This window comes from Halichoerus grypus, chromosome 8, assembly GCF_964656455.1.
Source record: "Halichoerus grypus chromosome 8, mHalGry1.hap1.1, whole genome shotgun sequence".
In the NCBI taxonomy this organism is placed as follows: Eukaryota; Metazoa; Chordata; class Mammalia; order Carnivora; family Phocidae; genus Halichoerus; species Halichoerus grypus.
Window position 1 is genome coordinate 17,620,649 of NC_135719.1, and position 72,089 is coordinate 17,692,737.

At 42.2% G+C, this 72,089-nt stretch overlaps 1 pseudogene; it reads right to left on the minus strand.

Moving 5' to 3' along the window:
* Window positions 1-36,707: 36,707 nt before the first annotated feature.
* Window positions 36,708-53,766, minus strand: LOC144382822 (spermatogenesis-associated protein 31D1 pseudogene; annotated as a pseudogene).
* Window positions 53,767-72,089: the final 18,323 nt, after the last annotated feature.

Here is a 72,089-nt window from a genome sequence, read left to right on the forward strand (position 1 = left end):
ATAAACAAAAAAAAATCAATATGGACATAGAACATTTGAACACACTGTCAATCAATTTGACATAATTAACATTTATACAATACTCAACAAGAGAAGAATGTACAAGATTTACCAAAACATAACACATTCTGTATTGAAACATAAATCACTCACACACATACACACACCACCAAATAAATGTAAACTATTCAAATTGGACAAAGTATGTACTTCTACCACAGGGAATTTTTAAAATCAGTATCAGAAAAATCTGTGAAAATCCCCCAAATATTTGGAAATGTAAAAACTTCTAAATAACCCATGGATCAAAGAAGAAATCAAAAGGGAAATTAAAAATATTTTGAACAGAATGAAAACAATAAACAACATACTGAAATTTCCAACATGTAGTTAAATCAGTGTTAAGAGAAAAATTCATAGCACTAGATGCCTATATTAGAAAAGTCTCACACCAGTGACCTTCGTTTCTCCCTTAAGCAACTAAAAAAAAATGAAGAAAAAACAACACTTCAAGGAGAAATACACAAATCCACAATTATAGTCAAAGATTTCAATAGCCCTGTCTCAGAAAGTGACTAAACAGATAAACAAAAAAAATCAATATGGACATAGGACATTTGAACACACTGCCAATCAATTTGACATAATTAACATTTATACAATACTACACACAAGTGAAGAATGTACAAGATTTACCAAGACAGAACACATTCTGTATTGAAACATAAATCACTCACACACACACACACCACCAAATAAATGAAAACTATTCAAATTGGACAAAGTATGTACTTCTACCACAGGGAATTTTTAAAATCAGTATCAGAAAAATCTGTGAAAATCCCCCAAATATTTGGAAATTTAAAAACTTCTAAATAACCCACGGATCAAAGAAGAAATCAAAAGGGAAATTAAAAATATTTTGAACAGAATGAAAACAATAGACAACATACTGAAATTTCCAACATGTAGTTAAAGCAGTGTTAAGAGAAAAATTCATAGCACTAGATGCCTACATTAGAAAAGTCTCACACCAATGACCTTCGTTTCTCCCTTAAGCAACTAAAAAAAAGAAGTGCAAATTAAACACAAAGTAAAATAAACACAAAGTAAAATAATAATAAAAACTAGAAAAGAAATCAATGAAATAGAAAACACATACCAAAAAAAGTAGAGAAAAATCAATGAAACCAAAAACTAGTTCTCTGAAAAGATTAAAAAAAACATTTAATAAAACTCTAGCCAGACTTATCAGGTAAAATCTAAAGAAGTCACAAATTACCAATATCAAGAATGAGAAGGGGAACATCACTGCAGATCCTAAACACATGTAAACAGTAATAAGGGAATGTTCTCAACAATTTTCTGCCAGTAAGTCTGAAAACTTGGGTGAAATAAAGTTCTTAAGAAACACAAACTATCACAACCCACTAATATGAAACCGATAATTTGAATAGCTCTGCAACTGTAAAGGAATGAATTTTTAACTTAAAAACTCCCAAAAAGAAAATCTCCAGAGTCAGATGGCTGCACTGGAGAACTCAACCAAATGTTTAAAGAAGAATTAACACCAATTCTACAAAATGTCTTCCAAAAAATCTCTTCCAGAATATAGAGGAAGAGGGAACACTTTCCAATTCATTTTATGAAGTATGACCCTGATACCAAAAATGATAGCTATACTATGTTCATAGGTTGGAAGATTCAACACACTAAAGATGTCAATTCTCTCCAAATTGACACACACATTTAACACAATTGCTATCAAAATCCCAGCAGACTTTTTGTAGACAAGATTCTCTATAGTTCATATGGAAAGACAAATGAACTGGAATAGCTAACACAATTTTGTAAAAGAAGAATAAATCAGGAAGAGTCAATCTTAGACATAGCTTATTTTAAGACTTAGCTTATTATAGCTACAATAAGCAAGTCCATGTGGGTAATTAACAGACAGATACATACACCTATGAAACTGAATAGAGAATCCAGAAATAGAACCCCACAAAAATGTTCAATGAACTTTTGACAAAATACAAAAGCAATTCAATGGAATAAAGCTAACTTTTCAACAAATACTGCTGGAGCAAGTGGACATCCACACACCAAAAAAAGGAACTTCGCCTAAGTCTCACACCTTATATAAAAATTAACTCAAAATGGATCACAGACTTGACTATAAAACATAAAAGCATAAGACTTTCAGAAAAAAATCAGAGGAAGTCTTCAGGATTTAAATCTCAGCACAGAGTTCTTAAATGTGACACCAAAAAATGACCCATAAAAGGAAAAGTTTATAAACTAATCTTCATCAAACTTGAAAACTATTGCTCTGCAAAAGACTGTTAAGAGGATGAAAAGACAAGCTATAGACTGGGAAAAAATATTTGCAAACCACAAAGGCAACATAAGGCTAGTATCAGCAATATATAAAGAACTCTGGCAACTCAATGGTAAAAAAAAATAAAATAAAATAATCCCATTAGAACAGGGACAAAAGACATGAAGAGACATTTCACCAAAAAGACAGATGGCAAAAAAGCCCCCCAAAAAGGTTTAATATTTGTCATTCAGGAAGTGCAAATTAAAACCACAATAACATATCACTACACACTTATCAGAATGGCTAAAGAAATTTTTTTTAAATAGTGACACCAAATGGTGGCAAGGATAAAGAAAAACTGGATCACTCATGTTGCTGATGAAAATACAAAACAGTACAGCCACAGTTTCCACTTCTTAAAAAAACTAAACATGCAACTCAGCAATTATACTGCTGGGCATTTATCACAGAAAAATGAAGGCTTATGTTCACACAAAAACCTGTACACAGATGTTCACAGTATTTTTATTCATAACAGCCCAAACTGGAAATAACCCAGCTGTTGTTCAACCAACGGTTAAAAAAACAAAAACAAAAACAAAAACTACAGTACATCCATGCCATGGAATATTACTCAGCAATAAAAAACAGTGAACTACTGATACACACAACAGCCTAGGTGAATCTCCCAGAGAACTAAGCTGAGTAAAAAAGGCAAATTCCATCAAGTTACACTGTATATGATTCCATATATATAAAATACCACTGAAATGGCAAAATTATAAAAATGGAAAACAGATGATGGAACAGTAGGGGCAGGAGGTAGTGTGTCTATAAAATGGCAACAGGAGGAATACCTGCAGTGATAGAAATGTTCTATATCTTGACTATACCAATGTCAGTATCTTGGTTGTGATATTGTACTGTAGTTTCCTAAGATAGTATGATTGGAGGAAACTGAATAAAGTATACATGAGATCTCTCTATTTCTTACAGTGCATGTGAATCTGCATTTATCTCAAAATAAAAATTTTAATTTTAAAAAACTCAAAATGAATGGGAAGAGTTGGATGTGTTTATCTTGATTATGGCAATTTCATTATCAAATCTCATCAAGTTGTACACTTTTAAATACATGCAGCTTGTTGCACATCAATTATGTCTTGAGAAAGCTAGAAGGAAAAAGATACAGCATTTTACTTCCTTTTCCCTTTCTGAATAAGTCAGTCTTAGAGCCAATAGGTGAGCCAAGCAAAATGGGCATTCACACCAAAAGGGGATGGAGGAGGGCTGTTAGAGAAGCGTCAGCAGTGACCCAGAGCTGAGAGTCAGAGCCCAGCACGGTGAAGAGGGGCTTGTATAGAAGGGTTGCCTGGTGCGGTATTGGTGTCTACATAACACAGCTGCCACACACATTGTTATCTAAGCACTAGTGGTAGAAGAGGACATCCATACATGGAGGAGACAGTGGTGGTGATGAGAAATTGCCTCCATACAGGAGAACTGACTGAATAAGTACATATATAAAAAAAATAATGGAGCCAGATTTCTCACTGTTGGAGAAAGAAGTTACAAAACTGGAAAGGGAGAAAACTAGAATGAACCCTGTGGTGGTAGATTATAACTAGAAGTATTGGTGTGAACTCACAACTTTCAACACATGTAGAGACAGAGGAAAATAAATTAATATTTAAATGTGTGTGTGTGTGTCTGTGTGTGTGCATATATATACACATATTCCCTAACTATTGAGAGGGTCCACAAGCAGCAACATCCTAATAATAATGAACACATCCAGCAAACTGACCCTGGCTTCTAAATACCATTTTCCATTAACGAAATCAGCAACTGAGGGATTATGCAGGGAAAAGTATACAATGAGCTTGAAACGTCTTTTTGTGTCAGAAAGTAAAAAATGATTGAGCTAAATCAAAAGAACACAGAAGTCAGACTGAAGTAATTAGCTAATATGACAATTTTGGCACCAAAATAAATACTGATAGTAGCAGACTGAATCGAATCAAGTAGGAAACCAATTGAATCGAGTAGGAAACCAATAGTCTATATTGATATAAATAGCAAATTAATTAATTAATTGATGTGGAAAGAGACGCTTTATTTTGGAATGGGGTATTTAACTTTAATGAGAATGTTTTAATTCTGACTAGGGAGAATGCAAACATATTATTACTAATATAATTAAAATTAATTACAAAAATATAGCTCATGCCCTGAAGGATCTTATAATCTATTTGGGGGAATGTAGTATACTGTGAGAGTTCTAGGATTTCTCTGCACAGCATATTTTTCTAGCTTCTCCATGTAGTAGCTGACTAGCTACAATGAAGAGGGAAGAATGTAAAATGGCTCTTGTGTTTCTTGCTTGGATTTTCAGGTGCTACCGATACTGGGGCTGTATGGGGAAGGGAAAGTTAGAGATGAAGACAGCAGGTTCAGTTTGGAAGATCTTACATTAAGGATGTTTAGCAAGGGGCACCTGGGTGGCTCAGTCATTAAGCGCCAGCCTTCGGCTCAGGTCATGATCCCAGGGTCCTGGGATTGAGCCCCACATCGGGCTCCCCGCTCGGCGGGAAGCCTGCTTCTCCCTCTCCCACTCCCCCTGCTTGTGTTCCCTCTCTCGCTGTGTCTCCCTCTGTCAAATAAATAAATAAAATCCTTAAAAAAAAAAAAAAGGATGTTTAGCAAGCAGTTGGTTTCATTGGCTTCATAATCAGAGGAGAGTCTAGTGCTGAATCAGCTAACCACATGAGCGCATGACTCATCTAAGGAGGCTGGAGGAAGAGAAGAGCATTTGGCCTAGGGCAGAATCCTGGGTTAATCAGACACTTAGGAAAAGCTTTATGCTGTTTGGAACAGGACAGTTTATAAACAAGTACAATTATGACCAAACATCGCAAGCAAAATATTGAAATTTCAAAAGTTAGAAACTAACCAAATGTCAACAAAAAGTAGAGTTTAATATTCTACCACTTAATAGAATGTTATCATAAAATGTTATGAAAGTTTATAATAACATAAAAACGTTTATGATAGTTTTTCAGTTAAAGTATGTATTATTTAAGCAATGTTAAAAGTAGCCACAGCAAAATCTCTAAGAAGATGCATCAAAAAGTTAATGGTAATTGTTCTGAAGGTGGGAATCTATGAGGTTTATTCTACTTTTCTGTATCTTTCAAATTCACATTTAATACTTTCTAATAGTGGAAACAGTCACAAATAGGATTGTCTTCCACCTCTTACTATGATAAACATGGTAACACTTCCTAACACAGAACCAGGACACACGGTAGGCGTGAATATATCTATACCTGCAATTTAAGGCAATTACCTGAGAGTTTCTGCCTAATTAAAAACACGTAGTCCTTCCTGCCGGAGAGGTTCACGTCCTGCTATCCTGGATCATGCAAGGCGTGACAAATGGTTCTGCCTCTATCCTGTCCATAATGCCTCGATTGGTCTATACCTGAGGTTTCCACGAACCGTTCCTACTGGACTCACCGCTAGGTCCCAGCGATTAAAGCTCTTTTTGGCTCCTTTGAAAACAAGTAGCAAATTGTGGGTATCCTTCCAGTTCTGCGGAGAATCAGGAATGAGGACTCTTACTTCATTGCATGAACTCGCACCCTGACGTCTCACTGTCCTGAGTGCACTGGCAGGCACTTCCAAGGCACTTGGCTCTCCAGGAGCTGGAAGGCCCATGAGGTCACCACAAGCGCCCCCAAACCCTTCAGTAACATCAACTCTTAACACCACTCAAAACTCTTCACTTCTTCATTCCAGGTCTCAGGGCCACGCCTGTTAGATATTATTATCTCTGCACATAATAGATGAGCTCTGAGACAGGTTTCTCGTACAAGACCAGGCAGCTGGTGCAAGGTGAAGTCTTAACAGCAGTCAATATCGCCGCTATATTTACTACTACGATCAGCTCCACAAGTTCCATCCAGTGACCTGCGCAAAAGGGGCTCGCGTGGCCCAGGCACGGCCCCGCCCCCAAGCCTCAGCACGTTCTCTGAGGCCGTTAGGCGTTGGGAGGCCTCGAGGCCCAGCAGCCGGGATGGAAAAGGCAGACGGTGGGAAGAGTCCTTCTGGCAGGGCAGGAGGGAAGGTCACTGGGATCCAGAAGCCTTCGTCAAAATCTGACTTTGAGGCAAATCAAAACTCTCAGCTTCCAGAAGTGATGGAGACAGGATGCAGAAGCCTGAGGTGAGAGGTTTACCCGTCAGACAGCCCAGCACGGCCACCATCAGCAAGCCAAACACCACAGCCTCTCAGGCCCGGCCACTGGGTGTGGCTCGCCCTGGGCGCAGCCCGCCTCCAGGTGTGCGTGCTTTACCCTGGACGTGGCCCCACCCTAGGTGAAGCTCGCCCGGGACGTGGCCCACCCCCGGGTGCTCGCTCTGGACGTAGTCCCGCCCCCGGGTTTGGCTTTTTCTGGACGCGGCCGCACCCTAGGTGAAGCTCGCCTTGGACGTGGCCCGCCCCCGGGTGTGGCTCGCCTTGGACGTGGCCCCGCCCTGGGTGTGGCTCGCCCTGGACTTAGTCCCGCCCCCGGGTGTGGCTTTCCCCTAGATGTAGTTCCACCCCTGGATGCAGCTCACCCTGGATGTGGTCCCGCCTGGACGTGACCCGCCCCCGGATGTGGCTTCCACAGCACGTAGCCCTACCCCTAGGTGTGGCTTGCCCTGGGAGTGGCTCCGCCCCCAGAACGTGCTGGTCGGAACCTCAGCTTCCAAATCGCTCGGATTGCTCTTCCGTCCAAAGGTTTCTGAACTCTGCTGGACGTGCCAGACTGTATTGAGGTAAATATGGTGTCGGTCTTCTAGAAAAGCAGATCATTAAGCCAAATATTCCAACAGTGCAAAAAGATGTTGTAAATTGGAAAGCAAGGACAGATCCCCGAGGAAAACCTTCCAGTATAATAGAAAGGAAAGAGGAAAGAAGGAATGGGTGTTCACATTTTGGTTTTGTTATTCTTTCGAAATTTTTTTAATGATATAAAGTTCTGGTGACTTCTCATTCGCCTGTCATGGTCCAGCACACATGCTCAACGGGTGAGGAGTGTGGAGAAATTGTAGGAAAGTGAAATCGTTTTGAGCACTTAGGCAAGAGAATTGACTAAGGAACAATCATGAGCTCCACCAAGACAGGGAGCTTTGTTTCCTTCCCCGGTGTGCCCCTAACGCTTAGAAGGATGCCAGTACACAGTAACCAACACAACAAACTAATGGATTGTTTTCAGGCAGTGTGGAAGCTGACCATTATTATAGAACATTTATGGTGGCAGCAGCATACTTACTTATGTTGATTTTATCCTAGAGGAATCAGCCCCTTATTAGAAAACGGGTCTAAAAAAGACACAACTGACTTTTGCCACGCATGGCAGATGACAGGCGAATGAAAGGCTGTTCAAAGTAGAGCTATTTAGGTTTGGAATTAAGTGATGAACCATGAAGTTTTCCTTGGAGAGGGAGGGAATGAAGACAAAACATTGTCAGGTGGACAGGGAGATGTGTAAAGTATCTTGTAGTTCCTGAACAGGTTGAAGGATTGGCATATTGAGGGCATAAGCTGAAAGGATCAAATCAAGTGGAATGTCAGACTGTCTTTTCAGATGGCAGAAGTGTTCCTGGTGATAAGTTCTAGGATATGGCCATAACTAAACTGGAATGGAGGTAAAGGGCTCAAGGATGAGAAGGGGTAGACGGTAAGAAGACAGATTATTGGATGATCTACCCACATGGATGCTGGGGACTCTGACTGATGCCTCCTACTTCAAGTTCCTCTCCTGGGCCCCATCCCACCTCTTTCCTATCCCTAAGTCTCCACAGAATCGGCATTTACTGCAACTCCAAGCTTTAGTCGTGGCATAACTCTGGACAAGAAAGCAGAAATAGGGCAGTGAAAAAGAGGGCTGGAGTAGACATCAGTTTTTGTTTTGATACCTACCATCCACTCACCTTCTGGAAACAGTCCCTTTATTGACCTCCAGGGAACTAACCCCATTCTCAGTCTCAGTCTATGTGCAGGTGGAGTTGTCTTTCCCTGACACTCCTATTTTAAGAATGCATCTGTAACTCAGGCTTGGCCAAAAGATGATTGTATGCTTTTGACAGCAGTGATTGGTCAGGGATGGGCATGTGACCCAACTGGAGCCAATAAGGCACGATGGGATTTTTGCAGGGACTACTGAGAGACACAACCCATTTTTAGCTACACTTGAAGCTTGAAAGATACACTTAAAGCTACAAAATTGTCAGACAGAAAGTCAGTCCACAATATAGGGCCAAGAAATGGATAGAAAGTGAATCTTGAAGGCATCAACTGAGCTCCAGCATGAACCTTCCTGCCTTAGGCCAGCCTTATTCACAGACTTTTTCAGGTACCTAAGGCAAAAGATTCTCTTTTTGAAGTCGGTGAAATTGTATTTGCTGTCATTTACATCCAAGTAATTCCTCACAGTGTAAAGGGGCTCTCCATCCCTGGCTCCCTCTTCCATGCTAGCCCACAAAATATATATTACCTTCTCTGTCCTTCAGGTTGCCCTTCTATAAGAGGGGATTAAGAAATCTACTGAGATTGGAGTCCAAGATGGTGGAGGAGTAAGAGACCTTAGTTTCGTCTGTTCCCAGGAATTCAGCTAAATCATTCTGAACACCTGCGAAATCAAGAGGAGATCTAAGAAAAGAATAGCTGCAACTCTACAAATAGAAAAGTGACCACTTTCTACCAGGTAGGAGGTTCGGAGAAGTGAATCTGAGGCGCTATATGGGAAGATAAACCATGGGGGGCGGGAGCCTCCGTCAGCCGGCTACCGTATAGAGCAGCAGAGCACAAAATCAGAACTTTTAGAAGTCGGCTCTGGTGAGGGACATCCCCGCCTGAAAGGTGCTCAGGTGGTGAAGTGGGGTAGAATCTTAGGTGGGACAGTGTGTTCTCAGGATCCCCAGGGTCACAGAAAGAATGGGGGTGCCTGAGTGTGGCAGGATTCCTGGGCATCAGGCCTAGGAAGCCCGCTGTAAATCAGCAAGCCCAGGAGTGGGCTCTCAGCTTGGAGTTGCCATAAACCACAAACCGTGGCCGGGTCAGGTGACCGCTCCCTGAGCAGGGGCCCAGCAAGCATCAGAACCGGCAAGACACCCCCCCCCCCCGCCATCCCCAGGAGGAGCTGTGTGGGTGTGCATCACAGGAGCCTGCAGGGTTTGGAGACTCGAAACAGGGTTCCATGCCTGAGATGTAAATGGTCAGTCACAGGCTGGTTCAGCACAGAGAGCAGACAGAGAGCAGGGAGACAAGGGTGATTGACTGCTTTTCCCTGAGGGCACACTGAGGAATGGGGTCCCAAGCTCTTGGCTCCGGGCCAGAGACTGGGAGGCCACCATTTTCATTCTCATCTCTAAAGCTGCGAGGAAAGCCTTCAGGGAACAAAAGGCACATACAGCAATCCAGCAGATTACTTAGCCTGTCCCCCTGTGAGGGCGGTGCAATTCCACCTGGGGCAAAGACACTTGAGAATCAATGCAATAGGACCCTCCCCCAGAAGATCAGCAAGAACATCCAGCCAAGACCAAGTTTACCAGTCTTTGAGAATGGCAAAACTCCAGCACTAGGGGAATACAGCACAAAGAATTCATGGATTTTTCCCACGATTCTTTAGTCTTTCAATTTTGATTTTTTTCTCTTTCCTTTTTCAACCAGTTTCTCTTTTATCAACTCTTTTTTTAAATCTTTTTTTAATTGTCATTTTTACAGTTATAGTCTATCCTTTCACTATATTTAGTTTTGTTTTTGTAAATACATAAGTTTTTCTTTCCTTGCCATTTTGGGATACAGTTTCTTCTAACAGACCAAAATAAATGCAGAATCCAGTGTATGGTTCTGTTCCCTTCACCTGTCTGATCATATTCTCTTTTTCTCCTCCTCCTCCTCCTCCTTCTTCTTTAGTTTTTTGTTTTACTTTGGCTTTTGTTTTGTTTTGTTTTATTAGTCTTTTTTAACTTTCATCTTTACAGATACATTCTATACTTTCAACATATTTAATTTTATTTTTGTACATAGTAAGTTTTTCTTTCTTTACAATGTTAAGGTATAGTTTCTTCTAACAGACCAACCAAAATACCCTCAGGATATGGTGTATTGCTCTGTTCTGTTCACCTGTATGTGGATTCCTTCTTTTCCCCCCACCTCTCTTTTTTTTTTCTTTTAGTTTTCATTTTTACACTTACAATCTATCCTTTCATTATATTCAATTTTATTTTTGTACATATATAAGTTTTTCATTCTTTACAATATTGAGATCTAGTTTTCTAACAAACAGACCAAAATACACACAGGATGCAGTGTATTGCTCTGTTGTGTCCACCTGTCTGATTATATTTGCTTTGGGTTGTTTTTTGGGGGGGGGTAATTTTTTAATTTTTCTTTTTTTTTTGTTTTGGGTTTCAGGTTTCATCTGATTTGTTTAGTATATAATACTCTGTGGTTGTTGTTGCCATTTTACTATTTTGTACTCTCATTCGTCTATTCTTCGCTGGACAGAATGACAAGATGGAAAAACTCACCTCAAAAAGAGAACAAGACGCAGTACTGACTGCCAGGGACCTAATCAATATGGTCATAAGTAAGATGTTAAGATGTCGGAACAGAGTTCAGAATAATGATTATAAAGATAATAGCTGGGCTTGAGAAAAGCATAGAAGACACTAGAAGATCCCTTTCTGGAAAAATAAAAGAACTAAAATCTAACCAAGTCAAACTCAAAAAGGCTATTAATGAGATGCAATAAAAAATGGGGATGCTAACTGCTAGGATAAATGAGGCAGAAGAGGCAATTAGTGATACAGAAGACAAAATAATAGAGAAGAAAGAACCTGAGAAAAAGAGATAAACAACTACTGGATCATGAGGAGAGATTTTGAGAGATAAGTGATAACATGAAGTGAAACAAGATTAGAATAATTGGGATCCCAGAAGAAGAGGAAAAAGAGAGAGAGGGGCAAAAGGTATATTGGAGTAAATTATAGCAGAGAACTTCCCTAACCTGGGGAAGGAAACAGGCATCCAAGTCCAAGAGGCACAGAGAACCCCCCTCAAAATCAGTAAAAATAGATCAACACCCCAACATATAATAGTGAAACATGTTAATCATAGAGACAAAGAGAAAATCCGGAAAGCCGCTCAGGACAAGAGATCTGAAACCTACGAGGGTAGAAACGTTAGACTGGCAGCGGATCTATCCACAGAGACCTGGCAGACAAGAAAGGACTGGCATGATATATTCAAAGTGCTAAATGAGAAAAATGTACAGCCAAGAATACTTTATACAGCTAGGATGTCATTCAAAATAGAGAGATAAAAAGCTTCCAGGACAAACAGAAACTAAAAGAATTTGTGATCACCAAAGCAACCCTACAAGAAATATTAAAAGAGATCCTTTAAGCCAAGAGAGAACCCAAAAGTAACACAGACCAGAAAGAAACGGAGACAATATACAGAAACAGTGACTTTACAGGTCATATGATGGCACTAAATTCGTATCTTTCAATAGTTATTCTGAATGTAAATGGGCTAAAGGCTACAATCAAAAGACACAGGGTTGAACTGACTAAAAAAGCAAGACACATCAATATGCTGTCTGCAAAAGACTCATTTTAGACCCAAAGAGACCTCCAGATTTAAAGTGAGGGCGTGGAGGGACAGCTGGGTGGCTCAGTCAGGTAAGCATCTGCCTTCGGCTCAGGTCATGATCCCAGGGTCCTGGGATCAGGCTCCTTGGCTCAGTGGGGAGCCTGCTTCTCCCTCTGCCTGCAGCTTTCCCTGCTGGTGCTTGCACGCTCTCTCTGTCTGGCAAATAATTAAAACAAATCTTTATTTAAAAATAAAGATAAATAAAGTGAGGGGGTGGAAAAGCATTTATCATGCTAATGGACATCAAAAGAAAGCTGGGGTGGCAATCCTTATATCAGACAAAGTAACTTTTAAACCAAAGACTATAATAAGAGATGAAGAAGGACACTATATCATATTTAAAAGGTCTGTCGAACAAGAATATATAACAATTGTAAATGTTTATGCCCCTAACATGGGAGCAGCCAATTATATGGGCCAATCAATAACAAAATTAAAGAAACACAGTGATAATAATACATTAATAGTAGGGGACTTCAACCATCACTGACTGCAATGGACAGATCATCTAAGCAGAAGATCAACAAGGAAACAAGGGCTTTGAATGACACACTGGACCAGATGAACTTCACAGATATATTCAGAACATTCCATCCTAAAGCAACAGAATATACATTCCTCTTGAGTGCACATGGGACATTCTCCAAAATAAATCACATACTGGGCCACAAAATCAGGTCTCAAATGGTACCAAAAGATTGGGGTCATTCCCTACATATTTTTGGACCACAATGCTTTGAAACTGGAATTCAATCCCAAGAGGAAATTTGGAAATAACTCAAATACACGGAGGCTAAAGAGCATCCTACTAAAGAATGAATGGGTCAGCCATGAAATTAAAGAAGAACTAAAAAAAAAATGCATGGAAACAAATGAAAATGAAAACACAACTTTTCAAAACCTTTGGGATGCAGCAAAAGCAGTCCTAAGAGGGAAATCTATAGCAATATAAGCCTTTCTCAAGAAACAAGAAAGGCCTCAAAATCTCAAACTAACCTCCAGCTCCACCTAAAGGAGCTGGAGAAAGAAAAGCAAATAAGGCTAAACCCAGCAGGAGAAGAGAAATAATAAAGATTAGAGCAGAAATCAATGAAATAGAAACCGAAAGAACAGTAGAACAGATCAACCAAACCAGGAGCTGGTTCTTTGAAAGAATAAGATGGATAAACCCCCAGCCAGACATATCAAAAAGAAAAGAGAAAGGACCCAAATAAATAAAACCATGACTGAAAGAGGAGTGATCACAACCAACACCAAAGAAAAACAAACAATTTTAAGAACAAATTATGAGCAAATATATGCCAACAAATTAGGCAGTCTGGAAGAAGTGGATGCATTTGTAGAGACATATAAACTACCAAACTGAAACAGAAAGAAATAGAAAACCTGAGCACATCCCTAACCAGCAAGGAAATTGAGGCAGTAATAAAAGATCTACCAACAAACAAGAGCCCAGGGCCAGAGGCTTCCCAGGGGAACTCTACCAAACAAAGAATTAATACCTATTCTTCTGAAGCTGTTTCAAAAAATAAAAATGCAAGGAAAACTTCAAGCTCTTTCTATGAGGCCGGCATTACCTTTATCCCCAAACCAGGCAAAGAACCCACCAAAAAGGAGAATTACAGACCAAATCCCTGATGAACATGGATGTAAAAATTCTCACCAAAATACTAGACAACAGGATCCAACAGAACATTAAAAGGATTATTTTCACTGTGACCAAGTGGGATTTATTCCTGGGCTGCAAGGGTAGTTCAACATCCACACAGCAATCAGTGTGATGCACTACATAAATAAAAGAAAGGACAAGAAGCATGTGATCCTCTCAGTAAATGCAGAAATAGCATTTGACAACTACAGCTTCCTTTTTTGATTAAAACTCTTCACAGGGTAGGGATAGAGGGAACACACCTCAATATCATAAAAGCATATACGAAAAGCCCGCAGTGAATATAATTCTCAATGGAGAAAAACTGAGAGCTTTTCTCCTACGGTCAGGAGCACAGCAGGGATGTCCACTATCACCACTGCTGTTCAACACAGTACTAGAAGTCCTAGCCACAGCAATCAGACAACAAAAAGAAATAAAAGACGTCCAAATGTGCAAAGCAGAAGTCAAACTCTCACACTTTGAAGATGACATGATACTGTATATGGAAAACCCAAAAACTCCACCCCAAAATTGCTAGACCTCATACGGGAATTCAGCACAGTGGCAGGATATAAAATCAATGCACAGAAATCAGTTGCATTTCTATACACTAACAATGAGGCAGAAGAAAGATAAAGTAAGGAATCAATCCCATTTACAATTGCACCCAAAGCCATAAGATACCTAGGAATAAACCTAACCAAAGAGGCAAAGGATCTGTACTCAGAAAACTCATGAGAGAAATTGAGGAAGACACAAAGAAACGGAAAAATATTCCATGCTCAAGGTTTGGAAGAACAAATATTGTTAACATGTCCATGCTACCTAGAGCAATCTATACATTCAAGGCAATCCCTATCAAAACACCATCAACTTTTTTCACAGAGCTGGAACAAATAATCCTAAAATTTGTATGGAACCAGAAAAGACCCCGAATAGCCAATTCCAGATTTCAAGCTCTATTACAAAGCTGTTATACTGTCAAGACAGTATAGTCCTGGCACAAAAACAGACACATAGATCAATGGAACAGAATAGAGAACCCAAAAATGGACCCTCAACTCTATGGTCAACTAATCTTTGATAAAGCAGGAAAGAATATCCAATGGAAAAACGACAGTCTCTTCAAATGGTGTTGGAAAAATTGGACAGCCACATGCAAAAGAATGGAACTGGACCATTTCCTTACACCGTACACAAAGATAGACTCCAAATGGATGAAAGCCGTAAATGTGAGACAGGAATCCATCAAAATCCTAGAGGAGAACACAGCCAGCAACCTCTGTGACCTTGGCCGTGGCAGCTTCTTGCTAGACACGTCTCCAAAGGCTAGGGAAACAAAGGCAAAAATGAACTGAACTATTAGGACTTCATCAAGATAAAAAGCATTTGCACAGCAAAGGAAACAGTTGACAAAACCAAAAGACAACCGACAAAATGAGAGAAGATATTTGCAATTGACAGATAAAGGGCTAGTATCCAAAATCTATAAAGAACTTATCAAACTCAACACCCAAAGAACAAATGATCCAATCAAGAAATGGGCAGAAGACATGAACAGACATTTCTCCAAAGAAGACATACAAATGGCCAATAGACACATGAAAAAATGCTCAACATTGCTCGGCATCAGGGAAATACAAATCAAAACCTCAATGAGATACCACCTCACACCAGTTAGAATGGCTAAAATTAACAAGATGGGAACAACATATGTTGGTGACGAAGTGGAAAACACTGTTGATGGGAATGCAAGCTGGTACAGCCACTCTGGAAAACGGTATGGACATTCCTAGAAAAGTTGAAAATAGAACTTCCCTTCAACCCAGCAATTGCACTACAGGGTATTACCCCAAAGCTACAAATGTAGTGATCCAAAGGGCACTGGCACCCCAATGTTTATAGCAGCAATGTCCACAATAGCCAAACTATGGAAAGAGCCCAGATGTCCATCCACAGATGAATGGATAAAGAAGATGTGAGATATATAGACATATAGATATATAGATATATAATATAGAGATATAAAATGAAACATTACTCAGCTATCAAAAAAATGAAATCTTGCCATTTGCAATGACGTGGATCGAACTAGAGGTTATTATGCTAAGTGAAATAGGTCAATCAGAGAAAAACAATTATCATACGATTTCACTCATATGTGGAATTTTAGAAACGAAACAGGATATATGGGAAGAGAGGAAAAAAATAAAACAAGACAAAATCAGAGAGGGAGACAAACCGTAAGGGACTCTTAATCATAGGAAACAAACTGAAGGTGACTGGAGGAGAGAGAGGTGGAAGGATGGGGTAACTAGGTGATGGACATTAAGGAGGCCTTGGGATGTAATGAGCACTGGGTATTATATAAGACTGATGAATCACTGAACTCTACGTCTGAAACCAATAATACATTATATTTTAATTGAATTTTAAAAAATAAAAAATAAATAAATCTACCTTGAAGGATTGTAAATATTAAATGGGATAATATACATGAAAGCATGCTTTACAAAATTGAAATACAACAAGCAGTACTTAATTTTTCTAAATTAAAGCTGGATCAGAGCCCCCATGTTGAAGGAAGGTATCCAATATTAGTCATCACTGGCAACGGGGATGGGGGGTGGGGGGGAGAGGCTTTTGCTGTCAGGCAAATATACAATATCAGGCAAATATGTAAGAAAGAGACTCTGCTCTTGAGTCCATCATGGTTGCCACTGGGATGTTCATTGCCCAAGCTCCGTTGGCCCATTAACAGGCCAGTGGTTGTATAGCCACTTTGCCCAGGGTGGCAATGCAGTATTTTGTTGCAGCTCCCAAGGTAATGCGGCTTGATGATCATTCATCTCAGCAAACATCATTTCATCCCTCAGAAAAATAGTGCTGTCTCCTAGAGGACTTCCACACAGAACCCATCCACTCAGGAACTCACCTTACACCCTTAGTATCAAGTCGCTGGAGCCCCTGGTACCTTTAGGCAACTCTCCTTTCAACCCAGCACCTACATCAACCCCTATCTCCTCTCTCCTGAGAACACCTGGTGAAAATTTTCCTCACCCGTAAGAGTCTGGACAGGACTACACAACAGGTGCCTCACAACTTCTCTTTGGGGGTCAGGAAACATGAAAACCATTAATAACCCCTGAGACCAGAAGCTCAGAACTTCCTATATGACAAAAGGGGAAGTTAACTTTTATTCCTTCTGGAGTCCCCCTCTGGCAGGGAATAGAAGCAGCAATCAATAGCTTGGTAAAATATCCTGCCTCAAATGAAGGCTGCCTTAAGCTGGGAGAGAATCCCTACAGAGGAAAATTACCCACTCTTGTCATTGCCAGCCCAACCTCCTCCCCACAGGGAAGCACTGCTACACTTATATATGAATCAGTTCTTTCCCTGCTTCCCCACTCCCACCAATGAAGGAAGGAGCAGATCTTGAGTCTCCTGGGAGAAATAAGAAGGCAGCCTCTACAAGTCTCTGAACCTGCCACTTGGCCTTCCTAATGAAGACCAAATGTGCCCTTGTGACCCCAGGAAAATAGCCTAGTTTAGGCTCTGATCCAGGACCAATGGAAGTTCTAGGGGAAAAAGCTCAAGAGAAGAGCCCCTTCTCATAGCCTGGGCCCTTTCACTGCAACCACCGATTGGGGCACAGTTCTGTGTTAGTCCCCTTCTGATGGCTGCCTCAAGGACTCTGATCGCCTTAGGCACCACCTGGCACCAGAGAAATTCACAATGCCTGAAGCTGGGAACTGGGGTCCCCATGCCCAATCCACATTAAGGTACCAATCAATTCATGCATTTTGTCAACCCTGACGTTAGGTTTAGAGTTTAAGCTTGAGGTTGTAAAAATTCAGGTAACCCATTCCCATTGCATTATATATCAGAGACAGTTCTTCAGGCACCACACTATATCACGTAAATGGCACTCTCCTAAAATTTCGTAACACTGTGATCCCTTACTGTGGGCACAAAGCACATCTTTTTCTAGAGAAATTGATCTTCATCTCTCCAATCATTTTTCAGCTAATACACTTTCTTAGTTTTTTATGATCGTGATGCTTTCCCATAGGAACAGGAATCTGGAAGAAAGGAAAACAACCCTAGAAGCAGAAAAGAAGTATGAGATCACTCATAGATGGTGTTACCAGTCATTTGGACAGATCGCTTCCTAGATGTTCTAAGTGTCCAAATTCTGTCTCATGGCCTCATTCAATATTTCTCTGAAGGGAAGCAATAGACATTAGATATGACTTGTTATGTGACCCCAGCTTATTAACTCAACCCCTTTCAGCCTTCACATCTCCCTTAGTTAGAAGTGCTCAAGCCATAGGTACGTGAAAAATATCTCAAAATGGGAGTTACATGCTGTAAGATCCCTAGTACTGGCTTTTCCATCAACTGGGTGACCAGTTCTCTCTGATGTTCAAGCTATGAGAGTTAAATTTGAAATGAAGGATGTGCTATATTAAATATATTAATTAATAAGAACAGAAATTAAACCTTGCAACCTGAAGGGTTTGCTTCCTCTATAAGCTTGACTAGGTCTACAAAAGCTGAAGGTTACTTCTTTAGACCTATGGTCTGGGAGCTAGGGCAAAGTGGAGAGACTGTGGTAGAGCTGGGATGAGACATATTACACCTACTTTTTCCTCCCCTCTAAGTCTGACTACTGGTAAGTCAGGTGGTCCTGAGGGCTCATTTTACTTTACCGTTCAGGAAGAACCCATATTACCTTTACCTCTCTATACCACCTTTCCTTCCTTCTTTGAATGCTCCAATCTCTTTGATGTTTACTTACCAGCCGCCACTCCATTTAGCCATTAAACAGTTTTGACCTTGATGACTTGCATATGAATGAGGACAAAGATCCACTTGGCACCTTTGGCCACTTTTGCTTCAGCAAACTGAGTAGGGTGTCCAAGAAGAAACCCTTGCATTAGGAAGACTTCTTTTTTTTTTTTTAATTATTTTTATTGTGCATTAGGAAGACTTCTAAGAAGATTTCAATGATCCCCACTTCCTGATGTTCAACCCTTGTGTAATTACCCCTCCCCTTGAGCATAGGCACGACTTAGTGATTTGCCTCTGACTAATAGAATAAAGGAAAGGTAATGGGATGTCATTTCCGTTATTAGTTTACAAAAGATTGTAACTTCTGTCTTGTTTGCAAACTCTCTCCTTGCTTTGATGATGTAAGCTGCCATGTTGGAGAAGCCCACATGACAAGGAACCAGCCAGCTCTAGCCAAGAGCCAGCAAGGTTCTGAGGATCCCAGTCCAACAGGCTTTGAGGAACTGCATCCTGCCAACAACTGTGTGAATGAGTACAGGAGTTGGTCCTTCCCCAGTCAAGCCTTCAGAGGAGAACGTAGCCTCAGCTGACAGCTTAATTGCAGCCTTGAAGCAGAAAATCCAGGTAGGCCTCGCCTGAATTTCTGACCCACAAAAACTGTGAGATAATAAGTATGTATTTTTTAAGCCACTAAATTTTGTAGTATCCATTACACAGCAATAGATAATTAATGGACTCCTAAATTACCGTAACCTTGGTGTAAAATGTTGCGTGTTTGGGAAGGCAGGCACCATATAGGAGGACAACGTCCCTGGCAACATCCCTGGAGGTACTGTCTTCATGCTCAAAGACTATCCATATACTCTTATGCTGAAATGGTATCATGGGGTTCTAATAAGCCCTGAGTAGTCTCCAGGAGGTGAGGCCTAGGTGACATAGTAACTCATCCCACCCAACGGATAGTTTGGGAGCAGATGAAAAGAGAGTTTGAACCAAGTTCTAGACTTTAAGGGTTTTTCTCACTTTGTAAAGGCCCGAAGGTTTTCAGAGTAAGCTATTTGTACTTTTTATGAAAAAAAAAAAAATGTAAATATTTTAATATAGGACATCTGAGCAGGGTCAAATAAAGGACCCCAGGATAAAACTGAGAAGGCCACTGTCCGGCTTCTTACAAGGGACTGGTGCACTTACAGAAGCCAAAGAGGAAACCAGTAAGAGCTGAACACAATTCTTCCTTTCCCTAAGCACAAGCCCCAGCCCCAGTCCCAGTGCAGCACACAGAGAACAGCACTCTCTATTAGAAGAAACATTTATTGAGGAGGATTGATATTCTTGGTTGTGCTGAAGGTTGTTCTCATCAGAGGATATATTGTCACGAAAACTGTGAGGCTTTCTTAACAAGGACGGAATGATTTCTTTAGGGAAATTTTTCTCTGTGGAAGTGCTGGAGAAGCATTTTCTGCTTGAGTAGAAGAGTCAAATCGCTAAACACAGTACTTTCACCAGGGTCACCCCTGGTGGCCGAAAGGACCTGGCATACTTGATGCACACAGGTGGGGCTTGGATGAGGCACAGGTTCCCCGGAGGGCAGAGAAGAAGGGGGTTGACTCTGGCTTAATACCTGGTCCTCGAAGGCCACAACTTTTCGGGGATGTCTGACCCTGTGTCTGTTCTGTCTGACACTTCTAAGACGGTTCTGGTCAGCACAGACGACTTCCTGGCTGCAGGACTTGATACCTGCCCGTTTCTTTTGTTGTGGGTCAGAGAGAGCCCAATAGTTGGAGGAATATCTCTTGTCAGGCCCTACCTGGGCCTGTAGTTCCTCCTGCTGCTGGCTTAATGCTGAGGCCTCAGATCCATACCTACATGCCAGCTTCTCTTCTAGGACCTTCCCAGTGGTAGTCATGAGCTTGTGAGCTTCAGGAGGCCCATCACTCACAAAAGTAGTCACACTCTGAACTGGGTCTTGGTGCTGCACTAAGGTTGACATGAACTTGGCTTTTTGCTGGGGACTTTCCTGCTGCCCTGTGATTTTTTTCTTGGAATTGATCCACTGAAAAAAGTGCCTCATCTTTTTTCTGAAGTAACTTTCAGGAGGAAACTGTTCATTCTGTGACAGAGATGGGGAAGCCCTCTCTAATTTTCTGTCCTCAACACGGTAGCTCTCTTTTCTGCCTACAGATGTCCCTACTCCTGAGTCCTCACTTCTACATTTTCTTGCTTTGGAATCCTGAGGTCTCACTTTCCTTTCACTTTTTCTTTGTGGGAAATTCTTAGTCCGGCACTTACAGAAGGCCAGCTTAGAGTCCCAGGACTCCTGCTGCTGCCCCGTGCTAATTCTGCTGTCCTCCAATTGGACATGCAGCACCTGGGATGCTTCCATGTCCCCACTGCAGACACTCTGGGATGGAGTCAGTGAAGCCTTGGAAGTCAAGCTATCTGAAGTAAGGGGCATGTCAGTGGGACATCTTTGAGCCTGGTTATGCTCCTCTCTCTCCAATTTAAACTTTAACTTACTGAGAAGCTGTCTTTTCAGCCCTGATAGCTTAGAATCTTGGGAAACCAGTATTTTTGGTGAGGGATGTTCAGTGGTCAGGGCAGTTTCTACCTTACTCATCCTGACATTTATCATTTTGGAACTTCCCAATTCACTGGTTGTCAAGGTGTCACAAGATTGGGATTGAAGAGTACAGAGCTCCTCGGTGTCGAATATATCCGTGGACAGGCTGGACATGGCAAAATGTTCTAAATTCTTCTCCACCATCACTTTGCCCTGTACCATTTCTACTCTGTTGCTGGAATCCACATTCTCATGCCTTGGCTCCTGTCCAGCCGCAGCTTGCCTTGTGGGCACCTCTGGGCCACATGTGTTTTCTGGTACAGTCTCACTGGGTCTGACTTGAGCTCTGATGCTGTGTGTAAGGCCCTGAAAAGTCTGGCTGCCACACTCAGCTATCTGGATACACTCTGCAGGCTTGTGGTCATTGTGAGAGTGTGATGCTTTCAGGACCCCCTGTCCTGCATTCCCCACAGATAACATAGTAGGGAGAGGATGATCCAGGGTGGGGACTGAATTTGCTGTTCTCACCCTGTTTCCCAAAAAAGTTTTAGAGCTTCCATCAAGGAGTTTAAAAAACTCAGCTTTGGAATTCACCCCAGAAATATGCATGGCTGAGGAGGGAAAGTCAACTTGGGGAAGAGGCCATGTTTTGGCTTCTCTCAACATATAGAATTTTATGGATTCAAGAACCCTGAGGGGTAGACCCCACCTCTGACTCATGCGAAATCTTATAATATGTGCCTCTAGCACCTGTCGTGTTTTGGGATCAAGAAAAGAAAGCTCTAGAGTGGTGACTTGGCAGTTAACCCTACCCACCATAGTCTTTTTTGAATTTGTGTTTTTTGAGGTAGTCTGGGAACTCCTAGAAAAAGGCAATGTATTGTCATCAGCCAGCCACGAATAACATACACCTATAGGGATCCTACCTGCTGTGATCTGCCAAAACTTCTTGCTTATATGTAATCTAAGAATGCTTTTGATTTGATTCTGGTCTGTCTCCTTCCTTGAGACATTTAATAATTCATTCTCTGAGCGATTCCTTGAATGACACACACAGTTACTTGTTGTCTCCAAGGCAGCCCTCCGACCCTTCACTAGGTAGCATTCTGAGACCCTTTGTGGGCTGTCTTCTGGGCTCTTCTCTAGGATATACCCAAGATTTCTCCTCATATCCTTCCTTAGCTGGAACTTTGTTGGGACCCTCTCATGGAAACTTCCTGGGAGATTCAGTTCAGTCTTTGCTAGATCCTTGCTACTATGGCCCCGAAACTCAGATAATTGTGAGTGAACATGTCTGCCTCTTTGGTGAGAGATTTCTATTAATTTACACTGAGGCTCCATCAATACTAGGGACTCTAGGTTTCTACAGTCATGGAGGCACCAGCGTGGGATTACCTTCCTTGGACTAGGTAACTCCAATGTCTCCTGGGGTTCACAGGTGATATGAAAATGGCCAGGAAGGATGGAGACTGGTACATGGGCATGGGATGACTGGCTAACCAATGGAAGATTGGGAGCTCGAGGACAAATGGTTTCTTGAGACTTCTGGAACACAGGGACTAAACCCCACAAGCTTTCCTGTTGCTTCTGCAACACGTGCCATTCCAGGTGTTGATTTTTGGTCAAGATATGAGAGTCTGACTCATTCTTGGATCTATGGAAAGACATTCCACAGTCCCTAATCTGGGATGAAGAAGATGGTATGATTGGGAGGTGGGATTGAAAGTGGGCCTGGGTGTTCACCTGAGTGAAAGGTAGGGGCTGGGATTGGGACAGGGTTTGAGACAAGGGTTGGGGATGTACACTGGGGAGAGGAAGGTGATGGGAATGAGGAAGTGGTGGAAATGCTTGATCCTGCATTTTGACTACAGAGGTATTATGAATTCCATTGAATAAGACAAAGTGAGACTCTACTGGGGAAGTACTATTAGAAAACAGGAGAGTGGCTACTAAGGACTCACTGTGCAAAGACGGAAGACCCCAGAATAACTGGCTATATTTCTGATGCAAGTTTTCCCCCAAAGACTTGACATTGAGGAGCTGCTGATAAATACGCAGCTGCTCTGGTTTGCCTTCAATATTCCAGCCAGTTTTGGGGGCTGTGGTGACCTGTACATCAAATGGCTGCAACAAATTCCCTTCAGATGTCCATTGGTATTCTGACCACATTTGTTTGGAAAATGGCCCCTCCTCTTTTACTTTCTTCTCTAAAATCTGGAAAGCCATTCTCTTTTTCATTTGACTCTCCAAGGGTGCCTGGAAGTTAAGGCCAGGGAAAGAAATTCCACTGGCCTCCTTGTGCTTAGTAGCAGAGTCTCTCCAGAGATAGGTTTCTGGTAGATGGAGGTAGACTTGCTCTTGTTGAGAATCAGAATGTGCTAGTGTGGGGAGGCACATGTTCTTGGCATGGACCTGCCAGCAGGAGAATTCTGAAATTGACGGGCTTGAACAGTCACTACCTCTGATTCGTGGGACATAAGTGGACAATCCACCAGGGCTATCTGGAGATGACTTCTCAGGATCAGGCTTCATTGAGATGGAAATCGATTTAGATTGAGTCACAGTTAAAGTGCAGTCTGGCTGTGGTGAAACAGACCAGGTTGGTGGTGCATTAATACAAGCAAATGAATCAGTGCGATTCCTTATCTGGGACAGATTTGGTAAGAGGTTGAAATCTTGTGAAATGGTGGGGTCAAGAGTGGAGACGGTAATCAGAGGGAAAGTGGCCTCTCGTTGGACAACAGGATCCCCTTTCTGAGTGTCTTGTAGTAGGAGAGCAGGAAAGGCAAGGGGTTGGGGTATGGAATGGCTCACTGGGATTTCAGAATCCAAGGCTTTTGCCTCTAGGAGCAGAGAGTGACCAGGAGGTGAGGGTAAGAAAAAGTCAGCTAAAAGGGTCATTGGGTTAGGTGAGAAGATGGTGGGGGGTGCTGGGGAAGGCTCAGGCAAAGGCACTGGTATTAGGTCTCCTGGACAGACTGCTGAGAAGTCAGGGGATGAAGTGAGTGATGAGTCAGTCACAGGATCTGTGGAAGCCCAGGGGGTCACAGAGGGAGTAGCATCTTCCAGGGACTCTGGGAACAGCAGTCGATTGACCTCAGCAGTTGTGCTATTACACACCTCACAGAAGCGGTCTGGACGTAACAGTTGACGAAAGTGGATGGTATCATGATGCCAGTCTAGGGAGCTGCAGGAGACAGGAGGTACAAAGCTGCAGCCAGGACCAGAACAAACATATGTGACCCTGGCAGATCTGTCAAAGGTAGTCCCCCCACATACCACATCCCCAAGACTTTCACATTCTAACTCTGATGATTTTCCATCCCATGTCAATTCCAAGCTTGCCTAAGGCTCTAGAAATTCATAGACTCTGCTTAAAAGGGGGGTTCAGGAAAGAAGGTAATGTTTAGTCACCTTTGCAGAAGAGAAAGCACCTTTCTTGCCTCCTCTACTTCACTCTGGCAAGTTCTCCAACCTGGAGAATGATGAAAATAGAAGCAAGAGATCTTATAAGAAGCTGAGAAGAGTGTCCTTTAAGTGATACCCTTGGTAGATTGGACTTGGAGAGCTCCAAAAATTAGGATTTAAGGTCACATGATCAATGATAATAATAACAAGACATATTGTTTTATCATTCACAATGGGTTCTTGTATGTATTATCTATCCCATGTGATACTGAAAACCACCCTATGAGGAACATAGGTTAAACTACCCCAAAGAGGAAGTTGAGTATCCATGATGTCACAAGTCTTTCACAAAGTCAGGAGACAGAAGTTATGACTCTTGACATCTCACACGGCCACCTATTGGGCAACACTCATTGCCCAATCCCAACACTGCTTCATGGTCAGGGATGGTCAGAGCAGGAAATTTGAGAAGGGTTTTGTACTCTGACTATGTTTCCATTAGCCTCTCCTCTGAGGCCTCTGTCTTCTAAGAGGGACTGTATCTAGCAGCTGACCTCCTCAGAGATCATGGACCTGAGCCATCATGGAAAGGACAGGAAGGGTCACCCTTGGAGAGCTCAGGTGGAATATGCAGAATCTTACCTTTCAGAGTCCCACCTTTCCTCCTCCTCTTGGCTCTGCCCTGACGCTAGAACAAAAATAGAAGAATGAAGGGATGAGACTCATCTCTCACTCTTCTCTCAGAAATGGAGACATTCTTTATCCAAGAATAGTAGGACTTTAATTAATAGAACTTTGTGTTCCTTGCTTTTATCAATTTTTAAGGTGATAAAATGTTATCAATATTTACTTCTTTTTTTTTAAGATTTTATTCATTTATTTGAGAGAGAGAGTGCGAGCGAGAGACCAGAGGGAGAGGGAGAAGCAGACTCCCCACTGAGAAGGGAGCCTGATATGGGGCTCGATCCCAGGACCCTGAGACATGACCTGAGCTGAAGGCAGCTGTTTAACCAACTGAGCCACCGAGATGCCCCACCAATATTTACTTCTTTGAAAAATTCAAAGGAAGATTTTGTCTGAGAGGTCCACACTTGATATTCTCAGTCAGAAGTCCTTTGTTCAATGAGGACATAAAAACTGAAGCCTGACAGTCACACCTGTACTCCCTCAGGTAGGATCCTGTATCCTAGGACATACCTCAGACCCCAGTCTCTTCTCAGAGGCTCAGCACTGTTCTTCTGATCACCCCAACACGAAGGAAGGCTTGATCAAGTGATGCTTGACATGGGACTGTGACTCATGATCAAGTGCTGGAAAACTTTGTTCTCTTACACAGATCTCATACTCTCCAAAAAGCCGAATCCAGGACTACAGAATCCCTGTGTTTGGGATTTTACCCAAGACACACCACCATACCCATATAGACTGTGAGTTTCAAGTAGAAACCTTAGTCTTTCCTTAACCCACCCCTGCCAGATCTCTTTTCCTAGAGGAGTGAATGTCTATTCTTTTTGTAGACTTCCCATTTGAGGTGGTTCTCTGACCCTACCAAACTCATTTAGAAATGTGGGAAGAGGAACAGGAAAATAAAAAATCATTCTCTGAAGGGCAACTTCTGTTTCCAGATCTAACATTTAAAAAGCCTGAGAGTCATCACTTCAGTCTGTGAAAGAAGCAAAAAGCTGAACAGACTAAAAAATGACTTTTCTTGGAACCATAGTGGCAAACCACTACCCCAAATCTTCAGAGAGTGTCAATGTAGAAAATCATAGTTTAGATTAGTTTACCTGGAACAGAAGCCACTGGAGGCTCTGCACTGCTCTCCTCGTAGGAACACTTAAAGAGACACTTTGACAAATTGCTGGAGGATGCATATGCGCTAGCATGAGAGTGAGAAACTCCTGGGGTCACAATCTAATGGGGGACCCCCACTTATTTATGGGTTTTCTTACCAGGACCTCACCTGGTTCTCACAGTAAAGAGGTACAAAAAAAAAAAAAAAAATGCTCATGTTTCTGGCAGGGTAGTGTAGGGTTGGAGAGAAAGGCAACCATTTGAAAATATTCCCAGAGTGTTCTCCATAACAGAAGCCTACTCAGCAGGTGAAAAGCCTACCAGAGCCTTATGCCACATGGGAGAAGGTAAATAACCCAGCTACAGCAGCTCCCTTTAGCCTTCCTGTCTCATCTATAGAGTGGAACAAAACAAAGCAAAATACCTTCAAAACACTTGTGAACATCACAGTCCAGGGACATAAGCCCATTAAAAGACAGATGTTTAATCATATCCCCTCCCGTGACACCTTACCAAAGTATTGACTGGGCTCCGGTGTAGTGACAGGATCATAGCTAAAAAGAACTGCAAGGTATAGGTTCTATTTAGGGAGATTTAGGGAAACCTAAAGACACTAGGGGAGACAAAAACAAGGACACTAGAGGAAACTGAAGCCTCTGACATGTGTAGCTACAGTAAATATTAAACACAGCCCAACACCTAAGCAGATTAACATAAGACATCATATTAAAGGTCTGTTTACTTCAGTTCCTATTACCCAATACATCATGTTTGGCTTTCAAAGAAAAATTGCAAGGCATGCTAAAAGGCAAGAAAAAGCAATCTGAAGAGACAAACCAAGCATCAGGTGTACATTCAGATATGACAGATTTCAGAATTCTCATACATGGTATCAAAAATAACCATGATTATTATGTTAAGGGCTCTAATGGAAAAGGTAGACAACATACGAAAATAGATGAGGAATATAAGCAGAGAGAGGGAAATTCTAAGAAAAAATCAAAAGAAAATGTTAGAAACCAAAAGCACTATGAGAAATGAAGAATGCCTTTGATTGACTCATCTGTAGGTTGCATATGGTCTAGGAAAGAATAAGTGAGTTAGCATAAAAGTCAGTAGAAACTTTCCAAACTGAAATAGAAAGAGAAAAAGAATTTTTTTAATGCTAAAATCTAGAATAGCCAAGAACTGTGTTCCAAAATGTGTAACATATAGGTAATTGGGATACCAGAAGGAGAAGAAAGAACAAAAAATATATTTTAAGTAATAATGGCCAAGGATGTTCCAAAATTAATGACACATTAACCATACATTGTGGAAGTTCATATATGGACGTATCATATTCAAACTGTAGGAAAACAAAAGGAAAATTTTTGAAAGAATCCAGAGGAAAATAAAAACCCTACCTCTAGAGGAAAAAAACATAAGAATTATGACCTATTATCATAAACCATGCAAGTAAGAGATTGGAGTGAAATATTTAGTGTTGAAAGAAAAATACCACCAATCCAAAATTTTATATCTAGTGAAATTATCCTGCAAAAGTGAAAGAGAAATAAAAACTCAGACAGATAAAAACAGGGAACTCATCAGCAACAGACCTGCCTTGCAAAAGATATTAAAAGAAGTTCTTTGGGGAGAAGGAAAATAACTCAGATCTACGTAAAGGAAAGAAAGAGAAGGAATGAATGAAGACAAAATAAAACTTTCATTCATCTTACTCTCAATTGACCTAATAATAATAATGATAATGTGTTGGGTGATTTTAGTGCATGGATAAGTGAAATGAATGGCATCAATGTTAGAAGGGACTGGAGGAATTGGACACTCCTGCACTATCTATGAATTGGTATAGCGTTATATGAAAGTGGACTTAGATTAGTTGTAAATGTATATTGCAAACTCTAGGACAACCACTAAAATATTTTTAAACAGGGAACAATTAGTATGCTAACAAAAATGAGAAAATGGAATTATATATAATGCTTGTTTAAAACCAGAAAAAGGAAAAGAGGGGAAGGATAGGTATAATGAATAGTAAACAGTACGGACCAGTAGAGATATTAATCAAGTATATTTAAAAACCACTAAATGGAAGTGGTCTAAATTCACCAATTAAAAGAGAAGACTGTCAGAGTAGATAAAAACAAGACCCAATTTTATGTTGTCTATAAAATACCCACTTTAAATATAAAGATACAGATAGATTAAAAGCAAAGGGACAGAGAAAAATGTACCATTCTAACACTAACCAAAAGAACAGAGGAGTAACTGTATTATTTTGGACAAAGCAGACTTCACAACAAGGAAAATTATCAGGGGTAAAGAGGAGCGTTACATAACAACAAAGAGGTCAATTCTCCAAGAAGACACAACACGCCTTAACATGTACACATGTAACAACATAGTGTCAAAGTATGTGAGGCAAAAACTGGTAGAATTGCAAGAAAAAATGGATGAATCCACTGTTGTTGTTGGAGATTTCAACAGCCCTCTATCAGAAATGGGCAGATTCAGCAGGCAGAAAACCAGTAAAGATGTAGTTGACCCAAACGACGCCATCAATCAACTTGATCTAATTGACATTTATAGAATACCTCATCGAACCACAGAATACACATTCTTCTCAAGCTCACATGGAACATTCACTAAGATGGACCACATTCGGTGCCACAAAACACACCTTAACAAATATAAAATAGAAATCACACAAAGTATGTTTTCAGACCATAGTAGAATTAAACTAGAAATCAACTACAGGAAGATAGCTGGAAATCCCAAAATGTTTAGATTAGATTAAATAACACACTATTAATACACAGGTCAAGAAAAAGACTCAAGAGAAAAAAAAAATATTTTAAACCAAATGCAAATTAAAATACAACTTAAGGGGCGTCTAGGTGGCTCAGTCAGTTAAGCACTTGGCTCTTAGTCTCAGCTCAGGTCTTGATCTCAGGGTCATGAGTTCAAATCCTGTGTTGGGCTCCACACTGAGCGTAGAGCTTACTTAAGAAAAGAAAAGAAAAGAAAACAGAAAAGAAAAGGAAATACAACGTAAAATTTATAAGATTCAGTAAAAGCATCATTTGGAAGTTGTTAGCTTTGAATTCATGTATTTGAAAAGAAGAATTTAATATCTCTGAGGGACTTTACTTACCTGATTGACATCGCTCTGTTTCCAAAATATTGGTGAACAAGGTTTCCTCTTTAGGTAGCACAGCACCAGAAGAAGGAGCCCCACCCCACAGAGGAAGGCAAGGATGGGAAGACCTAGCAAGTTTAATTGGAGTTCAGCCATGGTGCAGCAAGGCTTCTCAGACAAAGATGATTCACATCATTGGAAATGCACTGCTGCCTCAGGCAGCTGGGTGTTGAGAATACATGTTCTAGACTAGAGTTCCAGGCCCACATCACAGAGCTTTAGTACAGACACCAAAGGTTCTTGAGGGTGGGGGAGGGGAAAACACAGGCGAGAGAAACTCACATGCCCCTTCCCCCACCATCCAGCGCAGCAGATGTGTCCATCCTTCCATGGCCCGTTAGATGCCTCCAACCTACCTTCCTCCTCCACCTATTCACCGTATCATATATTTACCTTAGTGAAATTTTCTCGTTCCACCTGTTACCCTGATATTACCTGAGACCCTTTTTACTACGTGGTGATCTCACTTTGGACCTCACATCATCTCTGAAAGTTGGCTATACCCAGGGATTTACATCGCCAAGATCTACTCTGCCTTCAGGTACAGCTCTCCCTCATGCATTTTTACCTGTGTGAAACCAGAAATAGACTCAGCGGCAGCCCCACCCCCCATATCTCCTCAAAAGTGTTCAAGTTCACTAAAGAGCAGGAGAAAGCAGAATAGTCTGTACCAAGGAACAGAAAGGATGACAAAGAGGGAGACAAGGGCATGACACACCCATGGACCTGTGGCACACCATTTAAAAATTTTAGTAATTCTTTTATTTCCCCAAATTCCTCTTAGGCTATTCACGCCCTACAGGTTCTCTTCCACACAGTGTCTCACCCTGCTGCTCCCTTCCTTCTCTCTGTCAAATCCCCCTTCTTCCCCCAACATTTTTGAAGATTCCTTTATTTTACAGAGCAAATGTGCTGGATCACAGCCCACAGGACCAAACTCATCTTGATTTAGGAAGTGGGCTCCTCTAGCATAATGTCTAATGAGCACAATTGTAATTATATTTAGCAATACCTTTTGGCGTTTTTTGAATGACACCTATGCTTACCTTTTCCATGAAAAGTATTTTTCCCATATACCTTCAAACTTTTCACCAAAATACCTATTGTCATCTCTACCGGTTTTAAAAATAATGTCATTTTTGTTGATGGTTTATGTGTATTTATTTCATCTCCCCATGCTACCTAGTCATTTAATTGTTGGAACCCTTACAGCTTCATTATTTAGATGATAAACTGTTGAAATTAAGCCCTGTATCATTTCCTTACTTGACTTGCCTATATTCCCTTTCTGATGAATCAGTCTTGGCCCTAGACACCCAATCCTTTCCCTCCCATATGAGGAGGGTTTACCAGTAATGACAGCTCCTTTCTTTATCTCTCTTCTCCTGCATCCACAGCTTCACCATTGTCTCTACCCAAAAGGAAGGTACACTTCAAACCCATCCCACTTCACATACCCTCCCTAGACTGCAGGAGGTATGTCTGTTAAGAAAAATCCCTCCACATAGCTTTACATCTCTGGAATTGTTTTCAAATAGGAAGTGTGATCTTGACTGTCCCTAAGGCCCCTAGGACTCAAAATTATAAAAACATCCTTTAAAGTCCGAGCAAGATAAGCTCCACCCAAAAAAATTTCCAGGGGAGAAGGGGTTATAAATATGGCACAGCAAATTTATTTTTCAAATATATCATATGGATCTGTCATATTTTATTTACCCATTTCTGAGTTGATGGATGTTTGCATTGTTTCTGTCTTTTGACCTTATGAATAAGATAGCTGTGAACATTTGTCTACAAGTTTTTGTGTAGACCTATGTTTTCATTTCTCTTGAGTATATACCTAAAGGTGGAACTGCTGGGTCATATGATAACTCTGTGTTTACCATTTTGAGCAGCTGCCAGCATGTTTTCCAAGACTGCACCATTTTTCATTCCCACCAACATTGTGTGGGGGTTCTAATTTCTCCACATTCCCACCAACACTTGTATTCTCTTTTTGATTTTAGCCATCCTTGTGGGTGTGAAGCGCTAGCAAATACTGGTTAAGATTTGCATTTCCCTGATGGCTAATGATATTGAGCATTTTTTTCATCTAATCTTTTACTTTTAATGGCATTTTGGGAAAGAGGGGAGTGTTTGATCTACTGTATTTAACTTGAAACACAATAGTTCATTTGAAAAGTGACAGGACAAATTTTTCTTCTAAATATTTGAAAACAGAGCAGTGTCAAGTCTTCATTAACATAAAGTGTTCTCCTAGGTTTTTTGCAAGTTAGTTACTGTGTGATTAAGGGACAGTGAAATTGTGCCCTGAATTTGCTCTGTAAGATTACTTCTTGTGTGGAGTTGAGGAATTCACTCAAATGGCTCCTCGGGGTTGACTATAAGGCAGAGCAGAACTGATTGCCAAAGCCTCTAAAGCTCAGTGCTTTTCGTCACCAATGCTGCATACATCTGTTGTGAATAAGTATGTTCCGCAGGTGATAAATATCAAAGAAATGTGAGAGCTTTGACATGGGCACCTAGCATATGTCTCAGAGAGGGATGGCAAGATGTTTAAATGGGCTTTTGCACTTTAATCATAGTGTAAAAGATGGAATGGATGTAACACACCTGCCAAATGATAATAGTGCAAGTTGGGTGAGGGATATGTGGGAAGTTATATTGTTCGATCTGCTCTTGTACATGTTCAAATATTTCTGTAGTAAAAAGCGTTAAAAAAAAAAAAAAAAGATGTTGGGTGCCTCAGAAGGACAGGAAGAGGGGCAGAAGGAGACGTGGAAAGGGTAGATCAGTCCATCGAGACTAGAATTTAGCTATCTCTCAATGAAGATACTTCAAAAAGTATGTTTCCTTTGAGATTGGGAAGGAAACCTCTTTCCATGTAACAGGAAGAGGAAAAAGAGGAATAGGAAAATACTTTTTGGAAGGTTTTTGTTTTGTTTTGTTTTGTTTTTTGTTTTGTGAAAAGCTCCCACGTCACGGCTATGAACTGTGGTCCAACACATCTGCTGGGCAAGTGAAGATGGCCTAAGTTTGAGGAAAGTGAAGGAAGTTTAAAATAGATCTGAGGGGCACCTGGGCGGCTCAGTCAGTTAAGCGTCTGCCTTCAGCTCAGGTCATGATCCCAGGGTCCTGGGATCGAGCCCCATGTGGGGCTCCCTACTCAGCGGGGAGTCTTCTTCTCCCTCTCCCACTGCCACTTCCCCTGCTAGTGCTTGTGCTGTCTCTCAAATAAAATTTTACATAAAATAGAATAGATCTGAGTAACAGGAGAGAATGTACTAAGGAAATAGTGACCTAACTCCATTTATTTTGTTCATGTTAGTAAGCCTGGGATAAGTATTTGTGGAATCAGTGAATGATTTCCAGGTAGTGCTGGGGCTGAATTTCTTGTGGCCTCAGTACTCTCAATTGTGAGTAGACTCAATTGTGAGGTGTGAGATTTAATCCAACAGTAATCAGTTACTTACAGAAAGGCATTTCTAGAAAAGGCAGAGAGACAACATTTTGGCAGACAGGAAGGATTGAAGGGGATTAGATGGGGCCCACTTGTACTGGAGCCTGTTTTTGTTTTTTTTTTAATGGAATAGTTGATGCAATATCATTAGTTTCAGGTATACAACTCGATACTATGCTGTGCTCACCACAACTACAGCTACCATCTGTCACCAGATAACACTATTACAATACCATGGACTCTACTTCTTATGCTGTACTGGAGCTTTTTACATGTTGGTTACCTGATAAGCCATCAGTTCTACCGGAGAGTGAGGAAAGGAAGACAAGGCCTTGGTAGATAGGCGAGAAGTGGAAAATGAATGACGTGGAGTTGAAAAATAAACAGGGGACATATAAACTAGAAGGATGGGGGGATGAGGCAAAAGGACAGAATGTCAGACTATACTATTCCTGATGTCAAAAATATTCCCAGTAATAAGCTCTACAGAGGAGTGGTAACTGCACTGGATTGGCCATAAAGGACCCTAAAATGAGATGATGTAGGAACTGGCAGGCTGTGTTATTGGCTGGTTTATCCACATAGATGTTAGAGCCTCCAGTACCTCCTCACTTCTTCAGGTTCCCTGCCGTTGGCCCCATCCCACCTGTTGTCCCTCTCAGGGCCTCCACAGCATCAAAATCTGCATTCTTTCTGTGACCCTAACGTTCAGATACTGTATGGTCAATGATTGAAGGATTGAAGGGGATTAGATGGGGCCCACTTGTACTGGAGCCTGTTTTTGTTTTTTTTTTAATGGAATAGTTGATGCAATATCATTAGTTACTAATATCATTACTAATATCATTAGTATCAGAAGGTACAAGTGTGGTAGTGAAAGAGGTCGTAGACATCTGTTTTTTTGTTTTAGCACTGAACAGTCATGAGTCTGCCCAGAAGACTACCTCAGGTGCTCTCTAGGACACTCACCCCATTTTTGAGTCCCAGTCTCAAGTGGAGTTGCCTTCCCTCCAAAACCCTATTGTAAGTGTGCGTACGTGTGCAGTCGTGGCTGAAAAAAAGCATTCCATGGAGTTCCATGATAAGCCCCCAAATATCTGTACCCTGGTACGCAGTCGAGAACTCACCATTGGTTCATAAGTTGCACATCTTCTGGAGAAGATCTACCATGGCTCCACTAAGGCCATGCATATGAGAGGTGGCACCTCCATCCTATCCATACTGAAAGCAATATCTTACATATTGCCATCAAGCATGGATGGAAGGAAGGCACCAAGATCGCCAAAGGGGATGCCATGCCCGACAGCCTGCAGATATTGTTTGAGTACTCAAGGAACAGCCCCATGCCTTTTTGGTATAAGGCATCAGTAGGCTGTGCCGTGCTCCAATCGGCCTCAAAGTGGTGGTGCCTGGATCAGACTGAGGAAGGAGGGGAGCAGGACAGGGTCAAGATAAGGGGATGAGTAGACATAAGCCTTTGTTCCACCAGCAAGGTCACTCTTTCAACTTTTCATTTCTTCAAAGGTGTCTTACCCTGGAAGGTGGTAGCTGCCTGGTCAACGTTCCTGCCACTAACAGCTAAGTGATGCTTTTGTTCTGCATTTGTTCTGCACAAAACGTCATCAGTCGGGCAGCCTGAAGAAATGCCCAGGGAAGGGGAGCGCTTCCAGTGGGAAACCTCACTGTCAAGTTTAACGTGACTCACATGACAGATTCTTAAGCAGCATCTATGCTGTTCTTCGACCCTACCCCAACCAGCCCAAGATCAACTGGGACAACACCCTCCCCCAAACACTCCCATTCAGAGTTCACCCACCTGTGGGATCCTCTGATCACTGACTTCTACATAATGATTAAGCTACTGTGTAGTAACAGTGAAGTAAAAACAGTGGCTTAATCATTATTTTCTGAAAACTATACCTGTGTTTGATCCTAGAACACTTGCTCTAAAGGGTATAAGACATTCAATGAGGGCAAAGGTGTGAGCTACTATACATTTTCAGTAAGGCTAAGCTAAAGGGCAGGAGACAGAGCCCATCTCCTCAAACTTCATCAGGAAATGGGCTTTGGGGGCCTTGGGGGGCACATGATATCTATTTCTCAAGAGCTCTGGGAGACTGGTCACCTTTTAGAAGCCAAAGGAAGCAATCAGTAACAGCTGAACTGAGTTACCTGAAACCCATGCCCCCAGTACAGTACACAGAACACACATTGCTATTATTAGAGAAATATTTATTGGAGAGAATCAATATGCTTCACAAGGGATTATTTTGGGGTGGGAAATATCCCCCCCTGGAAATTCTGGAGAAGGGTTTGCTGTCTAAATAGTAGAGGCAGATCTCTGAACACAGTGCCTTCAGCAGTGGTGAGAGTGGCCGGAGGCCCCTGGCCAGCTTGATGCCTGCAGGTGGCGTGTGGGTGGGGTGCAGGCTCCCTGTGGGGCGTGGATAGGGGATACTTGTTATGCAGTCGCTGCTCCTTAAATGCCACAGCTTTCTGGGGCTGTCTGTCCTTGTCTCTGATCTGTCTAATACTTCCAGTATGGCCTTGGCCAGCAAAGACAGCTTGTTGGTGGCAGGACTTGGTATTTTTCACCTTACAGGAGGGAGCCCTGTAGTTGAAAGGATACCCCTGGACAGGCTGTGCCTGGGCCTGCACTTGTGCTTCCTGCTGAGTTTTCCCATACTTGGTTGGGAAGGGAATGGGCTGTTGAGGGCAGGTGCTATCTATTGCATGCCAACGCCCCAGTTTCTCCTCTAGGAACTTCCCAACGTCTGTCCTGATTTTCTGAGCTTTGGTTGTCCCAGTAAAGGCAGTTCTACCTTTAAGTAGGCCTCTGCTTTCCACAGATGATAGAGGGCTGCCCTTCCCCTGGGAGTCTTCTTGTCTCTTGCATTTTATCCCTGGATTAAGCCATTGCAAAAAATGTTCATTTTTTTTCTGAAAAGGCTTTCAGAAGGAGGCTGACCCTTCTGGGAAAGGCTTTCAGGAGGCAGCTGACCCTTCTGTGACAGGGTCTGGGAAGGCTTGCTTCCCAGCTTTTCCTTCAATAGCACGTCCTGAGTAGGGAACCTCTTCTTCAATGCCACATCCTCAGTAGGGAAACTGTTCCTTTTAAGTTGGGATGTCCCCAGTCCTGCATCCCCTCCCCCAAGCTCTTGTGCCTTGGAGCCCAGAGGGCTCATGGTCACCGCAGCTGGTGGGAGATTCTTTTTCTGGCACTTCCTTAAGACATGCTTAGGGACCCAAGGCTCCTGCTGTTGTTCCATACTAATTCCTGTGTCCTCTGGATGGACATGCAGCACCTGAGAAGCTCCCATGTCCCCACTGGAGACACCCTGGGCATGAGTCAGTGAGGCCTTGGAAGTCAAACTATCTGAGGCAGGGGGCAGTCCAGTGCGTTGGGCTTGGGCCCGGCTACGCTCTCTGTTTTCCAGTTTAAACTTTAACTCATACAACAGTTGTTCTTTAAGGTTTGAGGATTTAGGATTTTGGGGAATTGATGGGTTTGGTGGGGGGCTTTTAATGGGGATGGTAGTTTTGACTTTATTATCATTCACCTTTATGATTTGGGAGCTTACTGGCTTGCTGGCTGTCAAGATATTAGATTGTGATTGATGAGCATCAAGTTGCTTGGCCCTGAATATCTCCCTGGACACTGTGGGCACGACGACAGGTTCTAGATTCTTCTTTTTGCCCTGTTGCGTTCCTCCTCTACCTCTAGAATTTGCACTCTTATCCTTTGGCTCATGTCTGGCCCCAGCTTGCCTTGCAGGCAGCTTTGGGGGCCATCTGTTGCCTCTGGTGTCATGTTTGACAGGTGTTAAGAGTCTGTGTGCCATCCTTAATCTTCTGAACATCCTCTACAAACTCATGTTTGATATCAGAGGGTGATTGCCTCGGAATTCTCTGTTCTTCCTTGCCCACAATTGAGGCGGCAGGGAGAGGATGATCCAGGATGGGGGCTGAATTTGCTGTTCCCACTTTGTCTCCATGGAGAGATTTAGAGCTGCCTCTAAGGGAGTTGAAGCCCCCAGGTTTGGAATTTACCTCAGAAATCAGGTTGGTTGAGGAGGAAAAGCTAGAATGGGATGTGTCTTTTATCAGTTTAAAGAGCTCTATGGATTCAAGGACCCTGGGGGGAAGGCCCCACATCATCCTCATACGAAACCTTTTAATATGGGCTTCCAGCATCTGTTGTGCACTAGATTTAATAAAGGGAAGCTCCTGGGAGGTATTCAGGGAGTAGTCCTGAACCTCTGATGGTGGCAAACTTCTCTGTTTTATTTCAGTGTGGGAGTTCTCAGAAAGAAGCGATGTCTGCTTCATACTATGCCATGAATTATGCACAGTCCCGGGGAGTTGACCCTCATTGATTTCCTCAAACTTTTTGCTCAAATGTATTTTCAAGACATTTTCAAGTTGTCTCTGACCTAAAGTCTCCACAGACACTGTTGAGTTTTTCTCTGATGGGCTCCTAAGTTCTTTTTCAAAATCATACCCCATATCATTACCTGAAGAGCTCTCTGGGTCACTCAGCAGATAATCTTTTGGGCCATTCTCTGGGTTGTGTCCCTGATCCTTCTCCAGGTCACCGTTGTCCTTCTCCAGGTCATCGTCCTCCAGCTGAATCATTTCTGAGTCCCCCTCAGAGCTTTCAGATTCGCTCAATTTACTCTCACTCTTAGAGATCCTTGTGCGTCCACAATAGTGCTGCAAGTTAGGTGTCTCTGAAAAAATACTTGGACTCATCAGTGATAGAGACTTATAGATCCTGCGGGACAGGCCCCACCGGTGTTGGATGAGCCTCTTTCGAAGGTGACGCTCTAGTTTTGTTTGAAGCTCATCAGGGAGAGGAAACTGCCCAGGAAGGATAGAGATTGCAACACGGGCCTGGGAGGCCCGGTGATTAAGAGAAGGGTTAGGAGCTGAAGGACAGAAGTCCTCCTGGGATCTTTGGACAACAGCGGGTAAACCCCACACAGTTTCCTGTTCCTTCTGCAACACGTTCCATTCCAGATGTTGCATTTCAGTTGACAGGAGAGACTCTGATTCCTTCTCAGGTCTGTGAAAACGCACTCCACAGACCTTAATCTGGGTTAGAGGACCAGATGGCAGGATTGGGAGTGGGGACTGAAAGTGGGTCTGGGGCTGGGCCTGAGGGATAGGTAGGCGCTGGGGTTGGGGCTGGTTCTCAGGCAAGCACAGAGGAAGAGGATGGGGAACTACTGGGGGTTCCTGCTCTGTGGAGGCATTCGAGATTCTGTTAAAAATAAAGATGGAGGAACAATTATCCAAGACACGGGCAGCAGAGAACAAGGACTCACTATGCAGAGTTGGGAGACCCCAGAAGAGCTGGATAGGGGTTTGCTGTAAATGGCCCTCCTTTAAGGTGGTTGTAGGATATGGGGGCTGCCGATGCACATGCAGCTCCTTTGATTGGTCTTTGCCGCTCCACAAAGGAAGGGAGACTGCCAAGTCATGTTTATCAGCAATTGTTTGTTTTGGAACAGAACCCTTTTTCATTTCCTTCCACATCCAGAAGTCACTCCTCTTTTGGACTTGTTTCTCAAGGAGTGCCAGGACCTCAGGGCTGAGAAGTGAGAGGTTAGCAGGCTCCACAAGCTTGGCTGCAGGGTCTCCCCTGGAAGAAGCCTCTGAAGGATGGAGGGCCAGCAACTCTTGATGGACATTATATGGAGTCAAGGTTGAAGGGAAGAAGTCTTTGGCATGAGTTTGCCATGAAGGGAAGTCTAAAATTGACAATCTGGAGGCATTAATGCCTGTGATTGTCGGGACATAAGTAGGCAACCCGCCAGAGCTATCTGGAGATGAGATCTCTGGAACAGGCTTCACTGAGATGGAAATCGATTTAGATTGAGTCATAGTTAAACTGCAGTCTGGTGGTGGTGAAACAGACAGGGTTGATGGTGCATTATGACAAGCAAAGATGGGATTCACCATCTGGGACAACTCCGGTAAGGGGTTGACATCTTGGGAAAGGGTAGAGTCCAGAGAGAAGATGGTATTTAGAGACAAAGTGGCCTCTGGATGGACAACAGGATCCACTGTCTGAGCATCATTTGTGGGATTGGAGGAAAGGCAAGGGACTGGGGTGGGAAATTGTCCTTTGGGAATTCGGAATCCAAGGGAGGAAAAGACTCTGGTGGCAAAGAATCACCCGGTGGTGAGGGTGGAAAAAAGTCAGCCAAGGGGGTCACTGGGTTAGGTGAGAAGATGGAGGCAGGTGGTGGGGAAGGCTCAGGCAGAGAAGCTGATATTAGGTCTCCTGGAGGGACTGCTGAGGAGTCAGGGGAGAGAGTGAACGATGAGGAAGTCACAGGGGCTGTGGAAGCCAAGGGAGTAGCATCTTCCAGGGCCTGCGGGAACAGCAGCCGATTGATCTCAGCAGTTGTGCTATTACACACCTCACAGGAGGGGTCTGGACATAGCAGTTGACGAAAGTAGGTGGTATCATGATGCCGGCCTAGGGGGCTGCAGGAGACAGGAGGTACAAAGCTGCAGCCAGGACCAGAACAAGGGGAGGAGGACATGCTGGCCTGGCAAGAGGGAGGGGCCACCTGAAGCCTGCTGACCCCTCCCAATGCCCCACCTTTATGACTTCACAATGTACTCAGGAGCCTTCACCCCAATACCTGTTCCTATGGCTATCCCCTCCCATGGCTATAGCAGGCTGCACTGAATCCTACAATTGCATAAAACGTACTCTAAGAGGGATCAGGATAAAAGGGGAAAGACTGGTCACCTTCTTAAAACAGAGATCAGCTTCCGGGCTTCCTCCACTTCTCTCTGGGAGCATCTGTAGTCTGGGAAACCGGGAGAATGGGATATATGTAGTGAAAGTAGAAACATAGGTATTAATACAGGAGTCCCCTTCTGGGACACCCATGGGATATTAAGACTCTGAAAGCCCCTGGTTAGTATTCTTGCTTCATGGATAAAGTACTTTCATGTAAATTATCTCATGTGATACTCAGACCACCTCTGTGAAGCACAGAGATCAGTGGTTACCTCAGGGAAGGGTCCTGAGTATCCATGATGTCACAAGTCTTTCACAAATTCAGGAGACAGAAGTTCTGACTCTTGACATCTCACACAGCCACCTTCTGGGCGACACCCACTGCCCAGATCCATCACTGCTTCATGCTCAGGAAGAGTCAGAGCAGTGAATCTAAGGGTCTCAGGTTCTGACTGCTCTGAGGCCTCTGTTTTCTAAGAGGGATTGTGTCTAGCAGCTGACCTCCTCAGAGATCATGGGCCTGAGCCCTCATGGAAGGGACAGGAAGGGTCACCCTTGGAGAGCTCAGGTAGAATAGGCAGAACCTTACCTTTCAGAGTCCCACCTTTCCTCCTCCTCTTGGCTCTGCCCTGACGCTAGAACAAAAATAAAAGAATGAGGGGTTGGGACTCATCCCTCACTCTTAGAATGGAGACATTCTTTATCCAAGAATAGTACGACTTTATTTCAATTAATAGAACTTTGTGTTCCTTGCTTTTATCGATTTTTAAAGGTGATAAAATGTTTTCAATATTTCTTCAAAAAATTTAAAGGAGGATTTTATCTGGGAGGTCCACACTTGAGAGTCTCAGTCAGAAGTCCTTTGTTCAATGAGGACATAGAAAATGAAGTCTGGGCGCGCCTGGGTAGCACAGTCAGTTAGGCGTCGGCCTTCGGCTCAGGTCATGATCTCAAGGGTCCTGGGATCGAGTCCCATGTCAGGCTCCCTGCTCAGCGAGTCTGCTTGTCCCTCTCCCACTGCCTCTCCCCCTGCCTATGCTCTCTCTTGGGACGCCTGGGTGGCTCAGTCGGTTAAGCATCTGCCTTCGGCTCAGGTCATGCTCCCAGGGTCCTGGGATCGAACCCCACATTGGGCTCCCTGCTCAGCGGGGAGTCTGCTTCTCCCTCTCCCTCAGCCCCTCCCCCTGGCTTGTGCTCTCTCTCACACTCTCTAATAAATAAAATCTTAAAGGAAAAAAAAGAAAGAAAGAATATGAACTCCAACAGTCACATCTGTGCTCCCTCAGGTAGGACCCTGTATCCTAGGACATAGTTCAGACCCCAGTCTCTTCCCAGAGGCTCAGCACCATTCTCCTGATCAGCCCAACATGAAGGCTTGATCGAGTGATGCCTGACATGGGAATGTGACTTACGATCAAATGCTGGGAAATGTTCTCGTACAGATTCCATACTCTCTAAATAAGGACTACAGAATCCCTGTGTTTGGGATTTTACCCAAGACCTGCCACCACATCCAGACAGCCTGTGAGTTTGAAGTAGAAACCTTAGTCCTTCCTTAACCCTTAGCCCTTCCAGACCTCTTGTCCTAGAGAAGCGAATGTCTCTTCTCTTAGACTTCCCATTTTAGGTGTTTCTCTGACCCTACCAAACTCATTTTAAATTTTGGGATTAGGAGCTCAGTCAAGTTAAGCATCTGCCGTCAGCTCAGGTCATGATTCCAGGGTCCTGGGGATCAAGCCCCACATCAGGCTCTGTGCTCCACAGGGAGCCTTCTTCTCCCTCTCCCTCTGCTCCTTCTTCCCAACTTGGGCTCTGTCTTATTTATCAAATATATAAATAAAATCTTTAAAGTAAATAAGATTTGGGATTAGAAATGGAAACCATAATAATCTGTGTTGAGGGCTCCTTACCTTTTGGGTGGGTTTGGTTTTCCAAGTTGGAAATGGAAGCATCAGGTAGCACAGGAACAGAAGAAGCAATCCCAACCCACACAGGAAGGTGAAGTTGGGGTCCGTCTCCAACCATGTTGAGCTGAAGCTCAGACATGGTTCAGTATAGGTATTCAGAACTGAGAGCACATTCCAGTTTTTGAACTCCATTGTCTGAATCGCAAGCTGCCTGTAGGCAACTGAGCTCTTAAGTGTGCAGACGCTGAATATATATCCTCCCCAAACTTACATCACAGAACACTTAGGGTCACAAAGGGTTTTGGGGCGTGGGGGGGAATTGAAGAGGGTGTGTCCACAACCCGTCCCCCACCCACTAGCCCAGAAGACCCCTCCACCCCTCCTAGGTCCTTCAGGTCTCTCTGCCCTACCCTGCCATCCTATTTCCTATACCTATATTCCTATATGCTACCTTAATGAAATTTTCTGCTTGTTCCATCTATAGCGCGTATATTACCTGGGTCCCCCTTTACTGTCTGGAGACCTTGACTTGGGTCTTACCAGTTCCACTGCCTTGAAAGTTTGCAAAACTACCTGGAATTTTTGCTTGTACCCTGACATTTACACTCAGGATCACATATGTCCTCAAATCCATCTTTCCTATAGAATGTGTTTGCCTGGGGCACCTGGGTGGCTCAGTCGGTTAAGTGTCTGCCTTCGGCTCAGGTCATGATCCCAGGGTCCAGGGATGGAGCCCCACATCGGGCTCCCTGCTCAGCGGGGAGCCTGCTTCTCCCTCTCCCTCTGCCTGCAGCCGCCCTGCTTGTGCTCTCTCTGTCAAATAAATAAAATCTTTTTAAAAAATGTTTTTGCCTCACATGAGCCCAGATATAGACCTTAAAGTTCTTTCACACTTATTTAGTTTTGTGCATGTTGCGTAGCACATTTCACTTTTTGTTTTATTCAGCCTTTAGTATCTTCAGTCAGAGAGGCTGACTCAATCAAAATCAATAATGCATTATTCAATATTCCCAAAACTAAAATCAGTAAAAAATAAATGTAAATAATTAAACCTTCAAATGGTCTTCGAGGTAAGTCTGTAGCACTTACTTTCCTGAAGTTAATGAAGCTAAACTGCATAAAAAGTTTGGGGGCATGCTACACACACACACACACACACACACACACACACACACCCTTTGACAAAACAATCCAGTGTTTTTCGAATTGAAGAATAAAGTGTTTTCTCCTTTTATTTCACTCTTCCATAAAATTTTGACCCCAGTTCTTACTCTACCTAAAATACAGACTATCTGTGTTCTGTACATCAGTTCCCTACGAGGTGTACAAACCTCTTCTCAGGGAGTTGCGGCACTGTAACAGAAGTACCATAGACTGGGTGGTTTAAACAACACATATTTTTTTCATAGTTCTGGAGGATAAGAAGTCCAAGATCAAGGCACAGAGGAGATTCAGTGTCTGTTGAGCCCTACTTCTTGGCTCACAGGCAGGTCCCTACAACCTCATGTGGCAGGAAAAGTGGGTGAGAGGTTTCTGGGTTCTCTTTTCTAAGGGTGCTAATCTCATTTATGAGAGCCCCACCCTCATGACCTAATCACCTCCCAAAGTCCCCATCTCCTCATACCATCACACTGGGATTAGGATTTCAACATATGAATTTGGGGAGGAGCACAAACAGTTCATAAACTCCCCAAAGGCCGGGATAGGTTACAGTGCGCTAAGCCAATGATCCCCTCAGGCCTCTGGTGGCCGAGGGTAGTCTTGAAGAGCCTCATCTGATTGCCCTTGTGGGCCTTGTATATCTTTCCCTGAGAGTGCCTTGCCATGAAAAAGGGTTGAGAAGCCCCACCCTATATAATCATCCCCACATATGTTTCAACCTGTGACATTTTTCCAGGCTCCTTTTGTCAGGTTTAAATAATCCCAATATTTCCCTCCACTCTTCCTACGTCTTCTTTTCTAAACTCTTTATCTTCATGACAGCTCTCCTCTGAATGGCCTCCTAACTCCTCATGTCTTTCTTAAACTGCGATGCCCTTTATTTGACACCCCTGGCCTAGCACTGTTAACTCATCGTCTGTGAAAGGGTAGGACAGCCTTCACCCTGGCCCAGCAGAGTCTCCTTTCAATTATGCAGGAACAGGTAACCTGCCCGGAAGATCAAATCTGCCAAGAGCACCACTTCCTCCTCATCCTCACATGCAGTCCCAGCCACATTTTCCTTTAATATTTTCTTTTGGAAGCCAAGAGACACAAACATCTGTAAGTCCTGGTCTCTGTCCTTAAGGGCCTCATGGTGCTGTTCTAGGGAAAAGCCCTCTGCAGGCCGAGAGTTACATGTGTACACAGGACAGGTGTCCTGCTGCATTTGTGAATTGCCAGGTGATCTCTGGAACACAGGAGCAAAGTGACAGGTACTATGGGTCGCAAATGCTCAAACACATCATGCCCCTTAGAAAAGGCAACTCTGCATGTCCAACCTCTCCAATTTTCTGATACAAATTAATGATTCTTTGAGAAGATAGTCAAAGAACGTCTTTTCTCTTTTAAAAGGGCACATGTTGACTAGATATCCTTAGGCACATTTATGTGCCTTGAATTAAAAGTTTTTTCAGAACCTGGTAGAAGTTCCTTCAAAATTTAAAGGAACAAGATATTAAAGGTATATATATATAATCTCACCAAAAATAACCTCCACTGGTTCACAGCACTTATCTTCTCTACACTAAAATCAAGTGTAAATGATTTGCTAATTTTTAAAGAAGTTTACTGGGAGCAACCTCACAATCACCCCATGATGTGAGCAGGACAGGTATTATAGTGTCCCTATTATGAAAGAACAAAACTGAAGCTCGGAGAGGGTAAGTGACTTCTCTAGATCACTCAGTTGTAAGTAGAAGAGCACTGACAATGAAATCCCCAATGTTCTCAACACCTCTATTTTAAACAATAAGTGATTTCTTAAAAAGTCACCCTAGTCCTAAAATTAAAGCAGCTGTGTGGCTAAAAATACCCACTTTGTCCATTAAATGCTGGCAAGTTTGTGAAGAAAAGTTAAGTTCTTTTTGTTATTCTGTCACCCCTTTAGGTACCTTTTCCTTTTCACGCTTGGCACCAATGTCTTTACAGGTTTTCTCTACTGCCCTCTGAAAACCTGCTTTCAAGAGCCATATTACGTATGACTCTCAGTAAGGTGTAAGTGAATAACAAAAGTTTAAAATGCCATCCTTCTCAGGAATACATCTCACACAATCTACATACATCTAACCCCTAAGCCTTATAATAAAGCTTTCACATGAGCAACTCAGGCAGCCATCCGGAGGAGGCAGAGATGGCTTTTGGTGGAGTGAGATCTTTTCACAACCCCAGCTGACCTGTGTCACCACCTAAGTCTGGTCCTGGATTTTATACTGCACTTGGTCGTACTGTCTCCAAGGAGGAGTATTTTCCAAAAGCTCTAGTAGAATAATACTCTTCTATTTGAAGAGACTCCATATAGGTAAGTCTAGATACGCCATTGGTTTAAGATTCTCCTATGTCCTCCATTTTCTAGGGACAGTCCTCAATGCTCTCTCATTCCCATCCTCATCACTGTCCCTGGGATAAGCCACATGGGGACAGCTATTTTCAGGATAACAAAAGACCTGAAGAACAGATTCTGGGGCAAAAATCCTTTTAAACTATATTGAAAACAGTAGCGAGCTGTAAGATGTCTCTCATTCATTCACACACCAAACTTACTGAGCTCTACTGTGTAGTATTTCTAGTAGAAATAACAAAACAAGGTATTGCCTCAGCCCCTGAGCAGGTCATAGTTTAGTGAGACCTGCAAACAACTATAATAAAGTGATATGAACTGTAAAGGAAGTAGGAACAAGAACACAATGAAAACACAGATTAAGGAGTAATTAATTCTTCTGCCAGGAAGCAGAAGAGAGAAGGGTCAGGGAAAAATTTATAGCTGGTGCCAACTGAGATGAGCTTTGTGAGGTATTCAGGACTCCTTCCTCTTCCTCTCCCTCTTCTCCTTCCTTCTCCTCCTCCTCTTCTTCTTTCTGTAGACTTTATTTTTTAGAGTAGTTTTAGATTCACAGCAAAACTAGGCAGAAAGTACAGAGTTCCCATATGTCCCTCTGCCTCCCTACCACACACACAACCTCTCCCACTCTCAATATCCAGAACCAGCATGGGGCATTTATTACAGTCTGTGGACCTACAATGACACACATCATTCTCACTCATAGTCATAGTTTACATTAGAGTTCACTCTTGGCGTTTTAATTCTATGGGTTTGAACAAACATATAATGACATGTATCCTCCATTATAGTATCATACAGTGTAGTTTCACTACCCTGAAAATCCTCCATGCTCTGCCTGTTTATCCCATCCTGCCCCATCATCCCTGGCAACCACTGATCCTTTTACTGTCTTCAGAGTTTTTTTCCAGAATGTCATCTAGTTGGAATCCTACAGTGTGTGGCCTTTTTCAGAGTTGCTTCTTTCACTTCATGATATGCATTTAAGGCTCATCCATGTCTTCTCATGACTTAATGGCTCATTCCTTTTTAGCGCTGGATAATATCCATTGTCTGGATGTACCACAGTTGATTTATCCATTCACCTATTGAAGGACATCTTGGCTGCTTCCCAGTTTTGGCAACTATGAATAACGCTCCTATACGTTTTCTTTTTTTTAGACCACTTTATTGAGACTTAATTCACATACCATAGAATTCACCCATTAAAAGTGTACAATTCAGTGGCTTTTAGTGTATTCACAGTGTTGTGCATTCATCACCACAATCAACTTTAGGACATTTTCATTATTCTAAAAAGAAACTCTTCCCCATAGGCTTCATTCACCCTTCAGTCCTCTCATTCCTCCTGCCCCCACCCTAGGTTACCACTAATCTACTTTGTCTACTGACTTGTCAATTCTGGATGTTTCATATGAGTGGAATCATACAATATATGGCCTTTTGTATCTGCCTTCCTTCACTTAGCATACTGTTTCAGGGTTCGTCCATGTTGTAACATGTATCGATACTTCCTTGTTTTTATGGCAACTCATATTCCCTTATATAGATACACCATGTTGTATTTATACATTGATCAGTTGAATATTTGGGTTGTTTCTACTCTTTGGCTTTTATGAATAAATCTGCTATTTCTGTACATGCTTTGGTGTGGATGTATGTTTTCATCTCTTGCTTATTCATTTTTATAGTAACTAAAGTCATACTTTGTCTAAGCATGTTGCTTTCTGAGATTTGCTTAGTAAAACCGTATTAGATTCCCTACGAAATGAGATCTCTGGGGTCTCAATGCAACTTTTATCAAATGTCTGGGTGCATCAATTTGCCCTCCTGCCAACACTTGCAAAATTAGCCCTTGAATCAGCAGGAATGATGGTGATGCGTAATGTTTCAGAATAATGAACACCTTATGTTCTCAAGGTTCTATTCTTAGAAAGTCAGAAAAGGGTGTGGGAAGAGTAAGTGCGATCCAGCCAGAGGGAACACGAGCGAACCTAGAACATATATAAAAATACACGTCTGGTCACGCTAAAGCACGGTAGGTGCCTGAGGATGAGAGTAGCAAAAAATTGGGCTGAAAAAGTAGAAGGGGAATCAACGGTGGAAGCCTTTGAGTGACAGTTTAAGGAAACTTGAACTTTGTACTGAGGGCAGTGGGAAGCTTCATAACCAGGAGAATGGCATACTCTGTTTCAGAAAGATGACTGGCAAAAGAGAAACTAGTTGAGAGTTCATGAAGAAATATGCCAGTTAATCACTGTATCACATAAGACCCCCCTGCAGATGAGAGCAAACCAGATGAATTCTGGCTTGCTTAATTTTAATTTATTGGCTTATATTTCTCTGCAATATAGGAGTAGATCTGGGTTCTGACTCACTATCCCTTGGTTCTGCTTTCTCAGTGTTGACACATTCCCAAGCCACTTCTCTTGTGGTCCCATGATGGCATCCAGCCAGGAAAAAACAGAGAATTGTTGCCCCAGTGTTCTCAACTAAAGTCCCAATATTCAGGTGAATGGCACCAGCTCAGGTCATAAGAACACTCCTGAGATAATTACTGGGAACTGGAGAATACTATTGGCCTGGTCTTAGCCAGTGCTACTCAAAGTGTGGTCCATGGACCAGCACTTGTTTCCACATGCTTGTTACCACCTGCAACAAGGGTAGACATTGAGGATGATAGACACTTCTATTACAATCTGACAGAGTAATTGAGTCTAATAATTAAAACCGAGGCTTGTATTTTGTTTGTCTTTGTTTTTTGTGTCATTTTTTTCAGTGATTCATTTGCACTGCGTTTTGTGCAAGTATCGGCCCACGGTGGATGGGGGAGTGGGAGAGGAAGCAAACTGGTCCTTCACCACAGAAAGTCTGAGAAACTAATGTACATGCTCCACTGTGGAGTCTGGGAGTGAGTCAGCGTTCTGGAAGCACACTGGGAGACTTTGGGAAGATCTTTCCCTCGTGCCATGAGAGGGGGCAAAAATAAATGTCCACTATAATCGTGAGACTTAATTTGGAGAAGGAGAAGGAAGGATACTGCCAGACTTACTTCAGCTCTTTCATTTTCTCATGCTTTCTTCCACATTGACCTGCCCTCATTCAGAGTCCCTAGTAAGAATTTACTCTGCATAAGCTCTGGATATGGCCATTTTTATAGGCTAAACATTACATACACATTCACCTACCCTCCCCATTGGAACTTTGATGACTAGAATCAAAGCATTTGAATGGCTCTCCTAACCCATTAAGAGAAAAACAACTTTGAGCAAGACTAGCACAAGGTAATTACTAAGCTGAGCCGAATTCCTTTGCCATGCTCTTGGCACGGAGGTATGGAAACTCCAGAGCCCTATAAGAGGTCTAAAGGAAAAAAAAAATGTTCAAGACAAATTTCAGCGATCTCAGTTTCCCATTAAAAATACATTTTAGAAAACTGTTTTAGGTTAACTTGCTAGGGCAGTTGTATGGCAAGAAAAAGTGTGCAGCAATTTGGCAAATTGCAGCTTTCATTTCTCTTTTAAAATAAAATGGAAACAATAAAAACACAATTAAAAATAAAATTAAAAAAACATAATCTGAAAGAGAATTTTGATTCTTTCTCTAATTAAAGCTCTGCAATTAAAGTTTTGCTGGAGAGCAAGCCGTGTTCTTCATCTCCCTGTCCACAAAGGGCTAATACAGGTCCAGCATTTGAGATGTCTGCTACACTTAGAGCAGGAAATGGCTTTGGAGAACCTTCTAGTCTGGCTTTCTCATTTTACAAATTGGAAACTGAGGTCATGGCAGGTTTACTTCTTCTCTCCTTAGTCCTCTCTTTCATTCGTGTGTGTGCATGTGTGTATGTGAGTGTATGGATGTATGTGTATTTTCTCTCAGAAGGCTTGGAAACTTGGAGTCTGCACAGTGTTAACATAATTCAGACACTCAATATGGGACTTCTATCTTTCCAGGGTCCTAACTCACCTTCTAGTATGAAGGTGGGGGGTTCAGTAAGAACCAAATTTTATCCTGTGCTGCCTCAAAATGTGCAATTCTTGCCTAAGTGAACTTTACAAACATTAGGAAGTTTTTTGGTGAAAACCTAATGGAAATCTAGTGCATGCCTTCCTACCATCTGCAATAAAATAAACTGAATGTAATGTTCCTTCATGACCCAAGCTTAGTCTAATAAAAAGTTGTGGTAGTCCAGAGGAGCAGGTGTATTCCAGGATATAGACACAGAGGCACACTGGCCCCAGAAGCTACCATCATTTAAAAAAAAAAAAAAAAATCCATCACTTAGAATTTAGTGGATTACTTCTTTTTCATATAAATGTAGTGGTTGTTTATCAACTACATACACAGTGCAAAACCGACCTATGACAGAATGACCTTTAGCAGGGCACAGGACTACCCTTAAGGGTTAATGCAGTTTAGGTCAGCCCTGGGGGGCGGGGGGTGAGGGAGGGAACCGTAAGGAGGAAATGGAACAGAACTCAGGTCTGGCGGGTACTTAATATGTGCCCCAAACTTTCACTCATTTCATTTCTTAACTATCCTGTGAGGGAAGAAATATTTTTCTCATTTTACAGATAACAGAACTGAGGCCCCGAAAGACTAAATAACTTGCCCCGGTCCACAGAGCAAAAAGCTAAAAAGTGAGGCTATGACCCAAGCTTGCTGTGGTTCCAGGCCTGCATCTTCCCTCCACACCATGCTGTCCGAGACAACAGAGTCCCTGGGCCGTGGTCCTTGATGCTTCTCCGTTATCATCCCAACGGTTATGTTCTGTGATAGAACAAACCAGCCTAAAACTTCCTGACTTAAAACAATGGCCATTTTATTTGCTCACAATTCTGTAATCTGGGCTGGGCTCAGCCAGGTGACTCTTCTGTTGACCTTGCCAATGGTCACTCTATGGATTCATCCAGCTGTCAGTCAGCAGGGGCCTGGGCTTGGCTGGGCACTGAATAGCTGGGCTTTTCTCCCATGGCCTCTCCACAAAGTGCCAGCAGAGTAACAGAATCCTTATAAGGCAGATCGGGGCTCAGAGCCCAGAAGCAGAACTTCTTAAGTCTTCCCATACAGACACAAGAAGGCGTACAGCATCACTCCACCATTTCTAGTCAGTCAGAATGAGTCACGGGCCCTATTCCAGTTCAAAGAGCGAGGACTACACAAGGGCAAATACAGGGAGATGTGATCACTGGGGGACAGCAGTGTAACGGGTCACCACCAACACTAAAGTTTCCTGTGTTTTCTGTTCCTTATACTCTTATGTCCAGTTTTTCTCTCTTCTCCTGTAAGTTTCTCCACTTTTTCCTACCAGTTCTCGGTTTCCCTGCATTGTAACTGGCCTTCCTTAGTCCGCTGCAGAGGATTCCTTTCCTTCACATCCGGGAACTGACTGATCACATCATGTCAACTCTGTTCTACAGGTCGTCCATCTTTGCAGCTCAGGTGTTGTATCGTCGGAGAGTCCTTTGCTTTTTGGTTGCTGTTTTGCTTTGCTTTTGCACCCGGCCCCAAAGCTGGAAGAATAGTTTAAAGGAAAAGAAGACATCCCTGAATCGAGAAGCAACTTAAGTGGATACACTTCAATGCTTTGCCCTTATAAATAAAATCTAGAACTTGTAACCTTTAGTTTTACCTGCGAGAAGGCAAGATGTCCGGTTCAATGGGCAAGTCAACAAATCGATGTTTACCATGTTTTACATGCCTTAAATTTCAAATCTCAGCCATCATTCACCAGGGCAGAGAAAGAAGAGAGGGCTGCAGGAATCAGATAATTCCCAGCATTACAATTCTGGTTCCCAGCAGGTTGCTTCTTACCTATGGCTAAGATGAGATCAGATTACATTTCCAATGAATCATTCAACCTGTCTGATCACTGCTTTCTGCTGCCAGGAGAGATTCAAGAGTAGCAACAATTAACCAGAGCCAGGAGAACAGGCTGTTCAGATACTACCAGCATGAGAAGGGCAAAGGAAATGAGAAAAAGAAATTTTAAAACACCCCAGGTGAAGATCCTTGCAGAAGGGATCATGGGTTTCCATTTGAAGTCCTGGGGAATTAAAATGAAAGTTAAAAGTTGAAATGTGAATTACCCTTCAAGAGCTTCTAAATTCTTTCACCGACAATGTTTATCATCGTTTCTTTTATTCTGCTCCCTGAGGCCAGCCTTTGGATCCCTGATTGTTGGATTACACCTAGACCAGACATTTAGGTGCAAAAATGAAGGGAATTAAATTCAATTTGGCTATTTATACATCTAAATTGCTCAAGTAAAGGGGGCAATGGAGATAAAATGTCTTCATTATTATTTTAGATTAATTCATTGACTCCAATCTGATCTGTGCTCTATAGTCACAAACATCAAAAGTTGATTGAAAATGTGCATAATTTCATACAGAATGAATTATACATGAATTCATTATAACCCTCACAATGATTTACACAAAATCCAATTAACATTCTATGAAACTTCTGGAGAATCTGACTAGATTCTGATGTTCTCAGGAAGAAAAATAAGTTTATCACTGAAAGTCTTGAAGAAAGCATATGAGATGGGACTAGCCACACTACATATTTAGATATAAGGCCGTATCGTATCATTAAAGTAATTTACTACTGAAAGAAACAATGTATAGACACAGAACACAGACCAGAGTTAGTCCGGAAATTGATCTGGATCCACGTAAGAATTTGCTAGAAAATAAAAATGACATCACCAAAAAGGAACTTGTACAGGAGTAACTGAGTAGGAATTTAAGGAAAATAAAATTAGTCTAGATGCATCCCTCATAGTGTACAACAAAATAAGCCCCAGATACACCAAAAAGTTAAATATTTAAAAATATCTTTCCAAATGCCCAAGCAAGGTGTTAGACCTGTGAATTTAAGACCCAGGATGAGGGGTGCCAGGGTGGCTCAGGTCACAATCCCGGGGTCATGAGCATCTTGCCTTCAGCTCAGGTCATGATCCCAGGGTCCTGGGATTGAGCCCCGCATCGGGCTCCCTGCTCAGCGGGGAGCCTGCTTCTCCCTCTCCCTCTGCTCTCTCTCTTTCAGATGAATCAATCAATCAATCAATATCTCAAACAAAACAAAACAAAAACCAAACCAGGATGACTTTCTAAGCTTAAAATCCTTTTAAGAAATCATAAAGCAAAAGACCCAACTACTAAGATTACATAAAATTTAAAACTTCTATTTGTTAGGGGGGAGAAAAAGCACAAACAACTACTTTTTATTTTTTATTTTTTTATTTTTTTAAAGATTTTATTTATTTATTTGACAGAGAGAGACAGCGAGAGAGGGAACACAAGCAGGGGGAGTGGGAGAGGGAGAAGCAGGCTTCCCACCGAGCAGGGAGCCTGACATGGGGCTCGATCCCAGGACCCCGGGATCATAACCTGAGCCGAAAGCAGCCGCTTAACTGACTGAGCCACCCAGGCGCCCCTAAACAACTACTTTTTAAAAAGCACACTGGGAAGATTACATTCGGGAAATCTGGCAAAAAGTTAGCATCTTTAGAAAAGGCATGATTTTACTACTATAACAGGAGAGAACATTTTCATATTTATTATTTGTTGGTGAATATTTTCTGTCCATGGCCTTTGTTCAAGGCAGCAGAATTAATCTCCTTAAAATGCCATTTCCTGGGGCGCCTGGGTGGCTCAGTCTGTTAAGCATCTGCCTTCGGCTCAGGTCACTGGATCCCAGGGTCCTGGGATCGAGTCCCGCATCGGGCTCCCTGCTCAGCGGGGAGCCTGCTTCTCCCTCTCCCTCTGCCGCTCCTCCTGCTTGTTCCCTCTCTCTCTCTCTGTCAAACAAATAAATAAAATCTTTATTAAAAAAAAAAAAAAAACATTTCCTTATGACATTTCCTTGTGACAAGAGTACAGCAATTCTGTCGCTTACCATTCTCTGACCTCAGCCATTTTAGTACATATATACTTGACATATCCCTATACCATCTGCACACAATATTTATTTAATAATTTTCTTTAAATCAACTCTGTTTCACTTAAATGAACTTTGTTCTAGCCAATAATTTCTGTGACATCATTGTTAGATGTTAAAATTTAAATCAGTAAACCTTGAGCAAAGCAAATGATCCGACCCTCCACAATGTGGGTGAGCCTCACCCAATCTGGTGAAGGACTTGAGAGAAAAGACTGAGGTCCTCCAAAGAAGGAATTCTGCCTCCGGACTGCCGTAGGATTCAAGATTGCAACATCAGCTCCTGCTATAATTTCCAGCCCGATCACCTGCCCCGCAAATTTTGAACTTGCCAACTTCCTCACTCACAAGAGCCGACTCCTTAAAAAAATGCCCACCCTTACCCCTTTGTGTGTGTGTGTGTGTGTGTGCATCTCCTATCCTATTGGTTCTGTTTCTCTGGAGAACCCTAATACCCTTACCAGCCTTCGGGAGCACTGACTTTCCAAATCGCATTCAAATGTCTTGGCCTAGATGCCCATGCTTACCTCAATCTAGCTCTTCCTTCTGATTCCATGTTCATTTCATGTGACTTCCCAGTGTGTACTCCGCGTTACTCCAGCTGGTCACCTCACATCTTTATCTGTGCTCCGCATTCTGCCGAGAATGCCTCGCTTTGCCTGCCAGTCCTTCCCTGTTCCTGCCTTTGGGGCCTGGATACATTTCCACATGAGGAGCTGAGGAAGAAATAAAAGGCGGAATGAGATCCTCGCACCTAGACATATGCAAAACCAGCTTTGGCAAGGAAGGTTTCATCTCGTGTGCCAATTCTGACCAATTGGTGGCAGTTACTTGGAACGTTTTAGGAAGGATTCGGAGGCTGTGTCTGTCAGAAAGCATGTGGGGATCTATTAGTGATGTCTGACAGTAGAAGGGCCAGGGTGGTAATAAACTTCCTACGTAACTGCCACCTCTGGCTTGGTTATTAAAGGAAACTGGCCAAGAGTATTTTCCTGGGCCCTTTCCAATTGCCTATCCAAACAAGGTATTAGATCTATAAATTTTTTTTACAAAAACTAATCTACATTTACATATGTAGAGAAAGTCAACAAGAGCATTGAAACAAAGGAAGGAGTACAGAGAACAGGCTACATTTGCCTCCCAAACATCTCCTTTTCCACAGAGTACCAAATGTTAGGACAGAATATGCCTGCTGGGGCGAGTGCTTTTGGGAATACAAACAACCCAAGATGTCAGTTTAGCACTTCCTTGACCATGCTGCCCAGCACCTGGACACTGGGACCTCCTCATAAATGCCTTTGCCCCAGTTCTCTTGCGGCAGCAGAAGTTGCATTGGTCCCTCCCCCACATCCCTGCCTTCCCACCCCTGAACTGCTGAAATGAGAACAGGAGCAACCCTGTTCAGCACACCAAGGTCAGAGTAATTGATACAGATCTTCCTGAAAGTCAAACCAAAACTGTCCTAGTAGAAAATCACACTACGCCTGGTTTTCAGTGGCTCTTTCCCATAGTTTTTAAGGTTGGGGTGGGGGGAGCATGATTATTTGTGCAGCTGCTTTAGGTTACTTTCATTCATTCTGGACTTGAGCACTTCTTTCCAACAGGACAGTGTGATAGGCACTAAAGATACAAAGAGAAATCGTATTTGGTCTCTGCTTTCAGGGAGCTCCTAGCATAATTGATAGTCAAAGAATATTCAGAAACATTATCTTAGACCAAGGTCAGCAAACTTTTTCTGTCAGATAATAAATGTTTTCAGCACTGCAGGTCATGTGTTCTCTGTTGCAACTGCTCAACTGTGCTCAGTTGTAATACAAAAACAGTCATAGACAGTACTTAAATAGATCGTCATGGCTATGTTCCAATAAAAATTTGTCTACAGAAAAAGGCTGCTGGCCAGATTTGGCCTTTAGTTTGCTAATCACTGCCTCAGACTTATTGGGCAAATTAGGACCTGAGATGAACATCTCTCAAAGGAAAAGGTAAAAAAAAAAAAAAAAAAAAAAAAAAAAGTGGCTCCGCTTTTGGTTAGTGTGGTTGCTTGAGTAATCAGAACCTTATTCCTTGATGGTGATTTTTAAAAATTTATTAAAACTCCAAATAAGATCTATGGCATCTCCTGTGAATATGTGAGGAAATAAAGCAGTTACATTTAATAACAGAATGACTTTATTCACTTAAAAATATTTAAGGAGGGGAAGACGAACCACGACAGACTATGGACTCTGAGAAACAAACTGAGGGTTCAAGAGGGCAGGGGGGTGGGGGGATGGGTTAGCCTGGTAATGGGTATTAAAGAGGGCATGTATTGAATGGAGCACTGGGTGTTATATGCAAACAATGAATCATGGAACACTACATCAAAAACTAATGATGTAATGTACGCTGATTAACGTAACATAATAAATGAAGGTTTTCCCTTGATGGCAAGCAAACACACACACACACAGCCCACCATGCCGATTCCAAGGCACCCTGAGTCGGTATGTCAGGAACAGAGGATAATATAACAGGAAAGAAAGCTGCAAAATTTTAAAAAAAAATTTAAAGAAAGAAATAAACCATGCTCACACAATTTGTATAATATACCTAACTCATAAACACACAAAAGGAGAGTTGCCCAGAAAGTGAGGAAAAAGCAGGGGGAGACTCCCAGATGCTAACAACAGGGGAAGCTCTTCCCACCCCTGGGACTGCCTGGAGGGAGAAGGGGGGTGCAAGTGGGGGGCTGTCCTCAAGGAAGACAAAGATTTGCTGCAGGTACACATGACAGCCACCAGAGGGCGAGGGAGCGCAGGCCAGGGGAGTGCACGGCAATAACTTGGAGAAGGACCAGCACACTTGGGTCTATACAATCTAAAGTGTGTGTGTGTGTGTTACTGCATTAATTCATATCCGTTTATTTATTTAGTACAGGCAGATCTCAGAGATCGTGCAGATTTAGTTCCAGGCCACCACAATAATGCAAATGCCACCATAAAGCAAACAATTCAATAATTAATATTTTTCTGGAAGTCACTTTTTTCTGGTTTCCCAGTGCACACAAAAGTTATGTTTATTACACTACACTGTCATCTAGTAAGTGTACAATAGCATTATCTCTAAAAAAATAAAAATTAAACCATGTTGAATTAAAAAATATGTTCTTGCTAATAAATGCTAACCGTCGTCTGAGCTTTTAGCACGTTGTAATCTTTTAGCTGATGGAAGGGTCTTGCTTCAGTATTTGCTGACTGATCAGGGTGGTGGTTGATAGAAAGCTGTGGCAATTTCTTAAAAGAAGACAACTACGAAGGTTGCCGCCTCAGCTGACCCTTCTCGTCACAAAAGACTTCTCTGTATCGGGCAGCGCTGTGGAGGGATGTGAAGAAATTGGAGCGCTGTTGGGTGGGAATGTGAAACAGCATAGCTGCTGTGGAAAACGGTGTGGAGGCTCCTCCAAAAATTAAAAAGAGAGATACCATATGATCCGGTAATCCCACTTCTGCATATGTATCGCCCAAAACTGAAATCAGGATCTGAAAGGGGTACCTGCACTTCGAGTTTCATAGAGCACTATTCTTAGTAGCCCACGAGAGAAAGCCATCCAAATGTCCACCAACGGATGGATGGATGGGCTCAGAGAATATGGTATGAATGAGTAAAGAAAACATAACATTATTCTTAAAAGAGAAGGAAATTCGGTCACACGCTACAATATGGATGAACCTTAAGGATAGTATCCTATGAAAAATAAGCCAGTCATACACACACACACACACACACACACACACACACACACACACACACACACCAGATATTGTCTGAGGCCTCTTATATGAGATCTCTAAAGTTGGTGAAAAATAAAATAAAAATTAAAGCAGTCCAACTCCTACAAACAGAAAGTGGACCCGTGGCTGCCACGGGCTGAGGAGTGAAAGGAATGGGTGGTTATTGCCTGGGTATAGAGTTTCAGATTTGCAAGATTAAAATTTCTAGCAATCTCTTGCTCAACTATGTGAATTTAGTTAATAATACAAAACTACCAAACTTAAAAAGAATTAAAAGGGTAGATTTCATGTCATGTGTTTTTTACCACAATTTGAAAAAAAAAAAGAAAAGGAAATGTGAGTTTTGGGATTTGAGTGGGGGGGAATTAGACTTGAGCTCTGTCTCCGACCAATGACTTCACCTCTCTACATTTCGGTTGAAGGAGTTGATCTAAATAATTTTTAAAGGTTCTACCCAGTTCTAAAATCTAATTGCTTTATAATTATAAAGAGAATATCTTAGCCATTGACTCTAAGACAAAGACCTTTATAGTACAAAATGTTGACCTCCTTATCTTCCAAAAAATCCCTCCACTCCACCTTGTCAATCGTATCAGACAGACAATCAATTCACATTGGATGCTCAGTGATCAGCATCTCACTAAAGTAATTCATGCTGAAAACAACATGATGATAACTTGAAAAAGGACAATGTTTACCTCAAGACGAAGGAGGACCAAATTTTAAATATTCATATTATGCTCATTTTATTTTTGATCACTGATCTTTACTGGATGTGTATGAGAAAGATGAGAGCAAAGGTCATTAGAAGAAAGAAAACTATCTCTGAAATGATCCTGATATCAGGTGAAGATCATCTGAATGCAGGAAGTACTAGAGGGATGGAAAGGAAGGAGCAGAATTACGACAGGTTGAGGATGGAACTTGGTGGGTATTAGACAGCAAAGGATCAGAGGATTTTCTAAGGTTTCAGTCTGGAGGGATGGGGGTAACAATGAAACAAGCAATGTTTGTAGAAAGGAAGGTGCCTATGTCGAAACACACAGGAGAGAGATTGGGTCCTGGGATGAAGAGGCATCCTGGGGAGACTGCATGGGTACTTTTACATAGTGTTTGAAGAGAGACAAGAGCAGCAAGGCCTGGACCGATCCTTGGGGCACAGCGGCAGTTAAGCCAAAATCCTCACACTTGCAGCAGGTGTCTTCGGTGTTACAGAGTGTAATGAATAAGAACCCTTATGAACGAGGAAGAAGAGGCCCTGGCAGGGGTGTAAACAAGGAGGAGGAAGTAACCAAGACAGAGAAATGAAGCCAAAGGGGCCAAGGGTGAGACAAAAGAGTGCCCTGCAGCAGAAGTCAGAGGAAGGGGCTGGTGGGGAGGTGTTGGTTAGTGTATCTTTGCTGCCAGAAAGGTATGGGAAGGAGGACATCCAAAGTGAGAAAATTCCTGAAAAGGCAGGAAGGGAAAGATTTCCAGGCTCAGACGAGAGAATCAAGTTTGGAAATCGAGGAGGGAACGGTGGAAGGATGAGTGTAGAAAGAAAGGTTATTTGTTGGAATGTATGGCCACAAGCCACAGCAGAAGAACTTTGCTAGCTCAAGTAGAAAGGAATTTATTTGGAAGGCTTTGGGGCAACTCCCAAAATGCATAGGAAGACCAGATAACCAGACTCAGCAAGAGGGCTGAACCAAGGGAGACTGGGCCTAAAAAAGACAGGTGAGCTCAAAGCACAGCATGAGCTTGGGTTAGGCCCCATCACTGGTACTAGACACGTACCAAGGACACAGGTGTCATCTGGTCTCCTCTACTGTCACCTCAAAGCTCTGAAATCCCCAACTGTCCTCCCAAGATTCAAAAGCCCGGTGCCAAGTGTCTTCTTAGCTAACCCTCCATTATCTGCCCACTCTCCCCCCGCCATGACTTCTAAGAGCACCTGACTATTCCGTTTTCTGAGACATACTTGATGTCCCACCAGATACCCAGGGCAGACATTCTTTCAAAAAATAAGGCTCTTACAAAAAGAAAATAAAACAAATGAACCAAAAGCCTCATGCAGTCAAAAGTAGCCAAAACAAGAGACACTTGTCTACCACTTCCCACCTCGCCAATTCCCAGACCTGCATTTCAAAACCAAAAGCAAAACAACGTATATGATGCAAAAGTCTTCTGCCTCACATAAAAACAGTCTGCCTTCGTACCGCCGAAAACACTCTACTTCCCAGAGCAAGCCATTAAAATCTCTCCACTCTATCTAAGCTCCAGCCCCAAGACCCCGGACTGACACCCTTTCCTTTGGTTTGCATTCTCTAGCAAGCTTGTTCTGGTATTTTGCAAACCACAAAGCAGTGACAAAATCAGACAACACTAATGCATGTGTAAACTTGGTGGAAAGAGATTGAAAAGGAAGTTAAAACACTGACATGATACAATAAGGAAGGAAACTCTCGGTAATGGCTTTAGTTCTCTTCTCTGTGGCAGGTCTCCGCTGTGGGTCACATCAACGGCTTCCCTACGCCAGAGCCCCCTCCATGTCTACTTTGCCTTCAGCCAGCACTTTTGCAGCTGGGGACATTTAATCCTCGGGGTGAGCCTGTGACCCTCAATGTCACACATGAAGATGTCGGTTCTGGGTTATCCCGCGTGTATAGGGTTACAACAGCCTTTCAGAACTGCCTTTCACTAACTTTTTCTTTCTTTTTAAAACATCGTTTGGTTTTATATCGGGCAAGAGCAAAAATAAGATTACTTGATAGTAAATCGCCCCTACCGTACAATTACAAAATGCTGCTCTTTACCACATTGTAAGATTTCAATACGCAGCCAGCATATTTCTGATTTTTTCATGGGGACTAATGTGATATAATAATAAAGATGGCTGTATCCCCACCAGGTAATTCAAATCCCCACTTAAATCCTCCACAAGGGGCCCCAACTTTCCTCTTGTCAAAATAAAGACTAAGACGCAAGATGGTTTAGGAACAAATGAAAACTCCATCGCCTTCAACCAAACTCTAGCTCTATCTGTGTAAATAGTAAGCAGTATTTCCCTCTGATTAAACCATCTTTCATTTAAAGAACTATTTCACACTTGAAATTCTTACACCATATGAAGTGTTATGGGATAAACTGCGTTCCTCCAAAACTGATGTTGATGTCCTAACCCCAGGTAACTCAAATGTGAATGTATTTGAAGATAGGGCCTTTTAAAGAGTGATTTAGCTAAAAGGAGACAATTAGGGTGAGCCTAATCCAATCTGACTGATGTCCCAATACGAAAAGTAAATTTGGACACACAAAGGGACACCAGGGACATATACACAGAGAAAGAAGGCAGCCATTTGTAAGCCAAGGAGCAAAGCCCCAGAAGAAACCAAAGCTACCTCTACCTTGATCTTGGATTTCCAGGCTCCAGAACTGTAGGAAAATACATTTCTGTTGTTTAGCCCCCAGTCTGTGGTACTTTGTTATGGCAGTCCTAGCAAACTCATACAGCAACCCGTTCAAAGAGACCAACTGAATTATTAGTAAAGAAAACAGTGTATGAATTGCCATCTACTTTCATCGGTGTTTTAAATATTTTTCCCATGTCATGAGTGGATGGATTTTTTAATTCCCAGTAGGAAAACATACTTGAAAAGCCTAATGGCAAATCAGTTGTAAAATGTTTTTGCTGTGTCGGGGCAGGCAGTAAGGACTGTCTTCGAAGTCCCCCGACTTACTTTATTAGAAGGCCAGATAGATGCTGGCTGCTTGCATGACTGTGTCCCTCGTTAAGTGATCTGTGTTGTTTTTCTTTCAGCAAAGGCTTTATTTGTTTAAAAGACATGAGTCTTGACTTCCAAATTCAAGTGACCATTTCCAGATAAGATTCGTAAGTGTCCTAGGTCCACTGCCCCCACCTCAGACTCTCAGACAGGGAGTGTTGTACAGGTGACTTATGAATGATGCAATCCCAAAGGCAAATTAAGTCAGAAGTTCAGGAAAATAAAAAGGAGGAAGCCAAATAAGGACATGTCTTCAAGCAAAGTTTTACAGATAATCACTTCAGGTTTATCCCACGATGAGGATCACTGGACCATGAGAGTATAATTTGCACCTCAGCCCTGTCCTGACCCAAGGCAACAGCCATGGAACTTTCAAACTCCCAAATCCATCAGTCACTGGCTTAGGGGATAGGAAATTGCCAGACTCTATCAGGCCAATCCTTTGGGGGGAAAAAAAGAGCTTTAGATGCTGTCTATTGGGAGCAAAAGCGCCTCAAAGTCCTGGGGTCCCAAAAATAAAATAAAAGGGACTTGAGGAGGTCTGGTGGGAATACCAGCATTATACATCACAGTAAACACTGAATCATTCTGTTTCTTCAACTCATCTGTAAGATTATGGGTCGTATTCTGGAAGGTCACCTAGACTTTTGGAGTCTGCATTGCTTTAAGAACTTCAGCATCACTCAGATTTTTATTAGGCCCAGATATTCCTATCATTGCTACCATGCCCCGCCTCCTATTCCAGGCATTCCTTCCTCAGGGAAACCAGCTGAAATGAGCTACCTGAGCTCTAGAGTCTCTGTGTTCCCTCTTCCTCTGCCCCGCCCCCCACCTTCTTCTCAAACCTTCTTCACCCGGCCCATCCTCTTTCTGAGGGTCTCTCTCTCTCTCTCTCTCTCATCACATCCTTCACTCCTACTCTCTGATGTTCTACATTTTTCTGGACTCTTGGTTGGATTTCTTTCAGCACTGTGCTGGCATCCTTATTGTAATCTGGTTGACAAACAAGAACAGTATCATGGGCTGATTTTCCCCAGGGTCTCAGAAGAATGCGTGCTTTCTCCTCCCACCTCGGGCTGGGTTGAATTAGGACTTACATTCCTGTCTCTGTCATGGCCTCCAGTGGGAGCATTCACGGTTTTGCAGTCTGAAAGGTCCCTTGATTTCTTGGCCTTTATATTGACTAATTAAGAATTTGGCTTAATAGGATACAGCAAAAGTAGGCATAAGAGAAATGTGAGTCATATGCTGATACAATTTCTCTGTGCCTGTGGGGCCTGCTCAGGCCTAATCTTTACATACTGCTTGGATACGGTGATGCTTTGCTGAATGGAATAGATACACAGGTCATAATGAGTAACTCAGGGCCTAGGGTCACCTGGTTTTCCATAACCAAGAGTTCAGTTTTTATCAAGGCCCAATATCAACCCCAAAGCTCTTTCTGTAGAAGAGAAGAAATTCCTGCTAAAAAGTAACTTGACTAAATCCTCAGTGGTCTGAGATTCTCCTCTTGGGGTTTGTCATTGTCTCCTCCAGTATCTTGATATACTTCCAAAACTTTAAGTGCCATTTATTGGATCTGCTTAGACTGCAATCTGGACCATCTAGGGAAAATTGTTGTGGATCCCATTCCAATTGGGACACTGTATTAATTTTCTAGGGCTGTTCTGTTGTAACAAATTACCACAAACTCAGTGGCTTCGAACAGCAGGAATTTATTCTCGTACCGTTCTGGAGGCCAAAAGTTAAACATCAAAGAGTTGGCAAGGTTGGTTTCTGCTAGAGGCTCTGACAAGAATCTGCTCCATGCTCCTCTCCTAGATGTTGGTGCCTGTGGCAATCTTTGGCGTTCTTGGCTTGTAGATGAATCACTCCAATCTCTGCCTCTGTCTTCCCATTGGCCTCCCCTCTGGGTCTGTTTGTATCTTTCCCTTTTCTTATAAAGATATTTATCATTGGATTTAGGGTACATGTTTCTATAAGGATGATCTAAATCTAGGATGGTTTCCTCTAAGATCCTTGACTTAATTATGTCTGCAAAGATTCCTTTTCCAAATAAATAACATTTACTGGTCTTGGGATTTAGGACGTGGACATATATTTCAACCCACCACAGAATTATTTCTGATTACTCAGTTATTAGCTTTAAATATCCATCCAAATAGAACATATATTCTTACTAGTACACAATACAAGGTGGAGGAAACAAAGGAAACCTGTCTTTTACTTTGGAAAAAAATACCCCAACATCTCTAAGACTATTTGGTAGTAGGGTTTTCACAGACTTTATGTCCCTTTCCATGACATACATAAGTTTTACTAAGGCCAAAGAATTTTCTTGTATTCATATTCTAGCAGCTCATGTCACCAGTATATTTGGCCCATGTAATATGTTATGAATGAGTGAGACAGTCATGCCTCTGTAGACTAAATTGTGGCATGGAGCCGAACAGCTGAAATAATTCTGTGGTAAGATGGTTATGACATGCTGTTAGATATCTACCTACGTAAAATAAACTATCCCAGTGGATCAACAGGAGGACTTTTATTGCTTTGCTCCTCGAAAGAGATCACCTCCAAATAATAAATGCAATTGGAGTTGCCACCTGCTAAGCTTTAACAATTCATTTTCATTCTCCAAGACCAATCCAAGATCAGTTGACCTGGCCAAACCTGAGAGTTAAGTAAAAACAAAATAGAAATCACCATCCTCACATCTTGAGCCCTACTTAATGCCCATCACCCAATGTGATGAGCACTGGGTATTACACACAAATGATAAATTATTGAACACTATGTCTGAAACTAATGATGTACTATATATGTTGGCTAATTGAATTTAAATAAAAATTAAAAAAAAAAAAAACATCATCCTCATATTTTCCCAGAAAAAAAATTTGGGGGGGTAGCATTAAATTTAGACATTTCTCCATAGAAATTGTAATATCTTTGCATTATTAGTTTGATAGCTAAAGGGAGCTCCATAGGCTTCAACTTGGCTCTTCTTACCTTAATAGCTCTTGTATCAAAATCTGGAAGGCCAATTCTTCCAGGATAGAGGGTATCCATAGCAACTACATGCTCACCAACCAGATAATTGATTTTGTATCAGATAAAAGGGTTTGTGATCTACTAAAACTATGAGAAGCATTTGTGAATTAAAACTCCATTTGTTTCTTGACCCTTGTAAGACTCTATTATGACCAGTGCAAAGCAATGGTACACTGAGATCCCAAGAATTGATGTTACATATAGCGAGTGTCCAGTGACCCTCGGAAGATCTGAGTAGCTCATTCTCTTTAGGGGGAAAAACCAAAAAACCTGCTACATAGCTGAAGGGAAGTTAAATAAAAGATTTAATATGTGTATTTCTGACTTTTTTTTTCAAAACCTCAAAGGTATTCAGTCTGAGAATCAGGCAGTGAGGTATGACATTTTGATCCAAATTCTATTTTCTCCCGACCAGGAGCTACTTTTCAATTATAAGAACCACGGGAAAGGGGATTTCCACTTTGGAGAAGATGGACTCTTCCCAATATTTTTCAATATGGACTCTTCTCAATATTTTTCTCTGTTCCTCTTACTAAGTACAACTAAAAATCCTGGATGTCTTCTCTATTTAAAGGGGAAACAGAAAAATCCACAAATATAGTTGGAGACTTCAACACCCCTGTCAACACTTGATGAAACAACTCAACAGAAAATCAGCCAGTATAGAGAATACAAGATACCCTCAACCAATAGGATCTAATTGACATTTATAGAATACTCCACCCGGCAACTGCAGAACACACATTTTTTTAATTGCCTGTGAGACACATACCAAGATAGACCATGTTCTGGGCCATAAAACAAACCTCAACAAGTTTAGAAGAACTGCAGTGATACAGAGTGTGTTGTCTGACCACAGCAGCATGAAACTAGACATCACTCATGGAAAGAAAACAGGAAAGTCTTCCAACACTTAGAAACTAAAAACACACTTCTAGATAATACATGGATCAAAGAGGATGTCTCGAGGGGAAAAAAAAACAAAACATTAACCTGTATGAAATTATGTAAACCCCTCATTCCTTCTTTTAAGCTCTCTGGGGTATGAGGGCAGCTGTCTCATTCTATCTTTCTGGAAGATTCCATGCCCAATGAGCCTTCTAATGGTAGAGACACCATGGCCCCAATACTGACTCTCAGTGGGCACTTTTTTCCATATTACCACATGCAATAATTACATCAGTTATTTAAATATTTAAATGTGGCTTTCAGAATCCTGTTTCTTAAGAGAAAAGTAATTTTATTATCTTCAGCCACACCTCAGCCAGATAGACAACCCCAGATAGCCACTGCTATTCTATCCCCTTAGATTATACTGCCTTCAAGACACTCCTGGATCCCACACTGTAGATCACTGGGTGTAAGGACGCTTCGTTTCATACAGTGGAGTCCAACTCTGCCTATGGAGACTTGGTAACTTCCAGAACTGATGGGAAGCTGGGTAACCAGGCTTTGAAACTCAGCTAGGACGAGGAGAGACCAGACAACAGTAAGTATAAGCGTCTCCTTCCACATAACTATCCTTTTAGGACATCTCCGCCAGCAACACTATCACTAGACCTCAACATCATCATTGCAGGACTCTGGATGCTGCCATAGCACCCCCCCACCCCCGAATAATGTTCCAACTCTCTCTACAGGACACGACCACTCATTTAGGAATAAACGTCCCAGACAAGAACATCCGTCTGGCCCCCATGCCACCAAGTCAGGATTCACAACTGCATTTACTTGCTTTCACCCTAATAATTATGCTGTCTTGTTTCCCAAGGACGGCCTTTAAGATCTCGGTAAATTAGAAATGTGGAGGTAAATGATGGGTGGATAGAGGAGATGAAATAATGGGCTAAAGAAGGTGGATTAAAAATAATCTATTATTGAGGGGGGGCGGAGCAAGATGGCGGAGGAGTAGGAGACCTGGATTTCGTCTCCTCTCAGGAATTCAGCTGGATAGGGATCAAACCATTCTAAACACCTACAAACTCAACAGGAGATCAAAGAAAAGAAGAGCAACAACTCTCTGAACAGAAAAGCGACCACTTTTTGGAAGGTAGGACGAGCGGAGAAGTGAATCCGAGGCGACATTCGGGAAGATAGACGGTGGGGGAGGGGCCTCCGAGGGCCGCTTCTGGCAAGTGATAGAGCCACGGAGCACAAAATCGGAACTTTTAGAAGTCTGCTCCGCTGAGGGACGTCACTCTGGTGGCGAAGTGGGGGGTGGAACCCTCGCGGGACAGTGTGGTCTCAGGACCCTCGGGGTCACAGAAAGACCGGGGGTGCCTGAGTGCGGCAGAGCTCCCAGGTATCGGAGCGGGGAAGCCGGCTGCAGAGACGGAGCCCAGGCGCGGGCTCTCAGCTCGGGGTTGCTATAAACCGTGATCCGCGGCACAGTCGGGCCACAGCTCCTCCAGCAGGGACCCAACAAGCGGCAGATCCGGGGAGACTCACCTTCTTCCCCTGGGAGGAGAGGTGCGGGAGTGCACCGCGGGGATCTGCTGGGTTTGGAGACTCCACCCGGGGTTGAGTGCCAGATAGAAAGGCGCGGTCACAGGCCGGGTGAGCGCGGAGTGTGGCCGGAGACCGGGGAGACGGGAGTGACTGACGGCTTTTCTCTGGGGGCTCGCTGAGGAGCGGGACCCCGAGTTCTCGGCTCCGCCGGGGCGGAGACTGGGAGGCCGCCATTTTCACTCTCCGCCTCCAAAGCTGTACTGAGAGCTTGCAGGGAACAAAAGCTCCGGAGAGCAAACCCGAGCAGATTACTTAGCCCGGACCGGCAAGGGCGGGGCACTTTTGCCTCCGGCAAAGACATTTGGGAACCACAGCAACAGGCCCCTCCCCCAGAAGATCAGCGAGAACAGCCAGCCAAGACCAAGTTTACCGATCAATGAGAACGGCAGAACTCCAGCGCTAGGGGAATACTGCACATAGAATTCATGGCTTTTTTACCATGATTCTTTAGTCTTTCAAAGTTAATTATTTTTTTTAACTGTCTTTTTTTCTTTTTTCCTTTTTTCTTTTTTTTTGAATTTTTCTTTTTCCCTTTTTCAACCAACATCTTATCAATCCCTTTTTTAAAAAAAACATTTTTATTTTTCATTTTTAAAGTCATATTCTATCCCTTCATAGTAGTTACCCGTATTTTTGGCATATATATATAGGTTGTTCTCTCTTTAAAATCTTGAGATAGTTTCTTCTAACAGATCAAAATATACTCTAAATCTCTAGTGTATGTTTTTTTTCTACTCCCCTGCCTGATCACATTCTCTCCCTTTTTTTCTTTTTTTTTTTTAATCCTCTTCTTTCTTTTTTCAAACAACTTATCAAATCCTTTTTAAAAATTTTTTATAATTTCCATCTTTACAGTCATATTCCATCCCTTCATCATATCAACCCTTATTTTTGTACATATATAAGTTTTTCTTTCTTTAAAATTTTGGGAGGGACTTTCTTTTAACAGACCAAAATACACCCAAAATCTAGTGTGTGGCACTGATCTATAATCCAGCCTGATCATATTTGATCACATTCTGTTTTTGTTTTGTTTTGTTTTGTTCTGCTTTTGTTTGTTTTTATCTTTATCTTTTTCTTTTTTCTTTTTTTCTTTCCTTTTCTTTTTTCTCTCTTTCCCTTTCTTTTCCCACTGCTTCAGGTCTTTTCTGATTTGTTTAGAGTATATTTTCTGGGGACGTTGTTACCCTGTTAGCATTTTGTTCTCTCATTAATCTATTCTCCTCTGCACAAAATGACAAGACGGAAGAAATCACCTCAACAAAAAGAACAAGAGGTAGTACCGACTGCCAGGGACCTACTCAATACGGACATTAGTACGATGTCAGATCTAGAGTTCAGAATCATCACTTTAAAGATACTAGCTGGGCTTGAAAAAAACATGGAAGTTATTAGAGAAAACCTTTCTGGAGAAGTAAAAGAACTAAAATCGAACCAAGTAGAAATCAAAAAGGCTATTAATGAGGTGCAATCAAATATGGGGGCGCTAACTGCTAGGATAAATGAGGCAGAAGAAAGAATCAGTGAGATAGAAGACCAAATGATGGAAAATAAAGAAGCTGAGAAAAAGAGAGATAAACAACTACTGGATCACGAGGGCAGAATTCGAGAGATAAACGATACCATAAGACGAAACAACATTAGAATAATTGGGATCCCAGAAGAAGAAGAAAGAGAGAGAGGTGCAGAAGGTATAATGGAGCAAATTATAGCAGAGAAATTCCCTAATTTGGGGAAGGAAACAGGGATCAAAATCCAGGAAGCACAGAGAACCCCTCTCAAAATCAATAAAAATAGGTCAACACCCCGACATCTAATAGTGAAACTTACGAGTCTCAGAGACAAAGAGAAAATCCTGAAAGCAGCTCGGGAGAAGAGATATGTAACCTACAATGGTAGAAACATTAGATTGGCAACAGACTTATCCACACAGACCTGGCAGGCCAGAAAGGACTGGCAGGACATATTCAGAGCACTAAATGAGAAAAATATGCAGCCAAGAATACTATATCCAGCTAGGCTGTCATTGAAAATTGAAGGAGAGATAAAAAGCTTCCAGGACAAACAAAAACTAAAGGAATTTGCAAACACGAAACCAGCCCTACAACAAATATTGAAAGGGGTCCTCTAAGCAAAGAGAGAGCCTAAAAGCAACATAGACCAGAAAGGAACACAAACAATATACAGTAACAGTCACTTTACAGGCAATACAATGGCACTGAACTCCTATCTTTCAATAGTTACCCTGAATGTAAATGGGCTAAATGCCCCAATCAAAAGACACAGGCTATCAGATTGGATTAAAAAACAAGACCCATCGATATGCTGTCTGCAAGAGACTCATTTTAGACCCAAAGACACCCCCAGATTGAAAGTGAGGGGGTGGAAAAACATTTACCATGCTAATGGACACCAAAAGAAAGCTGGGGTGGCAATCCTTATATCAGACAAATTAGATTTTAAACCAAAGACGGTAATAAGAGATGAGGAAGGACACTATATCATACTTAAAGGGTCTATCCAACAAGAAGATCTAACAATTGTAAATATCTATGCCCCTAACATGGGAGCAGCCAATTATATAAGGCAATTAAAAACAAAAGCAAAGAAACACATCGACAACAATACAATAATAGTGGGGGACTTTAACACCCCCCTCACTGAAATGGACAGATCGTCTAAGCAAAAGCTCAACAAGGAAATAAAGACTTTAAATGACACACTGGACCAAATGGACTTCACAGACATATTCAGAACATTCCATCCCAAAGCAACGGAATACACATTCTTCGCTAGTGCCCATGGAACATTCTCCAGAATAGATCACATCCTAGGTCATAAATCAGGTCTCAACCGGTACCAGAAGATTGGGATCATCCCCTGCCTATTTTCAGACCACAATGCTTTGAAACTAGAACTCAATCACAAGAGGAAAGTCAGAAAGAACTCAAATACATGGAGGCTAAAGAGCATCCTACTGAAGAATGAATGGGTCAACCAGGAAATTAAAGAAGAATTAAAAAAATTCATGGAAACCAATGAAAATGAAAACACAACTATTCAAAATCTTTGGGATACAGCAAAGGCAGTCCTAAGAGGAAAGTATATAGCAATACAAGCCTTTCTCAAGAAATAAGAAAGGTCTCAAGTACACAACCTAACCCTACACCTAAAGGAGCTGGAGAAAGAACAGCAAATAAAGCCTAAACCCAGCAGGAGAAGAGAAATAATAAAGATCAGAGCAGAAATCAATGAAATAGAAACCAAAAGAACAGTAGAACAGATCAACGAAACTAGGAGCTGTTTCTTTGAAAGAATTAACAAGATTGATAAGCCCCTGGCCAGACTTATCAAAAAGAAAAGAGAAATGACCCAAATCAACAAAATCATGAATGAAAGAGGAGAAATCACAACCAACACCAAAGAAATACAAACAATTATAAGAACATATTATGAGCAACTCTATGCCAGCAAATTAGATAACCTGGAAGTAATGGATGCATTCCTAGAGATGTATCAACTACCAAAACTGAACCAGGAAGAAATAGAACACCTGAACAGACCTATAACCACTAAGGAAATAGAAGCAGTCATCAAAAATCTCCCAAAACACAAAAGCCCAGGGCCAGATGGCTTCCCAGGGGAATTCTACCAAACATTTAAAGAAGAATTAATACCTATCCTTCTGAAACTGTTCCAAAAAATAGAAATGGAAGGAAAACTTCCAAACTCATTTTATGAGGCCAGCATTACCTTGATCCCAAAACCAGACAAAGACCCCATCAAAAAGGAGAATTACAGACCAATATCCCTGATGAACATGGATGCAAAAATTCTCACCAAAATACTAGCCAATAGGATCGAACAGTACATTAAAAGGATTATTCACCACGACCAAGTCGGATTTATCCCTGAGCTGCAAGGTTGGTTCAACATCCGCAAATCAATCAACGTGATACAATACATTAACAAAAGAAAAAACAAGAATCACATGATCCTCTCAATAGATGCAGAAAAAGCATTTGACAAAGTACAGCATCCTTTCTGGATCAAAACTCTTCAGAGTATAGGGATAGAGGGTACATACCTCTATATCTTAAAAGCCATCTATGAAAAACCTACAGCGAATATCATTCTCAATGGGGAAAAACTGAGAGCTTTCCCCCTAAGGTCAGGAACGCGGCAGGGATGTCCACTATCACCACTGCTATTCAACATAGTACTGGAAGTCCTAGCCACAGCAATCAGACAACAAAAAGAAATCAAAGGCATCCAAATTGGCAAAGAAGAAGTCAAACTCTCACTCTTTGCAGATGATATGATACTTTATGTGGAAAATCCCAAAGACTCCACCCCAAAACTGCTAGAACTCATACAGGAATTCAGTCAAGTGGCAGGATATAAAATCAATGCACAGAAGTCAGTGGCATTCCTATACACCAACAACAAGTCAGAAGAAAGAGAAATTAAGGAGTCGATCCCATTTACAATTGCACCCAAAACCATAAGATACCTAGGAATAAATCTAACCAAAGAGGCAAAGGATCTGTACTCAGAAAACTATAAAATACTCATGAAAGAAATTGAGGAAGACACAAAGAAATGGAAAAACGTTCCATGCTCATGGATTGGAAGAACAAATATTGTGAAGATGTCAATCCTACCTAGAGCAATCTACACATTCAATGCAATCCCCATCAAAATACCATCCAATTTCTTCAAAGAAATGGAACAAATAATCCTAAAATTTGTATGGAACCTGAAAAGACCCTGCATAGCCGGAGGAATGTTGAAAAAGAAAAGCAAAGCTGGCGGCATCACAATTCCAGACTTCCAGCTCTACTACAAAGCTGTCATCATCAAGACAGTATGGTACTGGCACAAAAACAGACACATAGATCAATGGAACAGAATAGAGAGCCCAGAAATGGACCCTCAACTCTATGGTCAACTAATCTTCGACAAAGCAGGAAAGAATGTCCAATGGAAAAAAGACAGTCTCTTCAACAAATGGTGTTGGGAAAATTGGACAGCCACATGCAGAAGAATGAAACTGGACCATTTCCTTACACCACACACAAAAATAGACTCCAAATGGTTGAAAGACCTCAATGTGAGACAGGAGTCCATCAAAATCCTAAAGGAGAACACAGGCAGCAACCTCTTCGACCTCAGCCGCAGCAACTTCTTCCTAGAAACATCGCCAAAGGCAAGGGAAGCAAGGGCAAAAATGAACTATTGGGACTTCATCAAGATAAAAAGCTTTTGCAAAGCAAAGGAAACAGTCAACAAAACCAAAAGACAACTGACAGAATGGGAGAAGATATTTGCAAATGACATATCAGATAAAGGGCTAGTATCCAAAATCTATAAAGAACTCATCAAACTCAACACCAAAAGAACAAAGAATCCAATCAAGAAATGGGCAGAAGACATGAACAGACATTTCTCCAAAGAAGACATCCAAATGGCCAACAGACACATGAAAAAGTGTTCAATATCGCTCGGCATCAGGGAAATCCAAATCAAAACCTCAATGAGATACCACCTCACACCAGTCAGAATGGCTAAAATTAACAAGTCAGGAAATGACAGATGTTGGCGGGGATGCGGAGAAAGGGGAACCCTCCTACACTGTTGGTGGGAATGCAAGCTGGTGCAGCCACTCTGGAAAACAGTATGGAGGTTCCTCAAAAAGTTGAAAATAGAGCTACCATATGATCCAGCAATTGCACTACTGGGTATTTACCCCAAAGATACAAAAGTAGGGACCCGAAAGGCTACGTGCACCCCGATGTTTATAGCAGCAATGTCCACAATAGCCAAACTGTGGAAAGAGCCAAGATGTCCATCAACAGATGAATGGATAAAGAAGAAGTGGTATATATATACAATGGAATATTATGCAGCCATCAAAAGGAATAAGATCTTGCCATTTGCAACG